Below are 72089 nucleotides of genomic sequence, written 5' to 3' on the forward strand. Positions count from 1 at the left end.
AGTTGGTTTTGGTAGGAGTTGCGACGATGTTTTGGATGGTTTGAAGATATCACAATGTTACTATTTTTTAGAGAAAAATTTCTCTAATCCCATGACTATGATCAAGCTGATGTGCTCTTGGATCATCTATTGGTCTATTCTGCAGATATAGGAGCTAGGACAAAGGGCGATGAAGCTAGCGGCAAAACTCATAGAGCGAGTAGCAAGTAAGGTCTATCGAGCATCGTAGGGCTGGAGAGCATGCGTTCTTTGAATTAGTGGTTGATGTGGACCCGGTGCTTGTGTGGCCCCCTTTCGTCCTCCAGCTAATGGCTTCTTTTGCCCTGTTGTATTTTCGTCCGGATGTTTCCTCATATGTTTTAGATTGAACCCTATTTTTCGTGTGTCGGAGTCTAGAGTTTAGGATGGTTTTCAGCTTTAGCCTGACCTCCTGTGGATCTTGCAGGATCCTAGTCCTGCACTGTGGATCGTTTTATCACGGTGATGTAAACTTGGTGGTGATGTGCATGTTGCTTTTGAGTTTGGTTGGAGTCTAGGGTTGATAGCTTGTCTCAGACCATACAGTTTTTTCAGAGTGAAGTGCATTGTAGGTCCCTGAACTATTTCAGGGGTGTCATGTAGGTCCTCAAAATATGAAAACCGACATCCGGGTCCTCGAAGTGTACTAAGTGTGCCATTTAGGTTCAAAATCTGTCCGACCCCTCCTGACCGGCCAGCTGGCAGCGTTGACCCAGGACACGTCGGGTCGGGGGAAGGTAACGGCTGGTGATGGAAATATGCAGAGAAATTCAAGTTCATGAACTTTAAAAATGTGTTCGCGTCGTTCGCAAATATGGAAAAAATGTATGTGAACATTCATATACTTTAACGTCTTAAAAAAAATGTTCGTGAATATGGAAAAAATGTTCACAATTTTTTTATAGAAAAAGTTCGCGTCATTCGCGAATATGGAAACAATGTTCGCGAACAATCAAATACTTTCAGGACTTTTAACTAATGTTTGAGAATGTGGAAAAAAATGTTCATGACTTCAAAAAATATTCACGTCATTCACGAATATGGAAAGATGTTCACAACTTAAAAAATATATTCGTGGACAGTTTTTTGAAGTCGTGAAAGTATATGAATGTTCGCGAACATTTTTTCCATATTCGCGAATGACGCGGACATTTTTAAAGTCATGAACATTTTTTCCATATTCACAAACATTTTTTTAGAGTCGTGAAGGTATATGAATGTACGTGAACATTTTTTCTATATTCGCGAATGACGCAATCATTTTTCTAAAGTTTATGAATTTGAATTTATTTGCGTATTTCCGTCACCGCGGTTACCTTGCGGGCCTGGTCCAACGTGTCATGGGTCAACGGCGCCAGCTAGCCAATCAGGAGGGGTCAGACAAATTTTGAATCTAAATGACACACTTACTGCACTTCGATGATCTAGATGGCGATTTTCATAGTTTGAGGATCTATAAGACACCTCTAAAATAGTTCAGGGACCTACAATGCACTTCACTCATTCTTTTTTTTGAGATCGAAGAGGGATTTCTCTTGTACTTTCTTATGGCTTCCTAAAGCTGACAAGTGGGACCGGATGGATTCTTAAATTGTTGGAGGCATCCTCTAAGGTTAGAGGCGATGCTAGCCATTTTTGTTAGAGGCAACTCATGCAATATATAGAGGCTGCCTCTAAGAGGAGAGAGAAGGCTTACAGGCAGCAAAAGGCATACATTGTGGATGCCCTCATGGGAGACTTGCCGCACAGGTCAAGTCATGTTCGTTTTTGAAACCAATAAGAGATACTATACATATAATCATCATCCGTACCCACAAACTCATAGAGAAATTATCTTCATCCGTACGTCACATGATCTTCACTATTTATACAGTTCCTCAACCGTTTTGTTGCCGCCGGATGATCGCCATACCATATTAGTAAGTGGGTGGAGTAATCAGGTATTGTGGCCGGTTTGACGGGTGGGAATGGAACCATGCAGGCAGGGACGGTGTCGAAAGCGGGGAACCGAGTGGAAGAATCTCAGGGGACAGTGAACTGCTGGGCACTGAAAGAAGTGTGAAGGGAAGAGCCCCCACTAGAGATAAAATTTGAAAACCTCCGTAGGCAAACACTGTGGCAGCAGCTCAGCTATGGCACTAGTAGTCCAAAACAACACGCACAAACACACCCGCAGCAGTGCAGCACGGCTCCCCCTCTCCCTCTCTCTCTCTCCGAGCCTGCATCATGTCGATGTCTCAGGGGGTGAAATGATGAAACGACTCTGTAGAGGGGGTAGTAAATGGCGGGCATGGAAGCAGATGCGGACGCCCGCGTGGGTTTCAGCGCCACCATGGCCTGGTCTAGCTCCCCTTGTCTGTCTTGGGCCGGCTAGCTAGATCATCATCATCAAGTAGCCTCTGGTGTCTCTGCACCATCTCGTAGCACTGAAAGCTATGCAGAAAGTCACATTACTGCTCCCGCCTGCATGAATGCACCAGCTCCAGCTCCAGCTGCAGAGGGAGAGAGAAAGAGAGACACCCTGACCAAGACGTGAACGGTACAATTCAGGCAGCAGCCTACCTAGCTACTACTAGCTAGCTAAACCTACGTACATGTCTGCGGAAGCGGAAGCGGAAGCGAGTCGTGTTGCCTGTGGCTTGTGATGCATGCCAATGCAGCAGAAGCTAAGCTATAAAGCTAAGAAAGGCTATATGGCGCGAAGCCATGGACGGAGGGAGGCATGCAGCGCAGCCGGATCGAAGAAATTTCGGCGCGCGCGTGCCAGAGGGTGCGTGCATGGAGGCTAGCGCGCGCGTGCGTGCGTGCGTACGTAGCCGCGAATGCTGCATGTGGAGAGGCATACCGCGAATGTACGCACGCGCCCTGTGCATGCACAGTAGTGCCTCGGCGTGCATACATTACATTAATTTAGGCGCATGCTATGCACGTCGTGTGAAGCTCAGACACTGCCACACTGAGCTGATATTTGATTGGCGCTCGTCCATCTCCAGCAAGTATATATGCAGCAGAGGTAAGAAAATGGAGTGCGTGAACTGGGAGCAGCAATATAACAATGGGCCGGATAAACAACTTTGTTTTCAGCAAATATATAACGGGCATGGGCTTTAGCTCCCGTGCGGTGCGGGTTTCATCTTGGCGTCAGGTCAGGTCGCCACCGATGATGGATGGACGGGTGAATGGATCGGTAGTTGTACCGCATCAGATACCGCAATGAATTCGGGGCTCGTGGGGTGGGCAGCGGCAGCGCATTGGTTTCAGGGCAGGGGCCTTTCGATGGCTTGTCTCTACTCTATGTCGCCTGTACGCAAGTCCTCGGCTTTTGGACGTGCGTGCCAGGATCAAAGCCATAGCCATTGATGGGTGGCCACTGCATGTCACAAATTCTGAATGTGTCTGCCTGCTCTCTCTCTCTCTCTCTCTCTCTCTCTCTCTCTCTCTCTCTCTCTGTAGTACTACTGTACTGTACTGCACCGCACTGCACTGCTGCAATCAAAGCCAAGGACGGGCCAAGTGCGTGCATCTCGACCGCCCGTTACATGCCACTAGCCGTTCGTCATCCCAGCGTCGCTCGGTTGCCGCGGACTGTGATGCCCCCGCCGCGAATCCTCAGCTCAGCAAGGCGGCCGGCCGCCGGGGAGGGCGGCGGAGCAGAGCGCGCAGCTGTCTACTTTTTTCGAGCTGTGCAGCTGGCTCCATGGCGTGGGAGGAAGAGGAGAAACCCTAGACGACGACTCTGACCAAGAGGTGAAGCACGGCACGGTGAAGCCCTGATAACCACGGAGCTGGTGGCGGCGACGAGGCCGGCCTGGTGAAGGAATGCGTGTGCGTTCGTACTCCATGTTGTTTGTTGGGCACACTATGATGGGGGTTAGAAAGGACTGCTAATACAGGTAAGCGCTGCCCTCTTGCAAACAGAAACTTGAATGTTCTTAAGTTCTGGATAGGACCGTACGTGCATGCGTGAGGTCCCTTGGGTACATACAGTACTACTATGTCAATTTACTGGCGACCATTTACTTCTCCTGTCGGTCCTTTCGGTTTTGTCTGTCACTCTGTATTCCGGTCAACAGCAGCAAAATCATGAACGCGCATGTGTGATGGGGCTGGAGTTGCACAGAGCTTCAGTGGGGCTACGGTGATTAGTGGCACGGGCTCCATCATCGATCCGAGGTTACCGGGTACGGTACGTTGCATCCCGGAGCTCGCGTGTTGCACATTGATTTGTGCCTTTGTGGACATGGTAGTGCTCAGCCTGTCAAAGGCCGCATGCCTAGCTAGTGTTGTGTTTGTTAGCTGACTCTTTCCTGTTTTCCTCTCGTCCCTGGCGGCTGGAACCCTAGCCGCCGCCAGGGAAGGCCGATCTTCCAACGCCGTTTTCCGGCGGCTCCCCTTCGCCGGCGACCTCGGTCGTCGTGGTGAGGGGGTCGCCGGATCCACGCGTGTGGATCGCTTTTACTTTCTCGTAGTCTAGGTTTTTAAATTGTTCATCGGCTTTGCTTCGGCGGCGACAATGACAATGCTGAATAAAGATTTTTCGGATCCTTCCCTGACGAGGCCATCGGTTCTATGGTTGGGGATGGATTTGGAAACCAGTCTGTTCAAGTAAGGATGGCGTGGCGGCAACGGCATCCTCGTGGTGGACCTGTGTCCTCGGGCTCCGTCGTTGCGACGGCGTTTGCTCCAGCGTCGGCGCGGAGCTTGGGAGGTAGTCCAGGAGCAGATACAGATTATGGTCTACATCGACGACATCTGGAAGACGGAGCATGTGCTGGGCTCGTGGTTCGTGGATGGCAGATATGGTTTCCTCCTTCGGCGTTTTACTCGTGGTGGGGTGCCAGATCTGAAGTTCGATGGCGTGTCTGGAGTGTTGCCCCGGTCTGATCCGTTCAACGGTAAGGGCTTCACTTTTGGTGAGCCATCTTGGAGGTCCGCAAAGCTGCATATCAGCGATGGAGCCGCGTCGAGCTCGGGTGAGGAGGTGATTCGTCATTCTTTTCTTCGGGGGCTGCTGTGGTGGTGCCGGAGGCAGGTGACGGGCGTTGGTGTCAAGCTCACAAATATTCTACTATTTTTTCGGTTTTGTCATGTCGGTCTTTACGTGACTTATACTTTATTCTTTATGATATGAATGAGACACGTATTACCATGAAAAATAACTGTCAAAGGCCTCCGAATGTTTTGCATTGCTACACAACCGGTCAGTAACGAGTCTGTTCCTCGGTAGTGACTTCTTGATTTTTAACTTTGGATGAACACATTTTTTTAGAGGAATTCGGGTGAGTCCGGTGTCGTGAGTGTGAGCGTGGTCGCGAGTTGTAAGTTTCTGGTTTTCTAAGAGAGAAAACATACTCTGAAATCTTAACCATGGTTGGTTAAAAAACGTGAAGTCGCCTGCAGACCTGGGCGGAGGCATTCATTTGATTTGCTTCCTTTGTTGTGCACATCACCTGGGGCTAAAAGCCTTGTATTAGAGCATCTCTAGCAAATCTTATAAACCGGAATGGCCAGGTTTACGGGACGGATACTATTTTACCGGTCCGAATAGATTCCGTATATTCGACCGTTCCGGATTTTTTCTTTTACGAGATCCTGGATACACCGGCCCATTTTCTCTATATCTACGGGATTTGAGCCTTTTTTTACAGGACCTGTAAAACATAGAAACGGTTGATGCGAGGAAGTTTCAGCTCCCGCGCCTTCCATCCTTGCCCAGCCCCCACGGTCAGAGCTCGATTCCGTCCATCCCCGCCGTCAGTTCGCCCCCGCATGCAGCCCGTCACGGCGTTCGACAAGGCGCGGGCAAAGCTCGACGCCCTCCGCCGGCGTACGTGCAGCCCGTAACGGCGTTCGACAAGGCGCGAGCGAAGCTCGCCGCCCTCCGCCGCCGTGCGTGCAGCCCGTCAAGGCGTCCGACGAGGCGCGAGCGGAGCTCGACGCCCTCCACCGCATCGTAAAACATGGAAAAACGTTTTGCAGTATCATGTAAACCGATTTTTACGGGACGAGGGTATACAGGATCTGCTAGAGATGCTCTTAGCTCTCTTTTTTAGGGAAGCTTTCTTTTTCTCTCTTTGTACAACCTAACTTCCATGAATATCTCCACACATGATAAAAGACTACCCTGACAAGCAATAAAAAATTATACAGTTGGGACCTACTCTTGTCTTACAAAAATTAATAAACCCTCACAAAAAATAAACATCCCGGTCTTAAAGGTACTCATAGAAGTAGGATGTGTATGCATGCATTCATAGCGGTGAGAATATATGCATGCATATGAGCTCCTACATACATTTATGTACTATATATTTTTTAGAAACCTTGTAGTAAAAAAAAACCTGCATCCATAATCCAACGTCAAATTGGACCAAATTCCAAATTCTTGTATAGCATTACTAATCCGCAACGCCTATATCTCGCATTGAGACTGAACGATCTCTCGTGTCGAATGCTATAGTAACGGGCCAGCCCAATAGCGGACATGACAACTAAAAGAAATAGGGAGAGAAAGTAAAGAGAGCGACACACTTAGGATGATTCGAACCCTGGTCTCCTGGAGGATCATGAGGCGGCTAGCTACTGCGCCAGATGTCATGTTGCTGATTAAATAGTAGGTGTTTTTTCGGGGTTTTTTTGTTTTCTGTATTACTTTCTCGGTTTTCACTCGCTTTCCTTTTTTCCTTTTTCTTCGGTTTTGTTTCTTTGTTTCTTGTTTTTCATCGGTTTTTCTTTTCTTTTTTCGTCTTCTTTGTTTTTTGCGTGGTTTTCTTATTTCTTCTCCATTTTTTGATTTCTTTTCACTTTTATTTTGAGTTTTCTTTATTTCTTTTGGTTTCATTCTACATTTTCATTATATGTTAGCAACATTTTTCTAAGATATGTCTGACATTTTTTCAATATAAATTTAATATTTTTCTAATACATGGTCAATGTTTTTAATACACATTTTTAAAATAAATGCTTGATTCACATTTTTCAAATACAAGATTAATACTTTTTCATTACATTGTCAACATTTTTCCCATACACACTTTTAAAATTTTTCATATTTTGAATAACCTTTTTCAAATATAAGACTAATATTTCTAATACATGGTCAACATTTTTTTCTATGCACATTTAACATATTTTCAAATCCTTGATTCATTTTCTAAATGCAATATTGACATTTGTGGAACATATTGCCAACATTTTTCCTATATACATTCAACATTTACCAAATGCTTGATTAAGATTTTTCAATAGCTGTTCAACATTTTTTCAAATGCTTGATTAACATTTTTTGTATACATGATCTACATTTTCTAATACATGGTCAACATTTTCGCTATACACATTTAACATTTTTCAAATTCTTGATCAACATTTTACAAAATACTTGTTCAACATTTTTCCAAATGCTTGATTAACATTTTATATACATGATCAAGAAATCATGATTTTTCTAATACATGGTCAATATTTTTCCTTTACATATTTAACATTTTTTAAATTCTTTTTCTAACATTTTCAAATACTTGTCAACATTTTTTCAAATGCTTTGACTAATATTTTTATATACATGATCAAAAGATTTCATCATTTTCTTAATAAATGGTCAACATTTTTTGTATACACATTCAACATTTGTCAAATGCATGATTAACATTTATGTATAGTATATTTTTGTTATATATACGTTTATAATATTTGAAAGTGTAAACAAAAGTAAAAAGTGGAATAAAATATGAAATAAAAACATGAAAGAAAAGGAAACGAGACAGTGTACTACCGCGAACTAGGCCGGCCCATATGTTCGCGCGCTTCAGCGAGTTGGAAGCCTCGACTCGCTGAAGGCGAGACATAGGCGCTCCCTTAGTAATGAAATCACTAGTTAAGGAGCATTCTTTGCAAAGGTCACTCCCACCTCTTTAGGTTGCGACAAGTGTCGCACTATATGTACGCCACTCTCCGCAACCTGAGAATTTTCCTTTTTTCCATAGATTCGTATTCAAAACGTTTTATCTCTCAAACCATACATCCAAATCTCGAACCGTTTTCATCATTGGATTCCTTGCTCCGAGATCTTCAGGTTTCGACGAACTTTTTTTAACGAAAAAATCGGACGAAAACCCCGAATCGGGAGCACATTTTTTTACTTTCCGAAAGGCACGGCTGTGCCCCTCGTGTAAGCAAATCCGTGCATCCACAAGGAGTAAATCCGTGCCTCTCGTGGTGGAAAAAAACGTGTTTTCACCTTTTTGCGGCCGTGCCTCTCGCGTAAGTAAATCCGTTCCTCCACGAGAAGTAAATCCGCGCCTCTCGTGGAAGGAAAAGAAAAAGGAAATGTGTGTGTTTTTTCATTTCGCGAAAGCAAATCCGTGCCTCACGTCGTAGGAAAGAAAACACATTTTTTGTTTTTTGTTAGAGGCACGTCTGTGCCACTCGCGGAAGCAAATCTGTGCCTTCACGAGAAGTAAATTTGTGCCTCTTACGGAAGAAAAAAAAAGAAAACATATATTTTTCGCATTAAATTTTTCGTCCAAAACCTAAGAAATGCCGGGGAAAAACTGAAAAACCCAACAAAATCATCTAAAATCTGAAAAGTGCGTGCAAAAGAATATAGAAAAACAAAATTCGAAGGAAGCTCTCAGAATGCGACACGTGGTGGTGCTGAGAGCGTGCTAAATAACGCTCTCTCAACCCACTCCAAATAACCCTTGAGGAGGCTTCTGAAGGAGCGCTGTTTGATTAGTTGCTTCCCTCTACGGCCTCCCGAGACTGTGAAAGCGGGCCGCCGTGGCACTATAACGGGCCGTCTATCCATCCCAGCGCTTTGGTTCGTTCCCAGCACACGGCCCAGTAACAGCAGGGCGGCCGGACCACCCACACCGCCGTCTCTCTACGCCCACACGACGCCGGAGAACCTCGCAGCGCCGAACCGGAAAAGGACCGTGCGAGCGCCGCCTGGCTCGGTGGCGTTCATCTCCGGGAGGCGAGAGCGCGTGCAGCGCGCAGCGGCGGAGGCTTTTCTCATCCCCCACCGCAGCTCCTGGAACCCCAACCCTCTCTTCCGCCCAAACTCCACGCGTCGAGAAATTCGGGGAGGATGTCCGGATTGGCCGCGAGCGCGCTGCCTCTCGCCGCAGGTCCCAACTGCCCGCCGCGCCTACTGACGCCATGTCCGTGCTTATCTCCTTTTCCCAGCCAGATCCTCACTTTCCGCCCGCGGTTTCCTTCGTTACCAGGCCCGTCTCCGCTTCCGTGGTGCAGACCCACTCGACCCAGCGGCCTAACGAGGCCTCCACTACTCAAGGTCGTAATTTCAATGGCGCCAGAATCATATTCCCTTGTTCTATTCTTCTTATGGTCACTATGCTAGTGCTATATTATATATACATGGTTTGCGCTTACAGGTTGCCGAGCTGCAACCATGTCTTCCTGGCCGATTCGCTTCGGCCAGACGGCTGAAATTTGGGGCTGCGTCGGGCAATGGGCGTCAGGGACTTCGCGCCAGCCAATATCGGTTTGATGATGATGAGCCGCTGTGGCTTGCGGTGGTTAGAGAATTCGCTGTGTAAGTGCAGATCTTGCCGACTTGCTCCCCCCTGTTTGTGCTGTTCGACGATGAGATGAATTAGAATTGCCCTCTGTTATCAGGAGTGTGAGGAACTTGGTGGTTTTCTTGGCTGAGCAGCCAAGGCAATTGAAGCACCTCGAATGGCCGGCCTTCCGGAATACGGTATGGCACTTGCATTTACAGTTTATTTCTTAGGTCGGTTTTATTCAGGTTCTGTTTTCATATGTTCTTATCAGTGCAATCTATTCCCTTGTGGCCCTACCAGCTCACCAGTTAAGGAATGTGAACCTGTGAGGATATGTTGAGTTTGCTGTAAGGACACATGATTTAGAGTGATGCGGTAGGTTGGTTTTAAGATTGCAGTGTGCATAGTTCATTCTTGACAAGATTGCGTAGATAAACTCTAAACCTTATAGCTTGAACCAACAGGAGTCAAAATGTATTTATGTTCAGTAAAGTAGTACTAAATTATGCCCTTATCATGATTCCTTTCATTTTGTCCAATGTCCGTTCTCTATGATTCTTCTAGACTTCTAGTATCATATGCATGCATCCTATTCCTAGATGCTAAAGTAGCTCGTTGCTGTTATGTATTTTAGTTGTTGGTCAGTTTGTTAGCACACCATATTATTTGATGTCTTGCTGCTTTTCAGCCGTTAAGATTTTTAAGTTGCTACACCATTCATGCCATGGCTACTTTGGAAACTGTTCTATGTTTATTTAAATCATTGTCATTGGCAGTTGAGGACGGCAGCACTTACTCTCATACTCGTTGTGGTGTTCATTGTTGCCTTGTCTTCCATTGATGCTGCCCTTTCATACATTTTGTCCTGGCTACTTCGGAAATCTGCGTAGTTTACTGGTATGCTACTTGTCCCTTTTTTTACAACTTCCTAGTCCAATGTGCATTTAGCCTCAGAATGCATATCCTGCATTGTTCCTCATATAAAGGATGTAATTATTTTTGGGATATGTCGGAATGCTATTATCAACTGACAACATGCTCCTCCCTCGAGTCCCTTCATGCTATTAAATTGAGAGAGTAATAGCAAATGTGAATGCCTAATGCTGTATTAATTTGTAAGGACCACATCGGTCAATGAACTGGGCGATACCATCTGTCATGCTGTCGAGTTGGCTGGCAGTTATTCATTGATCAGCATGTATATGTTTATTATAAAACTCTTATTTAGCAGAGCAAGATAGAAACAGCACAACAGCAGCAATTCAATCTCTTGTTGTTGCTTGTACCATGCAGACCTGGCAAATTATGAAGGAGTAGATGATGCTATACAGGAGGTGGGAAGGTGGTTAATGTCCCAGTATACCATGTTATCCTGAGTATTGAGAGAATCGAAAGGAATGCTCTGCAACTGGTCTGTTTTTCGCGAATGTATAATGTATTTATGCAGTTGCTTACTATGGTAGTTAAATGCTAATTATTTCTATTTGGTTGAGAAAGGAAAGAAGACAGAGTTACTCATTTGCCCCTAATTCTGTAATTCAAACTCTTATCTAGTTGTCGTCAGTTCTTGTTGAATGTGCTCCACCAGTGAGAATCTCAACTTGTTACGTTAAGAACTGTTTTCTTTTTCTTGTAAATGTATCGGTCCATATTCTGAGATCTGAATAAATTTGCATTTCTTAGATGCTGAAATGTAACTGAGATGTGTACTGAGGCAATCACAGCTTTTTCTTTCTCATGCACCTGCCAATTTGTATTAGAAGAACTGATTGCACCCTGATCCATTGTTTTTTTCAGAAAAATTGCCCTGATTCGTCATATGCTTAAAGTGCACAGGGCACCAATATAAAATGTTTGGCTGCAGGCAAGCATCTATCTGGCAGTTATCGGCGTCATGGATCTGAATTTGGACTTTCTGTCTCATGGATATGAAACTACATAACCATTTCCTCTATACAGTTCCATAGTGGATGCAGATCTTTGGAGAAATGAGGAGACGAAGATGGAGGCGATCGAGTTTTGCCGGAGACGGAGCGCTCGGGTCCTCACTGGAGCGAGCAGCCGGCATTCATCTTCCTCCAGGTTATCTCTCATGATCACATATTTTGTTGCATCATATCAACTGGGGTTGCCCTGAAATCTGAATCACAGGCTGCACCATGCGGTTCATGTTTATAATAGCGATAAAAATGCACTTCTCGATTGACACAACTCATGGGATGGGACCACACATGACACAGAATCTGATGCACTGTGATGATTATTCATAGTTCTCATCTAATCAGTTTGCTTCCGTCATGTCGTCTGACAGAGCATATTCTTTAATGTCTGTATTCACAAGCACCATTCAGTTATATACATCCAAGCGGAATTGAGAAGCATGGGATGGTGGGAGGGAGAAGCACAAATGCATTTTATGGCATGGACTCTTCCTTTTCTGCTCATAAAATAAGGGTACTGAAATCCACATGCATATTGCACAAGAGAAAGAACTAGAAACTACTGCAGAAGTATGATATGTTACATCCGTACATATACTTCAGACTATTTCTGCAAGGTTGCAACACACAAGCCAGTCACATAAATTATGACATTTGATATGGTACAAGTGATTACCCCTATACCACTCACTACATCTTTCACCTAATCGTCTAAAAGAGCCATCAGCTCGAAACATCAATTTCAAACCCGAAACCAAGTCAACCAACCCAGTGCTTACTAGTCAACAATACTAGCTATAGCTAAATACATGGCATCAGTAATGTACACACAAATGCAAAAACTTCATAGCACACTGGTCCATTTACAATGCTAAGTACTTGCCAATTGACCCAATAGATTGACCTGCCAAAATAATTAACATAACACATTGTTTAACCATCATCGGTAACAAATATGCTTGAAGATTGTTGTTAGAAAAAATGCATGAAGAGATTGAGATGGTACCAGGAAATTATCCCATAGAAGGGGATTCTGGTTCAGAGCCACTAATTGATGTAAATGTCGATAGTGAATCATCGCCGAAGTTCAGTTGTGATACGGATAGCCGCCTTGAATCACCAAAGTATCTATTATAGCGACTAGTATATGATCTGGGTGTCGAAAGCTCAGGGGTGGCACTGCCTAGGGATGATCGGCGAGGTGTTGGGGTCATTAGTCCATTACTGCTTCCATTTGAACGGTACCCATTTGTCTTTCTGGTTAAGCTGCTCGCTCTCTTTGGGCTTGGTTTGGAGCCAAAAATCGCTTCTTTCTCTGCAAGTAGGATGCTCTCCAATTTCTTCTGATCCTGCAAATAAAGAAAGTGATGTTCAGACCAGAATATGCCATATTATTTTTCAGCCAATAATGGTGATTTGGTAAACAATCACTAACCCGGTATCGCCGTTTTTCCTCTTCCTTTTGTTTTCTGTTAAGTCTGTACTCTTCTAGAACAGATACTAGTCGTCCCTGTCAAATCATATATACGAGTCAATTAATTAAAGAAACAAATGATAAATGCTTACCCTACTGATCAGATTGTAGACATACCCCATCATATAAGAATGGCTTATTTCTTGCATTTTCCCAAGCAAAGGTACGGTTTATCAGGTTGTCCATCATAGCTGAGAAAGATATGGGTCACTCATTGAACTAAACTGAAATACACGATAGTCTCCAGCATCAAAACCTACCTGGAATTTTAGTGACCAAAATCCGTGCCTTTTCCGCCCTTCTAAGGTTTACATGAGCACCCCTTCCAGAACTATACCTCTTCGAGTCCTGCAAAAGAGCTTTGGTGTCATTTTTCATGATTTAGGGAACCACAGAATTATCTAGAAAAGGCATGCGGGGGCAGGTTAGTCTGTGCAACAAGTGCACATGCTATGCTCAGAATTTGAGCATTGTAATTCCAAAGCAAATGGGCTTAAAACTACCTGGTTATATTCTTCAAGCCAAGCCTCTTCATCACAGGCAGCAATCCATTTATTTATCCTGTCCATAATATCTTTTCGACTTAGTGACTCTTCTTTTGCTTTCACTATTTGTGACTCGATATTCGCCAGGAGCTCAGAAGGGTCAATAGTACCTGAATGGAACAGGGGCAAGAGAGTCACAATTGTAAGAAAACAACCACTGGTCAAGATAGTACTTGAGCAAGATGCATAAAGTACAACCAGAATCAATCAGAGCGTTAGTTTGCTCAGGGGCTGTGCTGAGATCAGGTTCTATGTGTGCATTCTTGCATATATCTTCTAATTCGGCCCTTCTTTTCGTGACGATTTCTTTCAATCTTTTGGTTTTAAGTTCTGTTAACCTCTCAACCTCAGCTTCCATCTGCGTAAGAAATCAGCACCGAAATTGAAAAATGATTAAGATAAGCAACAAACAGCGTACTAAAGAAAAAAACAAAGGCGAGCTGGTAAAACCTTCTCGATTGTTTCCTGGGAAAGAACACCAGCGGATGTGATTCCCTCTTCTGGTGATATGAGAATGCTGATTACTTTGCTGAATTGTCTCTTCTCCACTTCAGAAGAGTCCATTAACTTCCAGAGGTGACATAATGACTCCATTGTGTCTCTCATCTATAGGTAATCGATTGCTTGAGAATGTATTACACAGAACTCATATAACAAAACACTGAGAAGAAAGGAACCTTGACAGTACCTTATCGATTCTAGATTTTCTCTCTGCTTTAAGATTTGATATTGTGCTAGCAAGGCCTTCCAGTGTGCTATTGCTGATGTTTCTGGACTGCTCAACACCATTCTGATGTAGACTGGGATGAATTCCGTTTACGGTCTTTGCGAAATCAATTCCAAGGACTCCACATAAAGAATGCACTTCATTTACGTATTTCAGAACTTTGTGAAGTCTATCTGACTGAAAATATTGCAAACAAGAAAACATTTCCAGTCAAGACTCAATCCTAAAGCAACTTAAATTAGATGACCAGCAGCCCTAGACAGTTGATACACATTACATTGCAGTGGCGAGCTTATCAAATAAATCATCTTATCACTTTATAGAAACTATATACCCCAAAGTCTAGGAAGGCTTTTTTTGTTCTGAGTTGAACCATTTCTGAATACTCACGCATTCCTTAGCAGCTGCCAGTTCTATTTATTCACAAGTACTGCAAGAAACAAAATATTCTAAAAGGCAACTGAAGGTTTCAGATTAGCTAGCTTATTCATGATGGTTTACCTTATCTTTCTGAAGAGTACTAAGTTGCGCTTGGTAGCTATTAAGCTTCCTTGTCGACAAATCATGTTCATCAGCAGCTGGACTGTTTACATGATCACCTTTGTCATTATGCTCACTTAACTCAGAGCGTATCTTCTCAATCTGTGATCGAATATCGTAGTACTGCTTGATCCTTTCTTCTTTCTTGCATTTCAGATCGTCGAGTACAGGGGTGACGGCAGCGAGTTGTTCTTTGAGCGACACGTAGCCCTTGTCTTTCTGCTCAAGCGATCATAAATTAACAAAAGCATCCTAGTAAAAAGACTAAAGTAAGCTGGTGTTGCCTAGAGATTTACTATAAGCCAGTAGCTACTTTGACAACAAAAAAAGGCAATCCACAACTTGAATCATGCATGTTACCAACAGCAGCCAGATTCCATCATCTCAAGGGAACCCAGCAACCACTCAGGAAGCCAACAGACAACCAACCCAATTAGTGCGTCATCATCATCATCATGATTAGTATGCATACCTTGAGATACAGCTTGTGCTCCCCTAGAGTAGCCATTAGCAATGCAACCTCGGCTTCCTTGGTGGCCACAGACTGGTGCAGCTGGACCCTGGTCCGATTGGCATCGTCCACCTTCCTGCGGTACACCTCCAAGCACTCCCTCTCTATCTCTGACAAGACCTTGCTCTTCTCACCCTCGCTTTCCCCTACCTCTGCCCAGATTTGCTGAGTGCCAGAAACAACAGGGCATGCATGAGTAATGGCGCTTCAACCTTATATGCATGGTCAAATAAATGCAAGGCTAAGGCAACAGAGGTAATCAATCAAGAATGCATTCTGATTGTTACAATTGCCTGATTCATGTGCTCCCCTGGGCATCTTAATAAGTGTTCAAGATATTTTATTTACAGTAAAAGCCATAACGAAATGATGGCATTAAAGGTGAAAAACAGAGTATTAGTTGACAAAAAAATGATTAATTTGTCCCACCTCAACTGCCTGGCGCACTACTAAGCCGAATAGCATCAAGGAAATGCTTTTTTGAGGTGGTGAAGAACCAGAAAGGTGACAAAGAGAGAAGCTTCCACCATAAAGCCACACTGCCCTGAGGCATGCAGTTCACCTGCCGCGCAGCTCACCACCAAGAAAAAAGAAGACAACAACTACTTGCTACACAAGGAATACTCGCTCACGCTGTTACGCAATACTCGAATAAAAAGTTGTTACTTTTCCGCAGCCCTGTGTAACCCCACGAATACTCAACCCTCGTTCCATGTCAGAGTAAAACAAAATAACACCCGATTCTCTAGTCTCAAATCATAGAGGACACTCAAACACAGTGTAGTTCCAACAATGATTTTTTTCACCTAGTACTGGAAGAGATGGAAGCCGAACTTTTTCTTGTGAAATGAAGCATGCGAATTGGGTTAACACAGGCGCAGACAGCGAGAACAAGTTCACCGAGAGAAGATGGGGGAAAAAAGAAGGCGGGAAAAAGCTAGTATGATGCAAAATTTGTTTCCAGAGAACAGAGCTCTACTTCACTCAATACTACTAGCAGTGGCACGAAGCAAAGGTGAGCAGCAGGTACCTGAAGCTCTCTGAGCAACGCGCCACAGCCGGTGCCCTCCATGCCCACCATGGAAGCAGAGGACACCACCACAGGAGCAGCTCGGAGGAGAGAGGAGACGAGGAGGCGAAGGGAAGGCGAGGAAAGGCCGGTAGCAAAGCCTCAGGCTCTTATCCACCCCTAGGCCGGCCGGCCACGGTCCAGCTACGCCGCCCTGAGCAGCTAGCTAGGCCATTAGCCAAAGCGGCGCCTGAGCTTTTTGTTTAGCCTCGTCTCGTCTCCTCTCCTGTCCTCTCCTTGGGATTAGGAAAAGAAGAAGAGTAGAAAAAGCACGCGCACCGAATGCCAGCAGCCCTTTGGGATCAAAGGAAGCTAAGCTCTTTTCCTGGCGAGCTTAGAAGCCAGGCTAGGTTATGTCTGCCTCCCCTTGTGTTGATCGAAGCGATGGGAAGGGAAAGGAAGAAGCGAAGCGGACTGTGTTTTTGCCAGCTGCTTATAGGAAGGTTGTTTGTGTTGGGAGGTTGGGAGTGAGCAGAGGCCAGCGGAGGGAAGAGGCCATGGAGGGTGGCCTTTGTCTTTCCTTTTATTTAATGGTGTGTGGCTGCGCACGTAAGATTCCCTCGGAATTTCGTTCAAGCTGAAATGATTTGAGTCTAGCTGGTGCCAAATACTTTCATGCAGAGAACCAACAAAAGGTTGTTGCTGCACCGTACCCCGCCAAATTGTCACAGGCAATCGCCATATACTAGGATAATACTCCCTCCGTCCGGAAATACTTGTCATCAAAATGAATAAAAAGAGATGTATCTAGACGTATTTTAGTTTTAGATACATTCGTTTTTGTCCATTTTAATGACAAGTATTTTCGGACGGAGGGAGTAGATGGTCACTTTTAACCGAGTGAGGTGGTTCCGGCCGGGACATCATGCCATGGCTGTACTGGCAGTACCAGCAGGGTACTGCAGCTCGATCTCCCCTACACTTGTCGTGAGCTTGCCAAGGAGGCCATGAAGTGGCAAGGGAAGCTCACCGAATCCACCTGACCGTCCTGCCCACAGCCACAGGGTACCTGAACTGGAACATACAGCCTCGCGCCATTAACTGCATGCTTGCGCCCTCTTTTATTTATGTCGCGACGGGATCATGCGATGCTTGCTGCTCTTCGTCCGAATGATCAAGCCCGGACCGATTCTTGCCATCTTTGGGGCGTGCAAAGCGGCCGGTCCGAAAAGAAGGTCTCCACGATCCTCCCCCGGCCTAACAAAAGGTACGTCGAGCCAACCAACTAGTACTCCGATCCGCACGTTCGATCAGGGTAGGAGAGAAGAGGTTCACTGTTTCATCCCGCAAAGTTCCCGCGGAGTAGCGGATCGTCGAGCCGGCCATTGTCGGGCTTGGAACACGTAGCAACTCACGTAATGCAGCTTGTTCTGTAGAGGGTAGACTGTAATTCACAATATGCAGCTTATTCTGAACTTGGAACGAGTTACGTACTACACTTATACCCCGGTTAACCCACGGACAAACCGAGGTCACTATCGTACTCCGGGTTGGGTTGTTGAACCATGTGGAGTCAAAACCCTTCCTAATTAATCACCGGGACTGTGTTTCATTCGGCGTGCTGAGGTCAAACACGCTCATCGTCCTCAAACCACGCATGCATCTCGCTTGATTAGGCCTGGATCGTTGGCGTATCTGCAGCCTTTTGCGGGAGCTCGCTAGCTTGTGCGTGCCTGATTAATTAGGTGCGGCTAGTTAATCAGCCGTGCGGTCTGCGTCGTAGTAAATGATTGGGACCGGCCAAGGAATTGATTAGACATTGTCAAGCGATGAGAGCAAGGGACGCTGAAGTGGACGCCCGACCGAACTCCACAGTGACCCCAGAGCTTGCCTTCATCGCGCTGTGTCATGGCCTCGTCCTCTGCTGCATCTGCATGCCCGTATTGCGATACGTGCTGCTGACGTGCATATTATGTTATCCTATCTTCTTCTTTTTTATAAATAAACATGCAGATCGGCGCATCATACTGTCGGGGTTTCCTCTCTACCTTTCAGTATGTAGTCCTAGTAGTACTGTAGTAGTACATTCTTTTAGCTGAAGCAGAGCTATACCCACCGTTGATTTGTGCTCTTATCAAATTATCTATCTGAAACCATCCAGAGGGCTGGTGAGGCGCCAAAGCACATCCAAATATCCAAGTAGAGGTAGGCTTCGTGCTCCAGATGGGTCCCTGCGGCTCGACTGTGAGTGAGCTAATCTCCACTGACAGTAAAGCGGAATGCGCTAAATGAGCTCAAATTAGTCAATTAGGACGGCATAATTAAAGGCCGGACATATGCTAATTTGGAGCCAACAACAAGATGCCCTCCCTACGTCGCCTATAGCCCGCGCGAATTCAGGGGGGGAGCCGACCGTGATCTGAACTAAAGAACGGTGTCTCATGCCCCCAGCCGTCCTGGGTGACATGTCACTGCACGCACTTTGTGAACTGTGGCTCTGTCTGCCTGAGCTTATCTGCGAGGAAATCATTGGCTTCATGCCTGCCGTAATCATCCGTGGATCAAGTTTGCACACGAGTGGGTGGCGAATGATTACTACCTCATCGTGCCAGTCCATGGACCATACTGCGAAGACTTATCATCAACACGTACTACATACCTCTGATCAGCGGAGATAATACTATATGGGATTCTCCTGTACTGTACTGAAGTGCAGCTGCCAGCTCGTACCGGCGCTGCATATTCATAGCCGTACCAGCTAATCTTCGACGAGGCTGGACGTAAGAAGATCATCATTACCACTAGTTTTTTGGGGGTTTCCGGTGAATGATTGAGATGGAGGGCTGTTGGTGCATGGCCGCTTTGGACGGGACGTATGATTCGCTAATATCCATACAGTTTGATCGCCTGATCTGAGCCACGTAGCCGGTGCTTAATTTTGCTGCTGCTCTCTCCGCTCTCCACCATGTAACGCATGTCGTTTTAACCGTCGGCGTGTTTCAGATGCGGAAAAGAAATTAAAAAAAAAAAGGTACATGGAGGAATCAAGGACAAAGGCACAGCGACAGACATGAACCCTCACATCCGGATAGATTACCGGCGGAGCTCGCGTCGACTAGTCCCGGGCTTCATTTTCGTCCTCTTCCCGAAGCGCGCAAGTTGCACCTTGCACGCAGCAGCGAGCCGATGGAACAATACAACGCAAGTTGTACCTGCACGCAGCAGCGAGCCGATCAAAATGGTCCTAGTAGGGGCGTCGATTCTTATATAGTCTTATTGGAACAGTGAGGTTAGAGTTTTTTTTGTTGTGCATACGGTATGGCTAGAGCTTGTGCCAGGCGGTTCAAGATTTGATAAAAGGTTTCAACGACGACGATTGCATCTCCACCTCCAGGGCGTTGTTCCTCGAGGGTACGTGTACAAAGACTTCTTGAATGTCATCGATAAAGTCAGGCCGGCTTCAATTAGGAAGTTGCGACCACAATGTGCCAGCGGTTGTAGTGGTTGTTCGATGGTTTGTTTTAATCATGTTTCGGTTGCTTCGTACTCCACTTGTGAAGAATTTTTATAATGGACCCCCTTAGCTGGTGAACATTTGCCAGGAGGGGCGGCATTTGGGAATGATTTTGCTGATGGTTTTTAAAGGAATTTTGCAATTTTAGTTGTGAGGGATGGCAGGTTTTTCAGAGAGACACGACAATTTCTGCCACAGAAGCCAATTTTTTGCTTCAAACTGTTACCGTTTGATCTCACCTCAGAACTAAAATTCCATCGAAAGGGGTCCGTTTGCCGTCCCTTTCCCTACGAATGTCAGTTAGATAAGATTTCTGCTTATAATAGAGCTGAGTCCTTTATGCAAAAAAAAAGTAACTGATGGAGAGATGGTTAGTTCAAAACTAATTTTCAACCATAATCAGTAACATATACTCGATATTCAATTCTGAGCCCAGGCTCATTTGATCTCGATGACCAGTAAAATTTTAAAAAGATACTACAAAAATTCAGAAAAATCTTATTTCTCTTAACCAAGATACTCAAATGCATGATGTCCAGGCAAAATTTCGTGATGTTCGGGCATCCGAGGAGCTTGTGACAAAAAGGATAAAATCAAGTCGGAACAGTGCGTTTTTTCAAAGTTTCTCACATGCCTGAATTTTGTTTTTCCTGTGTATTTTGAATGCCAGAAAAATTTCAAGTCATTTTTAATTTTCTTTTGCTATTTTCTAATTTTAATGTTCACGTGCAGGTGCAGCTGAACCCGAGACCGATGCATCAAGTTATACTCCCCTAGGGCATCTCCAACACTAACCCGCAAACTGAACACCGTATCTGTCCGCCGAACGGTGGAGACTAGTCTGCGAACACTATGCGGGAGCTAGACATTCAAAGATATCCCCTAAATATCCACCCAGGTATGCTCAATTTCAAGTTTAAATCTGTCTAATCATGTATCGCCCGATCACAGCCAAAAAGAGGCAAGTGTGCATAGGTTTTACATGCCCGACCACAAAATAATATCGGTCCAGTAGTCCGTGCAAGAAATTGTATTTTCTACCCTGCCGGACCGACAATCCAAGCCTCCACGCTCACTCTGTCGTCGTCGCTGTCTGGGCCGCCTCCTTCTCCGCCACCTCCAAGTCATCCAAATCATCCATCTTCGGGTCCTCCAAAGCGGCTGCGATATCAACCTTCTTCTTTTCCAGCATGGCCTTCTTCTCTTTGAGTTTTATCTTCTTCTCGGTCGCCGTCATCAACATGTTAAGCCTCTCAGGCTTGCATGCCTCCTTGACTTCGAAGCGCTTGATGTATGCCTCCTCTTTCTTTGCTAAGATGCCCTTGAATCTCCACGCCTAAACAAGCTGCAACGATGCAAACTCTGAGAAAAGCAGTGGTGTTGTGTTAATGTCCAAGCAGTAAGGCACGTGCGTGATGGCGGATGCCGAGGACTGACTACCGAGTTGCTTGGCGCATAGAAGTTGGGAGCCCCAGGTTCCACCCTGCGCCACGTCCGCCACTATTGAATTCATGCTCCAGGCAACTCATCCAAAAGTCCAAACTACGGGAGAGGGTCGAACATTATACTCCAACACGACATGGGCAGCGGGAGTGGGGGCAAGCCACAATTATTTATTGCATTTACCGGGTTTTGAACCCTGAACCTCTTGGTTGTAAGTTTATGCACCTAACCAGTTTACCCATCAGTTTGAACTGATAGAGGTAGACGGTCAATATATTTCAACACTTCACCTCACGACTAGGCTTATTTAGACCTTAGACGTGGGGCCAATGCAGGCCGCATGATCTTTTTATTTTAATATTGCATTGGCAAAGTCTTGAACTCAAGCCCTCTTGGCTCGGATACCATATTGAATTCATGCTCCATCCAATCCATCCAAAAGTCTGAACTATGGGAGAGGGCCAGACATTATACTCCAACAACAACAACCACCACCTGCACGTCCATGCAACGGCCACCACCTCCGCCTTCGCTGGCCTTCTGCTTCTTGAGCGACACCGCCTTCGCTTTGAGGCGGTAGTTTTACAGTGTCTCCGATTTGATCTTCAGGGTGAGTGTAATCACCGGATCCTCCACCACCGCCATCTTCGACAACTTTTCGTACGGGTCCTTGCGGCGGCGACGACGAAAAAGGATGGGAATTGGGTGAAAAGCGGTGGGATGAAAGAGGAGAGCGTGGTGGGGGGTGGTTGCCGCGGAAACAGTGCGGATATCTGCAAAAGCGTGGGCTCTGGCTTAGTTTTGGGTGGGCCTCGGATATCGACGCCAGACGTGCCTAGTGTCCGAACTCTTGCAAAGCCTCCTTGGTTTCGGTTTGCGGGGAAAAGTGTGTCTGGTCCAATCGACGGACCGATACAAACCCGTGTTGGATGACTAAACGAGTCCAGACGATTGTGGGCGGTTTGAGCCTCCGCTTTGGAGACGCCCTTACTTTTCTACAAAATGCAGACACATACGGCTACAGTTTCCCCGACTGATGATCAACATTTAGGTGGGGAGCAAAGCATCCCTTCGGCCACAAAGGTGATGCTTCCATGATTGTGTCGTGCGAACGTACTGACACTCCCGCTGCACTGTACCGGCTTGAAGAATGCTTTGAGTTGGCGCGTCTTATTCATAGCTAGTAGTATCGATCGGAGCAATCAAGAATCTAAAGCAGCAGCAAATCAATAATTCTTTCTCTTCGCCGATTGATCGGGAGCCATACCCAGCTCGCAGAAGCTCACTGCAATCGGCAAAGGAAACGGCGGCTCCGGTGACGTCGCGTCACTGTAAAAGCGGGGCCCGGCAGAGCCAGCTGTTGCACACTTGCACGTCGACGTCGGCGAGACGGGGGAAAACCAGGTCGGCGCGCCGAATTAACAGCGAAGATGTCCGACGGCGCTGGCGAAGCTGGAGCAGCCAGCTAGCTTTACCGACGCCTCCTGTTCACCGTGGCCGGCGATCGCACGGGTGCGCTGCAGTGCATGCAGGGTAGGGATCGGAGATCCGCGCGAGCCGGGCGCGTGTCGCCGTCCGGCAGCAGGCACGGGGCACGGGCGCGGCCTCTGCCCCTCATCTCCGAAACGAAATACAGCTGCTTCCCACTGCCGCCGCACGGGGAATCATCCTTGCATGCCGCAGCTGGTACGTGCGTACCGCGAACCTTTCCATGGTGGGCAATGGACGTACCGTGGTAGTAGGTCGAGTCGGAGAGTGGCTGGGAAAGAGAGGTGGAGCTGCCCGGTACTTTCCCGGGGCCCAGCCGGACCCGTCGTCCGTCCATCCCCCGGATGTGACCGCCCAACCGTACGTGCGCTCTGCTTTGTGGAGAGTGAGTAGGGACCGGACACGGACAGGCACACGACGCAAGCGGCGGGCGGGAGTAGATAGACGGACGTGTATCAGTACATACGTCAGGCGTGTTCACGTGTGCTAGTGCTACTACATACAGACAGGTATGTATCGCAGGCGCCAACCTTGAGCTTGATTGGCTAATCATCATCTGGACTAAAACCTCCCTCCGTGTACGTAGTACGTGCAACTAGTGGTCTTTCTAACTCCCTGGGCTGCACGTACTCGATGGTCCAAGTGCGGTTGAGTGACCTCTTCCGCAGGCTATCGACCGTTGACTGACCTGTTATTAGCGCTACGGACGAGCGAAGTATATATGGTACTCCCTCCGTCTTTTCCTTTTACTCCGCATATTAGCTTTCGTCAAAGTCAAACTTTATAAATCTTGACAAAATCTATAGACAAAAATATTAACATACTCCACCTCTAACAAATAACAAATCAATACCATTAAATCCATTATGAAATGTACTTTCACATCATATCGATTTATTATGGTTAAATGTTTGTATTATTTTCTATAAGCTTGGCCATATTTTACGAAATTTGATTTTAGTCAAATTTAATATGCAGAGTAAATAAAAACGAAGGAAGTAATAAATCACTAAATTGCTGCATGGATCATGGATGGTAGCGCTAACAATGGATGGATGGTACTAAAATGTAAGAGCGGTTCAGCCGTATATCTCTTGATCGGCGAGAATGTTGCCGACGACTTGATCGGCAGATATCAGCCACAGAAATCCAGGAATGGAGGGAATGTTCATTGCCGACGACTTACTTGATCGGTGGAGATATCGGCGGATATCCGCCGATATTGCGTCTCCTTTGCGAACCATTGGAGCCAATGCTCTCGCATGTTCACTGATGCTGAATTTGGGATTTGATGGCCCAAGTAATAAAATGATGAAAAATAGGGGCAGAAAATCCAAAGGAGTAGGTTCATCACGGCGCAGTTGACAGTACGTATGGGGACCGCGGACTAGACTAGACGTAGCATACACCGTACCTACCGGCTGGCGGCTGACCGGCTGTTATCCACAGGAAGAAACAGCTGCCTCTATCAGTGCTTCCAAGCTGGACCTTGGACGGATAACATCACATTCTCGTCACCTGGTCAGACAATCGGTGCATCTCCAGTCGAACTGGACAAGTATGACTCTTCAGAGCAACTCCAACGGGGCGATCCAAACGGACGGTGTTTTTGTCCCTTTTTTGTCCGTTTAGGTCAGCCGCCCGTCCGCCGTCCGCCCTCTTTTAGTTTTGGGTTGGCAGTGTGCCCAACGGGCCGACCCATTTCATGACCGCGCGGGTTTAAGATTATGCCGTCGCCCTGGTTTTGGCGCTCCAGCGCGCGGGGGAAAGCGGCCTAGCGCGCGCTGGTTTTGGCGCTCCAGCGCGCGGGAAAGGTTCGCGTGCGCGCCGCGGCCGGCGCTCGCTATAAAGAAGGCGCTCCCTCCACACTCTGTCCGCCGCCCACTCTCGCCGCCTCTGCGCCGCCATGTCGATCCGCCGCCTGGGCGCTTCGGATTTTCGCGGAGTCCGCGAGCGCCGCTCCGGCGCCTTCTCCGCCGAGATCTGGTTTCGCGAGAAACGTCTCGTCCTCGGCACCTTCGACACCGCAGAGGAGGCGGCCCGCGCGCACAACGCGGCGGCGTGGCGCCTCCCGAGGCCTCGTCGGGATATGAATTTTCCCAACGTGTCGAGCCAGCGGGCGCAGGATCTGGTGCCTCTCCCGCGGCTTTTCACCGACGAGGATCGTCGTGTCCACCGGAGGCGGCAGCGTCGCCTCGCCATCGCAGAGAAGGACGTGGAAGCCTTGGTGGTGTGGCGCGGAGGCTTCCCGCAGGACATCGTCGACGAGCGCCAGTTCTACAAGCAATTGAGATCGGAGAGGGACGCGAGGAGGAGGGAGCGAGCCGCCTATCGGAAGGACAAGCGTTCGCGGAAGCAGGCAGCTCAATTGAAACTGAAGCTACGAGAAACGTCGGGTTGGGAATTTGAAGACGAGCAGCTTGCTGACACCTACCTTCAGACGTCGGAGGAGGACATTACCGAGTCGGAGTCAGAAAGCGACGACTAGTGGTCTTTTTCTTTTATCTGTGTACGCCAGAACTATCTATGTACTGAAAAAATGGCCGGCGGCGTCGGCGACGTAGCAGGCGGGCGAGGGTGTGAATCCACTGTGCCACCGACCAGCGGGCCCGCTGAGGAAAGAGGGCGCGCGCGCGCGTCCGTCTTGTGTCCGCGCCAACACAAATCAGGCTCAAAAATGGGCCGGAAATGGGTCGGCAGGCGGACGAAAGCGGACGCTCATCCGTTTGGGTCGGCGTGTTGGGCCGGCTTTTTTGTCCGTGCCGACCTAAACGGACGGCCACGGACAAAATGGGTCGCCTCATTGGAGTTGCTCTTATACTATCAGATTTGCTAAATCTTATCTGGATAAAATTTAACTATGTCTCGTCTAAGTCCATCCCCGTTTGATCTATTGTCGCTTGTTTTTTTGGTACGAAGCTCTTGATTCACGTACTGTGTCTCGCGCCCCGCCTCTTTGTTCGTTGCGTCGCGCACGTGATGTTGTTTGCCACGGACATCGAATACGTGGGCTCGAGCTCACATACTCTCGGGTGAACAATAAAATCCGAAAAATAGTAAAAAAAACTCAAAATTTTCCCTTCTTTTGTCATGAAACATTGTTGATTTTTCTACATATGTGCAAATTTTCATGATGAAATCACTTTTGTGGAGGTGCCGGCAAGAATAAAAAAATTGATGCTACAAAAAGTATTTTTAGAAGCATTTTGGAGCATCGATTTTGTTTGTTTGCCGACACATCCACAAATGTGATTCCATCACAAAAATTTGCACCCATGTAGAAAAATCATCAATGTTTCTTAACAAAAATTTCAAAATTTCTTGAAATTTTATACTATTTTTTAGATGTTACTGTTCATCCGAGAGCATGTGAGCTCGAGCTCATAATAGCACTTTTGGTTTGTCACGCTTTTCTTTCCGTGGCCTGTTGTCCTAAGCTGGGCTTGGGCCCGTTTTTCTTATTTTTCTGAATTGTTAGGCCGTGGGTTGCTAGGCCCGTGGGAAGAAGACACTTAGCGATGAAAAGGTGGGAGAGAGGTTTTGTCCCTTAGCATTCTTCATTCTCTTATTTTCCATTCTCTTATTTCTTATAGTTCATTTCAAATTCATGAAATACTAGAAGCGTTGGGCGTGCTTTGCCGCGTCATTGGTGTTGTTGGGTTTTCATACAAATTTTACTCCCTCTGTTTCAATATATAAGGTGTATTAGTTTTTCAAAAAGTCAAACCTCTTTAAGTTTGATCAAATATGTAGAGAAATATATCAAATTGATATCATTAGATTCATCATGAACTGAATTTTCATATTTTATTTGTTTATTATTGTGATTGTTGATATTTTTGGCTCTGAACTTGGTCAAAGCAGAAGAAAAATTACTTTTCCAACACCCTATATATTGAAATTTAGGGAATATTTGGTTTAGGGAGTGGAGGAGATGATGGAGAGTGTTTTCTCTTTATTTATATTGTGGTGTTTTGGTGGGACTTTCGCGGTATGATTCTGTGCTAATCAGTCGATATTTTGTATTGGGAAATTTTTAGCGCGATGACTGCATGTACTATATTGATGCTACAATATCAGATGTTGGCATTTTTTTTTCTACGTGGTGAGAGGATGCACGTGATTGATATGTTTTTATACGCAGGTTGTTGTCGATTGATTTTAAAAATCGCTGACCCGGTCAAAATGTGAACTATACCCAAAATTGTATTCTTCAATCAAATGGGAGAACTCCCAAATTAGAAAACATAGTGAATTAAGGGAACTGAACGAAAGTGCTCATTGGAAAAATTGTTGACCCGGTCAAAATTGAGTGACCCAATTCCGAATTGAAAACCTCAATTGATTATGAGGCCTTACAAATTAGGGAGCATAGTGTATGTATTATATTATATTATATTTTTTCGATGTAAGTTATAAATTTATTATTTGTTTGCTACATTTTATAAATCTATGATTCTTTTCAGTGTAAGTTATAATTACCTCATTATATTTAGCTAAATTTATGTTTTTCGGTGTAAGGTAATTCATCACTAAGCACACAATTGCAAGTGTCGTGCGTATGTCGCAACTGCATGCCTTTGACACGGCTGCAATTTGGAATGTAGAAGTGTCCTTTAACACCAATTGCATATCTCCTACTACAAGTCTACCCTCGACCTACAACTTGCGCGGGGGGGGGGGGGGGGGGGGGGGGGTGGTGCTTTTTGTCCCAGCCGCATTTTCACCTCCAATATGCAACTATGCCCTACCCATTTATTTACCCTAGTTGCACTCTACCCACGACATGCAAATGGGGACCGATGACCCAATTGCAATTCACCCCAACATGTAATTGCTCCACCTCATTCTTTTTCCTCGTTGCAATTCTACTCTTAATACACAACTGGGTTTGGCCCCACTTTTTGTCTAGTTGCAAGTCCATCCGCAGCATGCAACTGGGGGCGACCATTTTTTCCCTAGTTACAACTCCACCCCCAACATGCGATTGGGGCCCGTCTTTTTTTATCCTGGTTGCAAGTCCACCCTCGACACGCAACTGGGGCCCAACCCATTTTTTACTAGTTGTAACTCCAACTACACCCTGGACATGCAATTGGGGGCCGCCTTTTTCCCTAGTTCCAAGTCCAGCCTCAATACGCAAGTGAGGCCCAACCAAATTTTGTCTCAATTGTAAGTCTACCATCGGCACGCAACTTGGCGACAAGCCATTTTGTCCCAATTGCAACTTCATCCTTGATACACAATTGAAGGCCCAGGGGACGTAGCAACCGAGGCTTTTGTCACGGGCTAACACAATCATATGAGCTAAGCCTACTGGGACATGCCTAGGTGAAAGAGCATGGTGCCCCCATGTGTGATTTTGGTAATTGATGACATTCTATATGGACTAATGGTTGCCTTTTATATTCGTAGGATTTGTCCATAAGCATTTCTTGAAGTCCATTTGTTGGTTTCAAGGAGTTTATGTGATGACCAAGGTGCTATTCAAGAAATTATCCAAGGATTGGTCATAGAGAAGACATGATACAAGGTCGATCACGACTAAGTGAAAGAATGAATCAAGTTGATCAACACACAAAGCATACAAGATGTACCGTGAGGGATCAAGTGATCCCATGGTATGGTAAGCAACTCATGGTCTGCGTGAGAGTTCTATGTGGGGTTAGGTATGTTTGCATGGGCTTTCGTTAAGAGGAAGATCTAATACAACCCATGGAGGATGACATCAAGTGGTGATCGTCATCAAGATTGCGGTGTGCAAGTTCGAGTGGAGCATCACAAAGAGATCATGCTTGAAGCTTGTCGTCCATTATGGTGATAATGTACTTGTGAAGATATGCAGATGAGTGGCCGACCCATAGTGGAGCACGAGGGAGCAATCAACTAGTTTTCAGCGAGCCAACGCAATCAACAAAGGTGGTCCAACTTGAGGAAGTCAAGATCGTTATCATCTAGCTCAAGTGGACTATATGCAAGGCAAAGGTTTGCCCTTGATAGGTTTTCTATGTTACCGGTCTCATGGTGGTAGTTGGGAGACTGGGTTATAGGATCGATTGTCGTACTAGCAATGGGGGCTCTCAAGTGAGTATCTTGATCGTATCGTTTGTAGAGAGCTCAAACCATTGCATCCTTGCATCATCTTTATTCGTTCTTGTTTGGTGTTTCTCTTTGTGAGTTTTAGAGATTATGGTCATCTTCATGACAAGTTTGAGTCCATCAAAAACGGATTTCGTGTGCATCTTCTATGATATTTTTGTTGGATTTTTTGCCAGTTCTTCAGTCATAGAGGTTCTCATATCTATATCATTGGCATCTTTCTACTGCCTTTTCGCTGTTGGATAGTACTTGTCGTCATCTATCCAACAAGCTTGAGTTTGCTGTATTCGAAGCTCATTTGCAGACATTATGGCAGTTCTGATTTTCTTCATCCATCTATTTTGCTTGGGCAGTTTTCCAGCTCCCAAGCGGTAGTACCGCTCAGATCCACGGTAGTACCGCTTACGCGGTACTTTAGCTATGAGCTACCGTAGCCACTACTGCTTATTTTTCGCCCTCTGGTTAGTTATTTGTTCCATCGCGGCAGTTGCACGGTAGCAACGCGTTAGTACTGCTCTGCCGGTACTTCCGCTGTCCACTACCGCTGCTACTTCCATTGTCCACTACCACTACTACTTCCGCTTATTTTATTGCCTCTGGATACGTTTGCCTCTTTGCGGTAGTAGGGCGGCAGTAAGTCGCGGTAGTACCGCTTATAAGCGGTACTGCGGCCGTACTCTGCCCTACCTCCGCTTCCCTCCTGTGTACTGCAACCCCAGCGGTAGTCCCGCTAGGGCGAGCGATAGTACCGCTCCATGGAGCGGTAGTACCGCTTGTGCGCGTCTAGTGCGCATAACCTTGGATTTTGGGGGAGGGGCTATAAAAGGGGGTATTTTTCCCTAATGGACCTTATCTCTTGAGCTCATGTTTGCCCCCCATTGTTGATCTTCTTTGAGCTTGCTATCTCTCAAACCCTCCAATGATTCTTGCTAGTTCTTGAGGGAAAAGAGAGAGGAGTTCTTGATCTACATTTCCATCAATCACTTTCTCCTCTAAGTGAGGGGAACCCCTTGGATCTAGATCTTGGACTTCTTTGTGTTCTCATATTCCTCCATAGCTTTTGTTGTTGTGGTGGGATTTGAGAGTGAGGTACTTGGGCACTCCGTGTATACTTGCCATTGCATTTGGTGAATCGATTTGAGTTCTCCATGGTGATACGTGGAAGTGAAAGGTGAGAAGCTTATTACTCTTGGGTGTTTGGCACCTTAGAGCTTCTTCCTCTTGGGTGCTTTTGTGCCCTAGACGGTTGGGGTTGTCGAAACTCAATCATTGTGGTGTAAAGCTTCAGACAAGCTTTGGGAGACTCCAGTTAAGTTATGGAGAGTGCCCCGAAAAAATTGTACAGCTACCGGTGATCGCCCCAAGGGTTGCCAATTGTACGAGTTTGGTGACCGCCCAAAAGGTCCCTTAGTGGAATCAGGACATCTTGCATTGTGCGAGGGCGCAAGGAGATTACTGTGGCCCTGGTGGCTTTTGGGGGAACATTGTGCCTCCACACTGCTCTAAACGGAGATTAGCATCCGCAAGGGTGTGAACTTCGGTATAAATCGTTCATCTCCGCGTGCCTCGGTTATCTCTTACCCGAGCCCTTTACTTATGTACTTTACTTTGTGATAGTCATAGTGTTTCATGATATATATCTTGCTATCACCTAGTTGTTGATCCTGCTTAGCATAAATTGTTGGTGCACATAGGTGAGCTGATGCGGAGCATCCTACGGACATCACCATGTCAAGAGCCCGTTTGGCAAGTGACACGTGCGACATCTACTTCACATACCCAAAGGTGAATCATCTCCTTTACACGTGCTCACTTGACCCCTTCGAGGATGGTATACTACTTGACACTCCACTCGTGTGCATACATAGGTATTGTCGGAGCACCACGAACAACGAGGAGGAGTGCGAGCGCAAGTGTACAACTACACCATCCGCGAGGGAAGCATGGAAGCGGAGAAGGAAGAAGACGGAGCTGCTGAAGCTACAGCGGCCGGACATCCGACGCCTGTGCAGCCGCCAAGGAGCTGCACCAACAGACGACCAACAACATCAACGACCGGACATCCGGCGCCTCCCGGTAGCCCGGACATACGACCTTCCCCCGGAAATCTGGACAACAGCTATCCAGAGAAGAACAGATCCGGCCACTGCCAGGCCGGATATCCGACGAGTGCCCCGGACATCCGGCGCCCTGCGAACGGCCAGACATCCGGCGCTTGCCAGCGCGCAGAGTCGGGCCAGAGGCCCATGTATCCCCTCCTCAGTTACCCCTTCATGGACTAGCCTATATATACTCCTTCCCCTTCCTCTAGTTAGGGTTAGCAAATATGATAGTGATGTCTACTACGCAACCTTCTCCTTGTAGACGTTGTTGGGCCTCCAAGTGCAGAGGTTTGTAGGACAGTAGCAAATTTCCCTCAAGTGGATGACCTAAGGTTTATCAATCCGTGGGAGGCGTAGGATGAAGATGGCCTCTCTCAAGCAACCCTGCAACCAAATAACAAAGAGTCTCTTGTGTCCCCAACACACCCAATACAATGGTAAATTGTATAGGTGCACTAGTTCGGCGAAGAGATGGTGATACAAGTGCAATATGGATGGTAGATATAGGTTTTTGTAATCTGAAAATATAAAAGCAGCAAGGTAACTGATGATAAAAGTGAGCGTAAACGGTATTGCAATGCTAGGAAATAAGGCCTAGGGTTCATACTTTCACTAGTGCAAGTTCTCTCAACAATAATAACATAATTGGATCATATAACTATCCCTCAACATGCAACAAAGAGTCACTCCAAAGTCACTAATAGCGGAGAACAAACGAAGAGATTATGGTAGGGTACGAAACCACCTCAAAGTTATTCTTTCCAATCAATCCGTTGGGCTATTCCTATAAGTGTCACAAACAACCCTAGAGTTCGTACTGGAATAACACCTTAAGATACAAATCAACCAAAACCCTAATGTCACCTAGATACTCCAATGTCACCTCAAGCATCCGTGGGTATGATTATACGATATGCATCACAAAATCTCAGATTCATCTATTCAACCAACACATAGAACCTCAAAGAGTGCCCCAAAGTTTCTACCGGAGAATCACGACAAAAACGTGTGCCAACCCCTATGCATAGGTTCATGGGCGGAACCCGCAAGTTGATCACCAAAACATACATCAAGTGGATCAATAGAATACCCCATTGTCACCACAGATACGCACGGCAAGACATACATCAAGTGTTCTCAAATCATTAAAGACTCAATCCGATAAGATTACTTCAAAGGGAAAACTCAATCCATTACAAGAGAGTAGAGGGGGAGAAGCAACATAAGATCCAACTATAATAGCAAAGCTCGCGATACATCAAGATCGTGCCAAATCAAGAACACGAGAGAGAGAGAGATCAAACACATAGCTACTGGTACATACCCTCAGCCCCGAGGGTGAACTACTCCCTCCTCGTCATGGAAAGCGCCGGGATGATGAAGATGGCCATCGGTGAGGGTTCCCCCCTCCGGCAGGGTGCCGGAACAGGGTCCCGATTGGTTTTTGGTGGCTACAGAGGCTTGCGGCGGCGGAACTCCAGATCTATTCTGTTCCCCGAAGGTTTTAGGGTATATTGGTATATATAGGAGGAAGAAATACGTCAGGGGAGCCACGAGGGGCCCACGAGGGTGGAGGGCGCCCAGGGGGGGTGGGCGCGCCCCCCTGCCTCGTGCCTTCCCCATTGCTTTCTTGACGTGGACTCCAAGTCTCCCGGATTGCTTTCCTTCCAAAAATAACTTCTCCAGAAGGTTTCATTCCGTTTCGACTCCGTTTGATATTGCTTTTCTTCGAATCACTGAAACAAGGGAAAAACAGAAACTGGCACTGGGCTCTGGGTCAATAGGTTAGTCCCAAAAGTAATATAAAAGTGCATAATAAAGCCCATAAACATCCAAGACGGATAATATAATAGCATGAATACTTCATAAATTATAGATACGTTGGAGACGTATCAGCATCCCCAAGCTTAATTCCTGCTCGTCCTCGAGTAGGTAAATGATAAAAGAAAGAATTTATGAAGTGTGAATGCTAGCAGGTGCATAAGTTTGATCAATGATAATTTCAATCACCTTTTCTAGCATCATTATATGTCATAATTAACAGTAGCTCAACTCATAAAACTTTTCATGATCAAGTAACAAGCTATTCACATGTTAAAGTATAGATCATAAACTTTCTTGAAAACTAACAAACCGTGTTATTAGTCATCAAACAATTACAATTCATCTTATTTTCAGGAAGAGTCTATGTCAGAGCTTTGATTCAACAAACTTCACATACTCAACTATCATTTAGTCTTCCATGATTGCCACCACTCAAAGCATATTTTTAGAACAAATAGTATTCATCGAACACAGAGAAAGATAGGGGCTTAATGTTTCGCCTCCCAACCTTTTACCTCAAGGGTAATGTCAACAATAATAATTCATGCTCAAATATATTTGAATGGCCATATATGCCTAGATCTTTCCATCACATGATGCTTCCCAACTAAAGAGTAGGTTGGAATGAGAAGGAATACTACTGACTCTTGCATAAAAATAAAAGATAGGCCCTTCGCAGAGGTGCCAGAGGTTGGAGCAAAAATAGAGAAGAAAATAATTTTGAGAGGTATGCTTTCATTGTCAACATAACGACCAAGAGTTCCCAATATCTTCCATACTACATACATTATAGGCGGTTCCCAAACAGAAAGGTAAAGATTTTTACTCCCCCTCCACCAACAATCATCAATCCATGGCTTGCACGAAACAACGGGTGCCTCCAACTAACATCAAACCTGGGGGAGTTTTGTTTGCAATTATTTTTGATTTGATTTCGATCTTTTGATCATGGGACTGGGCATCCCAGTTACCAGCCATTTTCTCGTGAATGATGAGCGGAGTCCACTCATCGTGAGAATAACCCACCTAGCATGGAAGATACTGCTAGCCCCTAGTCGCTACATGAGCGATTCGGGCATACAAAACAGATTATTATTTGAAGATTTAGAGTTTGGCACATGCAAATTTACTTGGAACAGCAGGTAAATACCGCATATAGGTAGATATGGTGGACACTCATGGAAGAAACTTGGTTCAAGGAATTTGGATGCACAAGCATTATTCCCGCTTAGTACAGATATTTTGGCTAGCAAAGGATTCTAAATAGCAAGCACCACATGTTAGAGGATCCATAACAATATAACTTCTATACAAATATACCCAAGCATAACTCATTATGTTGTCTTCCTTGTCCAACTTCAACTAATTTGCTTAGGTTTGAAAATAATTAATGGGGCTCACAATCATAGAAGATGTCCAAGATAGTATATTTATATGTGAAATCTCTCTTCCTTCAATATTCTTTCATGAATTGTTTAAGTGACCAATACAATGTTTGCTAACCTTCAATAAATTTACACCTCTGCTTCTTATATGTGAAGGCATTACTCCCCATGGGATAAGCATATGAAACATATATAATTTCAGATTTATGACATTCAAGTCATTCAACCACTTACTCATAGTATATAAGTGAAGCACACGAGTAAATGACAAACTACTCCAAAAGATATAAGTGAAGATCAATGAGTAGTTAAATAATTATGTAGCTATATGAAGACTCTCTCTCATTTAAGAATTTCAGATCTTGGTATTTTATTCAAACAGCAAGCAAAGCTAAAGAAAATAAAATGACGCTCCAAGCAAAACACATATCATGTGGTGAATAAAAATATAGCTCCAAGTAAAGTTACCGATGAATGAAGACGAACGAGGGGATGCCATCCGGGGCATCCCCAAGCTTAGGCTCTTGGTTGTCCTTGAATATTACCTTGGGGTGCCTTGGGCATCCCCAAGCTTAGGCTCTTGCCACTCCTTATTCCATAGTCCATCGAATCTTTACCCAAAACTTGAAAACTTCACAACACAAAACTTAACAGAAAATCTGGTGAGCTCCGTTAGCGAAAGAAAACAAAACACCAATTCAAGGTACTGTAATGAACTCATTCTTTATTTATATTGGTGTTAAACCTACTGTATTTCAACTTCTCTATGGTTTATAAACTATTTTACTAGCCATAGATTCATCAAAATAAGCAAACATCACATAGAAAACAGAATCTGTCAAAAACAGAACAGTCTGTAGTAATCTGTATCAAACGTATACTTCTGGAACTCCAAAAATTCTAAAATAAATTGGTGGACCTGAGGAATTTGTCTAGTAATCATCTTCAAAAAGAATTAACTAAATAGCACTCTCCAGTAAAAAGTTGAAGCTAATCTCGTGAGCGCTAAAGTTTCTTTTTTTACAGCATGACCATAAAGACTTCACCCAAGTCTTCCCAAAGGTTCTACTTGGCACAAACACTAATTAAAACACAAAACCACATCTAAACAGAAGCTAGATGGATTATTTATTCCTAAAGGGAACCCAAAAGCAAGAAACTAAAATAAGATTGGGTTGTATCCCAACAAGCGCTATCGTTTAACGCCCCTAGCTAGGCATGATGATTTCAATGATGCTCATCTAAAAGATAAGAATTGAAACATAAAGAAAGCATCATGAAGAATATGACTAGCACATTTAAGTCTAACACACTTCCTATGCATAGGGATTTTGTGAGCAAACAACTTATGGGAACAATAATCAACTAGCATAAGAAGGCAAAACAAGCATAACTTCAGAACTTTAAGCACATAGAGAGGAAACTTGATATTATTGCAATTCCTACAAGCATACATTCCTCCCTCATAGTAATTTTCAGTAGCATCATGAATGAATTCAACAATATAACCAGCACCTAAAGCATTCTTTTCATGATCTACAAGCATAGAATTTTTATTACTCTCCACATAAGCAAATTTATTCTCATGAATAGTAGTGGGAGCAAACTCAACAAAATAACTATCATATGATTGAAAATTTAGATCAAGATGACAGGTTTCATGGTTATCGTTATTCTTTAAAGCATACGTGGCATCACAATAATCATCATAGATAGGAGGCATGCTTTCATCATAGTAAATTTGCTCATCAAAGCTTGGGGGACAAAAAATATCATCTTCATCAAACATAGCTTCCCCAAGCTTGTGGCTTTGCATATCATTAGCATCATGGATATTCAAGGAATTCATACTAACAACATTGCAATCATGCCCATCATTCACATATTTTATGCCAAGCATTCTATGTAATTCTTCTTCTAGTACTTGAGCACAATTTTCCTTCCCATCATTTTCACGAAAGACATTAAAAAGATGAAGCATATGAGGCAACCTTAATTCCATTTTTTTGTAGTTTTCTTTTATAAACTAAACTATTGCTAAAACAAGAAACAAAAATATTCGATTGCAAGATCTAAAGATATACCTTCAAGCACTCACCTCCCCGGCAACGGCGCCAGAAAAGAGCTTGATGTCTACTACGCAACCTTCTCCTTGTAGACGTTGTTGGGCCTCCAAGTGCAGAGGTTTGTAGGACAGTAGCAAATTTCCCTCAAGTGGATGACCTAAGGTTTATCAATCCGTGGGAGGCGTAGGATGAAGATGGTCTCTCTCAAGCAACCCTGCAACCAAATAACAAAGAGTCTCTTGTGTCCCTAACACACCCAATACAGTGGTAAATTGTATAGGTGCACTAGTTCGGCGAATAGATGGTGATACAAGTGCAATATGGATGGTAGATATAGGTTTTTGTAATATGAAAATATAAAAACAGCAAGGTAACTAATGATAAAAGTGAGCGTAAACGGTATTGCAATGCTAGGAAATAAGGCCTAGGGTTCATACTTTCACTAGTGCAAGTTCTCTCAACAATAATAACATAATTGGATCATATAACTATCCCTCAACATGCAACCAAGAGTCACTCCAAAGTCACTAATAGCGGAGAACAAACGAAGAGATTGTGGTAGGGTACGAAACCACCTCAAAGTTATTCTTCCCAATCAATCTGTTGGGCTATTCCTATAAGTGTCACAAACAGCCCTAGAGTTCGTACTAGAATAACACCTTAAGATACAAATCAACCAAAACCCTAATGTCACCTAGATACTCCAATGTCACCTCAAGTATCCGTGGGTATGATTATACGATATGCATCACACAATCTCAGATTCATCTATTCAACCAACACATAGAACCTCAAAGAGTGCCCCAAAGTTTCTACCGGAGAATCACGACGAAAACATGTGCCAACCCCTATGCATAGGTTCATGGGTGGAACCCGCAAGTTGATCACCAAAACATACATCAAGTGGATCAATAGAATACCCCATTGTCACCACAGATACGCAAGGCAAGACATACATCAAGTGTTCTCAAATCATTAAAGACTCAATCCGATAAGATTACTTCAAAGGGAAAACTCAATCCATTACAAGAGAGTAGAGGGGGAGAAGCAACATAAGATCCAACTATAATAGCAAAGCTCGCGATACATCAAGATCGTGCCAAATCAAGAACACGAGAGAGAGAGAGAGATCAAACACATAGGTACTGGTACATACCCTCAGCCCCGAGGGTGAACTACTCCCTCCTCGTCATGGAAAGCGCCGGGATGATGAAGATGGCCACCGGTGAGGGTTCCCCGTCCGGCAGGGTGCCGGAACAGGGTCCCGATTGGTTTTTGGTGGCTACAGAGGCTTGCGGCGGCGGAACTCCAAATCTATTCTGTTCCCAGAAGGTTTTAGGGTATATTGGTATATATAGGAGGAAGAAATACGTCAGGGGAGCCACGCGGGGCCCACGAGGGTGGAGGGCGTGCCCAGGGGGGTGGGCGCGCCCCCTGCCTCGTGCCTTCCTCGTTGCTTTCTTGACGTGGACTCCAAGCCTCCCGGATTGCTTTCCTTCCAAAAATAACTTCTCTAGAAGGTTTCATTCCGTTTCGACTCCGTTTGATATTCCTTTTCTTCGAAACACTGAAACAAGGGAAAAAACAGAAACTGGCACTGGGCTCTGGTTCAATAGGTTAGTCCCAAAAGTAATATAAAAGTGCATAATAAAGCCCATAAACATCCAAGATGGATAATATAATAGCATGAATAGTTCATAAATTATAGATACGTTGGAGACGTATCAGATAGTGATGTCTACTACACAACTTGTTCTTGTAGACTCGTGTTGGGCCTCCAAGCGCAGAGTTCTGTAGGACAGTAGCAAATTTCCCTCAAGTGGATGACCAAAGGTTTATCAATCCGTGGGAGGCGTAGGATGAATATGGTCTCTCTCAAACAACCCTGCAACAAATACAAGAAATCTCTTGTGTCCCCAACACACCCAATACAATGGCAAATTGTATAGGTGCACTAGTTCGGCGAAGAGATGGTGATAAAAGTGTAGTATGGATGGTAAAAATATATTTTTATAATCTAAATAAATAAAAACAGCAAGGTAGCAATTGACAACAGTGAGCACAAATGGTATTACAATGCTTGAAAATGAGGCCTAGGATGCGTACTTTCGCTAGTGCAGTCTCTCAACAGTGCTAATATAATTGGATCATATAACTATCCCTCAACGTGCGATGAAGAATCACTCCAAAGTTCTTATCTAGCGGAGAACATAAGAAGAAATTGTTTGTAGGGTACGAAACCACCTCAAAGCTATTCTTTCCGATCAATCTATCATAGAGTTCGTACTAAAATAACACCAAGCTATTCTTTCCGATCGATCTATCCAAGAGTTCATACTAAAATAACACCATATGTTACACATCAACCAACTCTAATGTCACCTAGATACTCCAATGTCACCACGAGTATCTATGAGATGATTATACGATATGCATCAAGCAAGTTCAGATTCATACTACTCAATCCAACACAAAGAACCTCAAAGAGTGCCCCAAGATTTCTACCAGAGAAAGTAGGATGAAAACGTGCATCAACCCCTATGCATAGATTACCCCAATGTCACCTCAGGAATCCGCGAGTTAAGTTCCAAAACATATATCAAGTGAATCAATATAATACCCCATTGTCATCACGCGTATTCATATGCGAGACATATATCAAGTGCTCTCAAATCCATAAAAATATTCAATCCGATAAGAACGAAATCTCAAAGGGAAAACTCAATTCATCACAACAAGATAGAGAGGGAGAAACACCATGTGATCCAACTATATTAACAAAGCCCGTGATATATCAAGATCGTGCCATCTCAAGAACACGAGACAGAGATTAAACACATAGCTACTGGTACAAACCCTCAGCCCCGAGGGTAGACTACTCCCTCCTCATCATGGTGGCCGTCAGGATGATGAAGATGGCCTTCGGTGATGATTTCCCCCTCCGGCAGGGTGCCGACACAGGTAACAGATTAGTTTTCATGGATACAGACGCTTGCGGCGGCGGAACTTCTGATCTATCGACTCCCCTAGGGTTTTTGGAATATTTGAAAATTTATAGGGCGAAGAGGCGATGCGGGAGGTCACCGAGGTGGGCACAACCCACCTGGGCGCGTTTGGGCCCCCCAGACGCGCCCTGGTGGGTTGTGCTCCCCTCGGAGCTCCCGTCTGGTACTTCTTTGGCACACAGGGTGTCTTCTGGTCCAGAAAAATTCTCCAAAAAGTTTCGCTGCGTTTGGACTCCGTTTGGTACTGATTTTCTGCGATGTAAAAAACAAGCAAAAAACAACTGGCATTGGGCACTATGTCAATAGGTTAGTCCCAAAAAATGATATAAAGTTGCTATAAAATGATTGTAAAACATCCAAGAATGATAATATAACAGCATGAATACTTCATAAATTATAGATACGTTGGAGACGTATCAGCATCCCCAAGCTTAATTCCTACTCGTCCTCGAGTAGGTAAATGATAAAAGAAATAATTTATGAAGTGTGTATGCTAGCAAAGTGCATAAGTATGATCAATGATAATTTTAGTCACTTTTCCTAGCATCATAACATCAACTCATTTATCATAGAGATAATTGTCAACAATAATAATTCATGATCAAATATATTTGACTGGTCATATGTGCCTAGATCTTTCCCCACCACATGATGCTTGCCAACTAGAGAATAGTTGAGGTTGAAATGAGAATTCATACTATTGACTCTTTGCATAAAAGTAAATACTGAAAAGTAAAAGATAGGCCCTTCGCAAAGGGAAGCAGAGGTTGTCATGCGCTTTTTATTTGGATGCCCAAGCTCTTAATGCAAAGGAATATCACGTTGTATTGCCCCTTATGATAGCAACCTTTATTATGCAGTCCATTGCTTTTATTACTTTGCCATAACAAGTTCGTACAACGCTCAATTTTCCCTTACAATAAAAGATCAAACATATTTAGAAGCAATTTTTATTGCCTTATTGCACTGATGACAACTTACTTGAAGGATCTTACTCAATCCATAGGTAGGTATGGTGGACTCTCATGGCAAGAAACTGGGTTAAGGGTTTTTGGATGCACAAGTAGTATCTCTACTTAGTATGATTTTTTGGCTAGCAAAAGATCCTAGGAAAACACCACATGTTAGAGGATCCATCACAATATAACTTCTATGCAAATATACGCAACCATAACTCATTACGTTGTCTTCCTTATCCAACTTCAACTAATTTGCTCAAGTTTGAAAATAATTAATGGGTATTCACAATCATAGAAGATGTCCAAGATAATATATTTATATGTGAAAGTTCTCTTCCTTATACTAATCATTCATGAATTGCTTGTATGACCAATATTGTGATTGTCAAGCTTCAAAAGATTTCACTTTCTAAACCCAATGTGAAGCTACTACTAGGCATGATATGAACATATAATTCAACTTCATGATATTCAAGTGAAGCACAAGAGTAAATGACAAATACTCCAAAAAGATATAAGTGAAGATCAAGCGAGTAGTTAAGTAAATAGGTAGCTATTTGAGGACTCTCTTTTATTTTAAAACTTTCAGATCTAAGTATTTTATTCAAACAGCAAACAAAACAAAATAAAATGACATTCCAAAAATAGCACACTTCATGTGAAGAAGCAAAAACTTAGGCTCAACTGAGGCTAACCGATAATTGTTGATGAAGAAAGGTGGGATGCCTACCGGGGCATCCCCAAGCTTAGATGCTTGAGACTTCTTGGAATATAACTTGGGATGCCTTGGGTATCCCCAATCTTGAGATTTTGTGTCTCCTTAATTCCTTTTATATCACGGTTTCCCTAGATCTTAAAAACTTCATCCACACAAAACTCAACAAGAACTCATGAGATAAGTTAGTATAAATCAATGCAATAACCTTATCATTCTCTACTGTAGAAAATCACTAAAATTATTATTTAACATTGCATACTAAATGCCTCTGCATATTTAATACTCCTATCCTCAAATAGAATCATTAAACAAGCAAACACATGCAAACAATGTAAACATAACATCAATCTGCCTAAACAGGACAGTTTGTAAAGAATGCAAGAAGATCCATACCTCTCTGACTCCAAAAATTCTGAAAAATTACCAAACTATAGAAAATTTATCATAGCTTATTGTGCAAAAAATTTCAACATTTTATCACATTCTGACTTTTCTCAGGAATTTTTTCAACAGCGACAAACTTTCTGTTTTGAAACAACAACTCATATACTTGCAAAATAAGCATGGAAAGGGCTATACTTGACATTTTTATTGAAATAAAAGGTGCAAAACATTATTCTAAATAACAAAAAGCAAATCTAACTAAAATAAAATGACTCTCCAAGTGAAACACATATCATGTCACGAATGAAAATATAGCTCCAAGTGAGGTTACCGATAATGTTGGAGACGAAAGAGGAGATGCCTTCCGGGGCATCCCCAAACTTAGTTGCTTGGATCTTCCTTGAATATTACCTTGGGGGTGCCTTGGGCATCCCCAAAGTTAGGTTTGTCACTCCTTATTCTCCTCATATCGACATCTCACCCAAAACTTGAAAACTTCAATCATGCAAAACTTAACGGAAGTTCGTGAGATAGGTTAGTATGATAAAGACAAATCATCCACTTTGGTACTGTCAAAGAAAAGATTCATAATTGTTCTCACACAATGCCTACTGTACCTTATCATTTCCACAATTTATATTGAGCAATATAAGCCATAGAAACTAGGAAACAAGCAAACTATGCATTGAAAGCAGAATCTGTCAAAAACAGAATAGTCTGTAGTAATCTGAACTAGGACCATTCTTCTGCTACTCCAAAAATTCTTAAAAATCAGGAAAACATAGGATATTTTTATATCAATCATCTGTAAAAAAAATCAAATGAAAAGCCATAAACATATTCAATCTGATTAGAACGAAATCTCAAAGGGAAAACTCAATTCATCACAACAACATAGAGAGGGAGAAACAACATATGATCCAACTAATTCACAAATCTCGCGATACATAAAGATCGTGCCATCTCAAGAATATGAGAGAGCGAGAGAGAGAGAGAGAGAGATTAAAGGCATAGCTACTGGTACAAACCCTCAGCCCCGAGGGTGGACTACTCCCTCCTCATCATGGTGGCCGTTGGGATGATGAAGATGGCCTCCGGTGATGATTTCCCCCAATGGCAGGGTGCCGGAACACGGTCCAGATTGGTTTTCGCGGATACAAAGGCTTGCGACGACGGAACTTCTGATCTATCGACTCCCCTAGGGTTTTTGGAATATTTGATAATTTATAGGGCGAAGAGGCGGTGTGGGAGGCCACCGAGGTGGGCACAACCCACCTGGGCGCGCCTAGGCCCCCAAGCGCGCACTGGTGGGTTGTGCTCCCCTCGGAGCTCCCCTCTGGTACTTCTTTGGCCCACCGGATGTCTTCTGGTCCAGAAAAATTCTCCAAAAAGTTTGTCTACGTTTGGACTCTGTTTGGTATTGATTTTGTGCGATGTAAAAAACAAGCAAAAAACAGCAACTGACAATGGGCACTATGTCAACATGTTAGTCCCAAAAAATTATATAAAGTTGCTATAAAATGATTGTAAAACATCCAAGAATGATAATATAACAGCATGAAGGGTTCCACCCTACATCATCTTGGTATCATGAGCCACGTTGATCACGAATTTGGAGCCCCTACCCTCCGTTTCTAGCCGTCTTTTGCTTGATTTCGTCCTAAATTTCGAAAATCCCCACCAAAATAGCCCCATTTTTTTGTGCTTTGTTGGTTTGATGATGTTTTGTTGATTTTGATCCATGGATTCAACGTGTTTCGATTAGATCTAGCTTCTCCACAAGTTTCCCCACATTTTCATCCACAAAATCCGTCCAATTTTGCCTTTGGGATCATCTAATTCCGCCCCCAATTCGAAAATTTCCGCCCCAAATGAGATCTGGAATCGTCGGGCCGGATATCCGGCTCCCGGAGCGCAAAATCGCGCTGTTCTCTGAACAGAGGGTCCCAGAAATCCGGCCTCGCCCCAGACATCCGGCCCGTGGCATTTCAGCCTCCTGTGTTTCACCGTTTTGTCCATAACTAATCATTCCGGAGTCCGTTTTTGACGTTCTTTAGCTCGTTTTGAAGCTATTGACATCCCCCATCCCACCAAAATACTACCACTACCATTTGACTCCATTAAAATTTTGGAACTTTGACATCTTTGCATAGGGCTTCCACCAATACATCCGCGTTACCACCACCGACTTTCGCAACCTAACCCATTTTGTTCCCCATTACATTTGTGGTTGTTTGAGTTGTGATTAGAGTCTCCTAAGGTGTTTCGGCTACTTATGGACAGTTGCATCTTCATCAACCACCACTATAACTTCCGCATAGGCTTGCCCACCATACACTTCCGCCACCCCAACTTAACCCAATTTTGTTTGTGTTGTGAGTTGTGTATCCTGAGGAGTTTCGGCTAATTAGGGACCGTGCTTTCAACTCCGACACCGTGTATAGCCCATCATACCCTTACACCACCTTAACCCATTTTGACCGTGTTTTCACCAATACTTCCGCCATCACCACCGCTTTTCCGCTACAACCATTTGACATTTGCCTTTGGACATTTTGAGTTTGTGGTTTTTCCGTTTCCTAGGGTGTTTCGGCTAACTAGGAACGGTTCGACATCGACAACACCGCTGCTCAACTTCGACAAGCATTCGACATCGATCACCTTCACCATTTTGACACCCTAACCGTAAGCAAGATGATATATCTCCAACGTATCTGTATTTTTTGATTGTTCGATGCTATTATATTATCTGTTTTGGATATTTTATATGCATTAATATGCTATTTTATATGATTTTGGGACTAACCTATTAACCTAGAGCCCAGTGCCAGTTTCTGTTTTTCCTTGTTTTAGAGTTTCGTAGAAAGGGAATACCACACGGAGTCCAAACGGAATAAAACTTTCGCGATGATTTTTCTTGGACCAGAAGACATCCAGAGGACTTGGAGTGCAAGTCAGAGAAGCCACGAGGCGGCCACAAGGATGGAGGGTGCGCCCAGGGGGGTAGGGTGCGGCCCCCACCCTTTTGGGCCCCTCGTGACTCCACCGACCTATTTCTTCCGCCTATATATTCTCTTATACCCCGAAACCATGAGGGGGATCCACGAAAACACTTTTCCGCCGCCGCAACCTTCTGTACCCGTGAGATCCCATCTAGGGACCTTTTCCGGCACCCTGCCGAAGGGGGATTCAATCATGGAGGGCTTCTACATCAACACCATTACCCTTCCAATGAAGCGTGAGTAGTTTACCACAGACCTACGGGTCCATAGCTAGTAGCTAGATGGCTTCTTCTCTCTCTTTGATTCTCAACACCATGTTCTCCTCGATGTTCTTGGAGATCTATTCGATGTAATACTTTTTTGCGGTGTGTTTGCCGAGATCCGATGAATTCTGGATTTATGATCATCTTATCTATGAATATTATTTGAATCTTCTCTGAATTCTTATATGCATGATTTGATATCTTTGCAAGTCTCTTCGTATTATCGATTTGGCTTGGCCAACTAGATTGGTTTTTCTTGCAATGGGAGAAGTGCTTAGCTTTGGGTTCAATCTTGCGGTGTCCTTTTCGAGTGACAGTAGGGGCAGCAAGGCATGTATTGTATTGTTGCCATCGAGGATAAAAAGATGGGGTTTACATCATATTGCTTGAGTTTATTCCTCTACATCATGTCATCTTACTTAATGTGTTACTCTGTTCTTCATGAACTTAATACTCTAGATGCAGGCAGGAGTCGGTCAATGTGTGGAGTAATAGTAGTAGATGCATGCAGGACTCGGTCTACTTGACATGAACGTGATGCCTATATTCATGATCATTGCCTTAGATATCGTCATAACTTTGCGCTTTTCTATCAATTGCTCGGCAGTAATTTGTTCACCCACAGTATTATTTTCTATCTTGAGAGAAGCCTCTAGTGAAACCTATGGCTCCCGGGTTTATTTTCCATCATATAAGTTTCCGATCTACAATATTAGTTTTCGATTTACTTCCTTTGCAACCTTTTACTTTCCGATCTATAAACCAAAAATACCAAAAATATTTACTTTACCGTTTATCTATCTCTATCAGATCTCACTTTTGCAAGTAACCGTGAAGGGATTGACAACCCCTTTATCGTGTTGGGTGCAAGTTGTTGATTGTTTGTGCAGGTATTCGGTGACTTGTTCGTTGTCTCCTACTCAGTTGATACCTTGGTTCTCAAACTGAGGGAAATACTTACTCTACTTTGCTGCATCACCCTTTCCTCTTCAAGGGAAAAACAACGCAAGCTCAAGAAGTAGCACAAGACTGTAACCTCTATATCACCTTGGTATCGTGGTATCCCATCATTGTACATTCATTCTTGCCATAGTATTGATAACCCCTAGCCCATTTTGCGTCGGTTGCCTATCGAGGCTAGCCATTGAGTATTGCCGACTCCTGCCTGCATCTACTACTATTACTCCACACATCGACCGCTATCCAGCATGCATCTAGTGTATTAAGTTCATGGAAAAACAGAGTAATGCAATAAGAAAGATGACATGATGTAGACAAGATCCGTTTATCTATTGTGTAGATATATATCCCATCTTTTTATCCTTAGTAGCAACGGTACATACGTGTCGTTTCCCTTTCTGTCACTGGGATCAAGCACCGTAAGATCGAACCCACTACCGGGCACCTCTTCCCATTGCAAGATAAATAGATCAAGTTGGCCAAACAAAACCCAAATATCGGAGAAGAAATACGAGGCTATAAGAGATCATGCATATAAGAGATCAAAGAAACTCAAATAACTTTCATGGATATAAAAAGATATGACTGATCATAAACTCAAAGTTCATCAGATCCCAACAACCACACCGCAAAAAGAGTTACATCATATGGATCTCCAAGAGACCATTGTATTGAGAATTCAGCGAGAGAGAGAAAGCCATCTAGCTACTAACTACGGACCCGTAGGTCTACAAAGAACTACTCACGCATCATCGGAGAGGCACCAATGGAGGTGGTGAACCCCATCCAAGATGGTGTCTAGATTGGATCTGGTGGTTCTGGACTCTGCAGCGGCTAGATGAATATTTCGTCGACTCCCCTAGGGTTTCTAGAATATTGGGGTATTTATAGAGCAAAGAGGCGGTCCGGGGGGCACCCGAGGTGCAACCAGGGCCTGTTGTGTTCCTTCTGGCCCATAAAATTCTCCGTGAAGCTTCGTGGCATTTGGACTCCGTCTGATATTGATTTCCTGCGATGTAAAAAACATGGAAAAACAACAACTGGCACTTGGCACTATGTCAATAGGTTAGTACCAAAAAATGATATAAAATGACTATAAGATGATTATAAACCAGCCAAGATTGATAATAAAACAACATGGAACAATCAAAAATTATAGATACGTTGGAGACGTATCAGCATCCCCAAGCTTAAATCCTGCTCGTCCTCGAGTAGGTAAGTGATAAAAACAGAATTTTTGATGTGGAGTGTTGTCTATCATGTCATATCATATTCTTTTCTTTGTAGCATGGAAATTTGGACTTTTATGTGATTCAAAGCAATAGTCTAGTTTTGACATAATAATTTATACTCAAGCATATCAACAAGCAACCATGTCTTTCAATGCTAAAATAAGTTATCCCTAGCCCATCATGCACAAACATTGATCCATTCATGAAACACACTCGAATATTAGCTACACCCAATACTTAAGTATGATCATATTGCCTCTTAGTTGGTGCTTTTTATGAGAGAAGATGGAGACTCAAATTCAAAAATAAAAATTGCATAAAGTAAAAGAAAGGCCCTTCGCAGAGGGAAGTAGGGATTTGTAGAGGTGCCAGAGCTCAAAGCGAAAAATTAGAGGTAAGAAAATTTTGGGAGGTGTATCCATCCCACCAACAAAAATGACTTAGAGTTCCGTACACTTTCCATGCTAGATATGCCATAGGCGGTTCCCAAACAGAAAATAAAGTTTATTCCTTTTTCCACCATTCTTTCACTTTCCATGGCTAGCCGTATCCACGGTTACCCTCCATACCAACACTTTCCAAGGAATTTATTATTTGCATACATAAGGTAAATTCATTTTTGCATTTCGGCACTGGGCATCCCTAAAACCTTTGCCTTACTCTCGTGCAATGACAAGTGAATAAACACTCATCGTGAGAATAACACATCCAGCATGGAAAATATTAGCCACTCGGTACCGTTCCGCGAGCGAAACAAACACACAAAAGAGAAGTTTATTTTGAAAATTAGAGATGGCACATGCAAATTTGCTTAGAACGGCAAAAGAATACCGCATATAGGTAGATATAGTGGACTCATATGGCAAAACTGGTTTAAATGATTTTGGATGCACAAGTAGAGATCATACTTGGTGCAAAATGAAGGCTAGCAAAAAGATTTAGAAGCGACCAACCAAGAAACGAATAATCTCATAAGCAAGCATTAAGCATAATTAACACCGAATAATGCACCACAAGTAGGATATAATTTCATTGCATGACTATTCACTTTCGTGCATGCATAGGGAATCACAAACCTTAACACCAATATTCTTACTAAAGCATAATTACTCATCAACATAACTCACATATCACATCATCATATTTCTAACTATTACGAAGAATCAAGTTTATTTTGTCCAATGATCTTCATGAAATTTTTTACTTATCCTTCTTGGATATCTATCACTTTGGGACTAATTTTCATGTGTTGCTTTTCATAAGCTCAAACAAATATAAGTGAAGATCATGAGCATAATATTTTTTCTTTCTCTCAAAATAATTTAAGTTAAGCAAGAGAGAATTTCTTCAAGATTTTTACTAACTCTCAAATAAATTTAAGTGAAGCAAGAGAGTATTTCTTCAAAAATAACAAAGCACACCGTGCTCAAAAAGTTATAAGTGAAGCACTAGAGCAAGTCCTAGCTCATAAAAGATTTAAGTGAAGCACAAAGAGCAATTCTAACAAGTCATGAAATAATTTTGGCTCACTCAAATAGGTGTGTCCACAAGGATTGATGACTTAAAACACAAAATAAAACAAGCAAAGACTCATATCATGCAAGACGCTCCAAGCAAAACACATATCATGTGACGAATAAAAATATAGCTTCGAGTAAAATACCGATAGTCGTTAGAAGAAAGAGGGGATGCCACTCGGGGGCATCCCCAAGCTTAGTTGGTTGCTCATTTTTGGATAATAGCTTGGGATGCCGGGGCATCCGCAAGCTTAGGCTCTTCCATCCTTCCTTCATCCATCGTAAGATAACCCAAAACTTGAAAACTTCAATCACACAAAACTCAACAAAACCTTCGTGAGATCCATTAGTATAAGAAAGAAAACCACTACTATAAGTGCTGTATCAAACCAATTCATATTTTGTTTTTGTATTATATCTACTGTATTCCAATTTTTCTATGGCAAAAACTCATCAAATAAAACCATAGAGCCATCAAAATAAGCACACAACACAAAGAAAACAAAATCTGTCAAAACAGAACAGTCTCTAGCAATCTGACTTTTTCGAATACTTCTGTAACTCATAAAATTCTGAAAAAATAGGAGGTTCCCCATCTTCATGAGTAGCAAGTACCACTAATTTTTTTGGTGTTTCGTGTTCCATATCAATAACTAAAGATAGAGAACAACTTAGAACAAGAAATAAAACTACTTGGTGATAAAGCAAACAAGCACACATGAGAATATTCACCCCACGCTATAACTCCCCGACAACAGCGCCAGAAAAAGGTCTTGATAACCCACAAGTATTGGGGATCGTTTGTAGCCTTCTTCGATAAATAAGAGTGTCGAACCCAATGAGGAGCTAAAGGCAGAACAAATATTCCCTCAAGTTCTATCGACCACCGATACAACTCTACGCACACTTGACGTTTGCTTTACCAGAAACGAGTATGAAACTATTTTGTAGGTGTGATGCTAGAACTACTTTGCAAGAATAAAACTAGAATTACTTTTCAAGATAATAAAAGTTAGGTGTTTAGTAAAAGGGTTTGTGTCAACAAGAAAGTTATTTGTCCATAGGCAATCGATAGCAAGTACCGGTAATCATTCTTGTAATTTTATGAGGGAGAGGCATGAGCAAACATACTTTCTCTACTTAGATCATATGCACTTATGATTGGAACTCTAGCAAGCATCCGCAACTACTAAAGATCATTAAGGTCGTGAAACCCAACCATAGCATTAAGTATCAAGTCCTCTTTATTCCCATACGTCATACCCCACCTACTCGGGTTTAAGTTTCTGCCAGTCTCGCAACCCACCATAAGCGAACCATGAACATACTGCAACACCCTATAGCGGGGGCCCCTCACGTTTGTGCGAGAACGGAGGGCACCGTAGGATAGCACCATAAATAAAATATACAATCAAACCAACCAAGATCACGATTAACCCACAGGACAAAACGGATCTACTCGAACATCATAGGTTAACCATAGATCATTGGGAAATAATATATGGAGTTGAGCACCATGTTTAAGTAGAGATTACAATGGGGGGAAGAGGTGTTACACTGCTGCATAGAGGGGGAGAAAGTTGGTGTTGACGGTAGCAAGATTGTTGATGTAGATCGTCGTCCCAATCGTTGCCCCAGTGGCACTCCGGCGCCACCGGAAGCGAGGGGGAGAGAGCCCCCCTACTTCTTCTTCATCCTTGGCCTCCCCCCTAGATGGGGAGGAGAGTTCCCCCTCTGGTCCTTGGTCTCCATGGCGGCGGAGGGGCGGGAGCCCCTCCGAGATTGGATCTCCCTCTCTGTTCTCTTCTGTTTCGCGTTCCCCCAGATCTGACCGAAAACCGTTTCTTATATTCCTGGAGATCCGTAACTCCGATTGCGCTGAGATTTTAACACGAATTTTTTCCGGATATATGCTTCCTTGTGCCCAAAGTAGAGCCCCAACCGACGTACGAGGTGGGCACAACCCACCACAGCACGCCTGGCTCCTCTGGCGCGCCCTGGTGGGTTGTGCCCACCATGGGCCGCCGTTTGCGGTGATTCCAACTCCCAAAAATCACATATATTCCAAAATAATTCTCCATGAAATTTTATTACATTTGGACTTCGTTTGATATGGATACTCTACGATACAAAAAACATGCAGAAAACAGGAACTGACACTTGGCACTGGATCAATAGGTTAGTCCAATAATCATATAAAAAGTTGCCAAAAGTATGTAAAACTTGTATAATATTGGCATGAAACAATCAAAAATTATAGGTACGACAGAGACGTATCAGCATCCCCAAGCTTAATTCCTGCTCGTCCTCGAGCAGGTAAATGATAAAAAAGATAATTTTTGATGTGGAATGCTACCTAGCATAAACTTGATCATATATCTAATCATGGCATGAATATTAAGACATAAGTGATTCAAAGCAACAGTCTATAATTTGACATAAAGACATCAATACTCAGGCATCCCAACAAACAATCATGTCTTTCAAAATATTAACGCTAAAGAAAGTTATCCCTACAAAATCATATAGTCTTGTCATGCTCTGTCTTCTTAACACAAAGTATTTATCATGCACAACCCCGATGACAAGCCGAGCAATTGGTTCATACTTTTTAACGCGCTTTAGCTTTTTCAACCCTCACGCAATACATGAGCGCAAGCCATGGATATAGCACTACGGGTGGAATAGAGTATGATGATAGGGGTAAATATAAAGAAGACAAAAAAGTAAGAAAGTCTCACACCGACGCGGCTAGCCAACGGGCTATGGAGATGCCCATCAATTGATATCAACGTGAGGAGTAGGGATTGCCATGCAACGAATACACTAAGAGCCATAAGTGTATGAGAGCTCAATATGAAACTAAGTGCGCGTGCATCTAATCCTATAATGAAAAATTCCCACTAGTATATGAAAGTGAAAACATCGGAGACTCTCCATATAAAAACATGGTGCTACTTTGAAGCACAAGTGTGGTAAAGGATACTAACAATGCCCCTTCTCTCTTTGTTTATTTATTTTTTTTCTTTTTTCTTTTTTTCCTTTTTCTTTTTCTTTTTCTTTCTTTCTTTTTTTCTTTTTCTTTTTTTGTTCTTTTTTATTTTTTTATTTTTTCTCTCATTGTCCGGAGTCTCATCCCGACTTGTGGGGGAATCATAGTCTCCATCATCCTTTCCTCACTGGGGCACTGCTCTAAAAATGAATAGTGATGATCATCACACTTCTATTTACTTATAACTCAAAAGGAATAAAAATTACAACTCGATACCTATGACAAAATATGACTCTATATGAATGCCTCAGGCATGTACCAGGATGTGCAATGATCTAGCGTAACATGTATGAAAAATGATGAACGGTGGCTAAGCCACAACTACTATGTTAGCTATATGATCATGCAAAGCAATATGACAATGAATGCTCAAGTCATCAAACGGAAGCGGTGGAAGTTGCATGGCAATATATCTCGGAATGGCCATGGAAAAGCCATAATAGGTAGGTATGGTGGCTGTTTTGAGGAAGATATAATAAGGCTTATGTGTGATAGAGCGTATCATATCATGGGGTTTGGATGCACCTGCGAAGTTTGCACCACGTCTCGATGTGAGAAAGGGCAATGCACGGTACCGTAGAGGCTAGCAAATTGCGGAAAAGTAAGAGTGCGTATAATCCATGGACTCACATTAGTCATAAAGAACTCATATACTTATTGCAGAAGTTTATTAGCCCTCGAAGCAAAGTACTACTACGCATGCCCCTAGGGGGATAGATTGGTAGGAAAAGACCATCGCTCGTCCCCGACCGCCACTCATAAGGAGGACAATCAATAATAAATCATGCTCCAACTTCATAGCATAACGAGAGACTATACGTGCATGCTTCGGGAATTACAAACCTTAACACCAATATTCTTACTAAACAAAACCATTTACTAGTACCTCCCACATATTATCATCTCTATATCGCAAAACTATTGCAAGGAATCAAACATATCATATTCAGTGATCCATAAGTTTTATGTAGGATTTTATGACTAACCATGCAAATGACCAATTCCTGTTGACTTTCTAAATAGGTATAAGTGAAGCATGAGAGTTTAATCCTGTCTATAAAAGACCATGCTCTAATAAATATAAGTGAAGCAAAAGATCATTCTTCAAACAACGGTTTTCTATGTGAAGAGAAACATGCAATCCAAACTTCAAATGATATAAGTGAAGCACATGAAGCATTCTATAAAGCCATACTCAAAAGATATAACTGAAGTGCAATGAGCATTCTATAAATCAACCATGGACTATCCCATACCAGCATGGTGCATAAAATAAAAAGGGAAAAACTAAATGCAAAAGACACTCCAAGATTTGCACATATCACATGAACGAAACGAAACCGAAAGCATACCGATACTTGTTGAAGAAAGATGGGATGCCTTCCGGGGCATCCCCAATCGTAGATGCTTGAGTCTCCTTGAATATTTACTTGGGGTGCCTTGGGCATCCCCAAGTTTGATCTCTTGCCTCTCCTCCTTCTCCTCATATTGAAACCTCCTCGATCTTTGATCGCTTCATCCACACAAAACTCAACAGAAAGTTCGGTAAGATCCGTTAGTATAATAAAGCAAATCACTACTCTAAGTACTGTTGCAAACCAATTCATATTTTGTTTTTGCATTGTAGCTACTGTAATATAACTTTTCCATGGCTTAATCCACTGATAGAAATTGATAGTTTCATCAAAACAAGCAAACAATGCATCAAAAACAGAATCTGTCTTAAACAGGATAGTCTGTAGTAATCTGAACATTCACCATACTTATGTTACTCCAAAAATTCTGAAAAAAATAGGAAAAAATTAAACAATTTGTATAGAAAGACAGCGCAAAAAGTTTCAGAACCGTTTGACGTTTCAGTAAAAAAATGTAAAATCGCGCACTACAGCCAAAGTTTCTGTTTTGCACCACACAAACCAACAAGCAATCTAAACATCCTAATGGCAAACCTTGGCACATTATTCTTATAATACAATGGAATTGTACAAGGGGATAATTTTTTTTGTGAGAATCTTCATGAAAAATTCTACATTGTTTACATGAGCATGAACACAAGTGTTCAAGGTCGGCCCTCACTTCTCCAATGCATAACTTCCAACCGCTTCTCTTTTGTGAAAAAGTTTTAAGTTACCCTCTATATTTTTTGGTTTTAAACTTTATAAAAGCACTCAACAGAAATAAATGACTCTCTAAAACTTCTGGGTTGTCACCCTGGCAGCGCTTTCTTGAAAGCCATTAAGCTAGGCATAAAGTGCTCAAGTAATGAATCCACCCGGATCCCAAGGTATATCAAAGCCAATTTGAATCAACAATGATTTAGCATTTAGTAGTGAGCACAAAGCAACATATATCAAGCAATGACGAAGTCCAACTCTCTTCCTATGCATCGGCATGTCATACAAGAACAATTCATGCACATCAAGTAATGGCCAATACATAGCATAAGCAGTTTCTTGCAACTTTTTTGTGTTGGAAACATAAAGAGGCGGAGACATAGTTCCTCTCTCCTAATAATTGCAAGTAGGAGCAGCAAGCACATGCATATTATATTCATCAAAATCATCATGTGTAGTAGCAAAATGCAACGCATCAACATAATCCTTAATAAGAGCAAACTTCTCCGATATAGTGTAGTTTGGAGAATTCAAAAAGATAATAGGACTATCATGTGCGGGTGCAATAGCAACAATTTCATTCTTAACATAAGGAACTATAGCAAGTTCATCGCCATAAGCATAATTCATATTGGCATCTTGGCCACAAGCATAACAAGCATCAAGTTCATCACAAAGGGATATTTCAAACGAATCAACGGGATCATAGCCATTCATCCTTCGGTAAGAACGAAGGGACATTAAACAATGTATGAGTTGAAGAGTTACTCTCATTAGAAGGTGGGAACGGGTGATCAATCCGTTCTTCCTCCATTTGTTCTTCGCTCTCCTCATCATCTTTTTCATCCAGTGAGCTCGCAGTTTCATCAATTTCTTCTTCCATAAACTCCTGCAAAATATTAGTCTTTTCTTGGACAGCGGAGTTATCCTCAATAAATACATCAATATCATAATTGTATTTATAATTATCATAGCAATACTTAAGGATAGCAAGATTTTCAGGTCTATAAACTGAATCATCAAAATCTTCAAACTTTTCAAACAAAGATTCAATTTCATATGCACCCTTAAAAGCAACAAATTCTTCTAACCATTCCAGATCATAGTAATCATATATACCATTAGCATAAGAAGCTAAGGTTTCATTATCATTAAATTCACAGGAAAGGGAAGATGTGGAGCATTCATCCTAGAGCAACAAGTATAATCATATCTCTGGCATAAATTCCAAGCATACCAATGCAACATATGAATTTGATCCCATAACAATTTCCCTTTATGAGTCAAGCAATAATCCCTAAAGTATTCACGTTGATCCAACGTTACTCCCATTATATAGTTGAATGGGGTTTTCTCAGGATTATCAAAGTAGTGCACAATATCTTTTACATAACGAGCATCGAGGGTTTTAGGAGGTTCCCCATCTTCATGAGTAGCAAGTACCACTAATTTTTTTGGTGTTTCGTGTTCCATATCAATAACTAAAGATAGAGAACAACTTAGAACAAGAAATAAAACTACTTGGTGATAAAGCAAACAAGCACACACGAGAATATTCACCCCACGCTATAACTCCCCGGCAACGGCGCCAGAAAAAGGTCTTGATAACCCACAAGTATTGGGGATCGTTTGTAGCCTTCTTCGATAAATAAGAGTGTCGAACCCAACGAGGAGCTAAAGGCAGAACAAATATTCCCTCAAGTTCTATCGACCACCGATACAACTCTACGCACACTTGATGTTTGCTTTACCGGAAACGAGTATGAAACTATTGTGTAGGTGTGATGCTAGAACTACTTTGCAAGAATAAAACTAGAAGTACTTTGCAAGATAATAAAAGTTAGGTGTTTAGTAAAAGGGTTTGTGTCAACAAGAAAGTTATTTGTCCCTAGGCAATCGATAACAAGTATCGGTAATCATTCTTGTAATTTTATATGAGGGAGAGGCATGAGCTAACATACTTTCTCTACTTGAATCATATGCACTTTTGATTGGAACTCTAGCAAGCATCCGCAACTACTAAAGATCATTAAGGTCGTGAAACCCAACCATAGCATTAAGTATCAAGTCTCTTTATTCCCATACGTCATACCCCACCTACTCGGGTTTAAGTTTCTGTCACTCTCGCAACCCACCATAAGCGAACCATGAACATACTGCAGCACCCTACAGCGGGGGCCCGTCACGTTTGCTCAAGAATGGAGGGCACCTTAGGACAGCACCATTAATAAAATATACAATCATACCAACCAAGATCACGATTAACCCATATGACAAAATGGATCTACTCAAACATCATAGGATAACCATAGATTATTGGGAAATAATAGATCGAGTTGAGCACGTTTAAGTAGAGATTACAGCGGGGGGAAGAGCTGTTCACTGCTAAATAGAGGGGGAGAAAGTTGGTGTTGATGGTAGCAAGATTGTTAATGTAGATCGCCATCCCGATCGTTGCCCCGGTGGCACTCCGGCGCCACCGGAAGCAAGGGGGGAGAGCCCCCTACTTCTTCTTCATCATTGGCCTCCCCCTAGATGGGGAGGAGAGTTCCCCCTCCGGTCCTTGGTCTCCATGGCAGCGGAGGGGCGGGAGCCCCTCCGAGATTGGATCTCCCTCTCTGTTCTCTTCTGTTTCGCGTTCCCCCAGATCTGACCGAAAACCGTTTCTTATATTCCCGGAGATCCGTAACTCCGATTGGGCTGAGATTTTAACACAATTTTTTTCCGGATATAAGCTTCCTTGCGCCCGAAGTAGAGTGCCAACCGACGTACGAGGTGGGCACAACCCACCACGGCACGCCTGGCTCCTCTAGCGCGCCCTGGTGGGTTGTGCCCACCACGGGCCACCGTTTGCAGTGATTCCAACTCCCAATAATCACATATATTCCAAAATAATTCTCCGTGAGATTTTATTGCATTTGGTCTTCGTTTGATATGGATACTCTGTGATACAAAAAACATGCAGAAAATAGGATCTGGCACTTGGCACTGGATCAATAGGTTAGTCCAATAAATCATATAAAAAGTTGCCAAAAGTATGTAAAACTTGTATAATATTGGCATGAAACAATCAAAAATTATAGATACGACAGAGACGTATCAGATGACATGATGTAGACAAGATCCGTTTATCTATTGTGTAGATATAGATCCCATCTTTTTATCCTTAGTAGCAATGATACATATGTGTCGTTTCCCTTTCTGTCACTGGGATTAAGCACCATAAGATCGAACCCACTACTGGGTACCTCTTCCCATTGCAAGATAAATAGATCAAGTTGACCAAACAAAACCCAAATATCGGAGAAGAAATACGAGGCTATAAGACATCATGCATATAAGAGATCAAAGAAACTCAAATAACTTTCATGGATATAAAAAGATATGACTGATCATAAACTCAAAGTTCATCAGATCCCAACAAACGCACCGCAAAAAGAGTTACATCATATGGATCTCCAAGAGACCATTGTATTGAGAATTCAGCGAGAGAGAGAAAGCCATCTAGCTACTAACTACGGACCCGTAGGTCTACAAAGAACTACTCACGCATCATCGGAGAGGCACCAATGGAGGTGGTGAACCCCATCCGAGATGGTGTCTAGATTGGATCTGGTGGTTCTGGACTCTGCAGCGGCTGGATGAATATTTTGTCGACTCCCCTAGGGTTTTTGGAATATTGGGGTATTTATAAAGCAAAGAGGCGGTCCGGGGGCGCGCCCTGGTGGGTTGTCCCCTCCTCGGGACTCCCCCCAGGTGCAACCAGGGCCCGTTGTGTTCCTTCTAGCCCATAAAAATTCTCTATGAAGTTTCGTGGCATTTGGACTCCGTCTGATATTGATTTCCTGCGATGTAAAAAACATGGAAAAAACTACAACTGGCACTTGGCACTATGTCAATAGGTTAGTACCAAAAAATGATATAAAATGACTATAAAATGATTAGAAAACATCCAAGATTGATAATAAAACAGCATGGAACAATCAAAATTATAGATAGGTTGGAGACGTATCAAGCAAGTCCGGTACCAATTCCACTATTCTGTCATTTCACATTGTGTGAAACGGGATAGATCCTAACCTTTGGGAAAAGGTAGCTTTGTATTGTTTATCTCATTTCCTACTCACCTTTGCTCGAGTCTTGTGATTGATAGGCAAAGCACACCTCCTTCGGTCTAGAGCAACAATGACAAGTTCGACAGCACGAAAAACTTCTTCGACGCCAAGATGGATGCTCAAATGGAGGAGATCAAAGCCCTCAACAAGTCTTGCAAGAGATCTTCCTCATCTACGAGAAGACACTCAGGTGCACATCCTTCCGAGCTACCATCACTGGCAAGATCACATCGGCATCGATACCATCAACAACGAGAACGTGAAGATCAAGAGCTCAACACCATCCACCGCTCTATGACTTCACCATCTACCTTGGAATCTTTGCCAAGCGACTTCAAGGCATCTTTGCCTTTGGACATTGATGTCGCTTGAAGCTACATCGGTATTTCCCCAAAGAGGAAGGGATGATGCAGCACAGCGGCGGTAGGTATTTCCCTCAGATATGACACCAAGGTTATCGAACCAGTAGGAGAACCAAGCAACACAACGTAAACAGCCCCTGCACACAAATAACAACACCCCGCAACCCGACGTGTTAAAGGGGTTGTCAATCCCTTTCGGGTAACAACGCCAGAAATTGCGTGTTGACGGGAGAAAGTTGTAATAGATTGAATAAATAGATCACAAATAAAATAAAGTGCAGCAAAGTATTTTTGTATTTTTGGTTTAATAGATCTGAATAAAAAGTGCAAATAAAATAGATCGCAAAGCAAATATATAAGAAAGAAGACCCGGGGGCCATAGATTTCACTAGTGGCTTCTCTCGAGAAAGATAGCAAACAGTGGGTAAACAAATTACTGTTGGGCAATTGATAGAACCTCAAATAATTATGATGATATCCAGGCAACGATCATTACACAGGCATCACGTCCAAGATTAGTAGACCGACTCCTGCCTGCATCTACGACTATTACTCCACACATCGACCGCTATCCAACATGCATCTAGTGTATTAAGTTCATGGAAAAACGGAGTAATGCAACAAGAATGATTACATGATGTAGACAAGATCTATCTATGTAGAGATAGACCCCATCATTTTATCCTTAGTAGCAACGATACATACGTGTCATTTCCCTTTCTGTCACTGGGATCAAGCACCGTAAGATCGAACCCAGTACCGGGCACCTCTTCCCATTGCAAGATAAATAGATCAAGTTGGCCAAACAAAACCCAAATATCGGAGAAGAAATACGAGGCTATAAGAGATCATGCATATAAGAGATCAAAGAAACTCAAATAACTTTCATGGATATAAAAAGATATGACTGATCATAAACTCAAAGTTCATTAGATCCCAACAAACACACCGCAAAAAGAGTTACATCATATGGATCTCCAAGAGACCATTATATTGAGAATTCAGTGAGAGAGAGAAAGCCATTTAGCTACTAACTACGGACCCGAAGGTCTACAAAGAACTACTCACGCATCATTGGAGAGGCACCAATGGAGGTGGTGAACCCCATCCGAGATGGTGTCTAGATTTGATCTGGTGGTTCTGGACTCTGCGGTGGCTGGATGAATATTTCGTCGACTCCCCTAGGGTTTCTCGAATATTGGGGTATTTATAGAGCAAAGAGGCGGTCCGGGGGCACCCGAGGTGGGCACAACCCACGAGGGCGCGCCTGGGCCTCCTGGCGCGCCTTGGTGGGTTGTCCCCTCCCCAGGACTCCCCCAGGAGCAACCAGGGCCCAATATCTCCCTTCTGGTCCATCAAAAATCTCCGTGAAGTTTCGGGGCATTTGGACTCTGTTTGATATTGATTTCCCGCGATGTAAAAAACATGGAAAAAATAGCAACTGGCACTTGGCACTATGTCAATAGGTTAGTACCAAAAATGATATAAAATGACTATAAAATTATTATAAAACATCCAAGATTGATAATAAAACAACATGGAACAATCAAAAATTATAGATACATTGGAGACGTATCAGCATCCCCAAGCTTAAATCCTGCTCGTCCTCGAGTAGGTAAGTGATAAAAACAGAATTTTTGATGTGGAGTGTTGTTTATCATGTCATATCATATTCTTTTCTTTGTAGCATGGAAATTTGGACTTTTATGTGATGTTTTGACATAATAATTGATACTCAAGCATATCAACAAGCAACCATGTCTTTCAAAATATCAATGCTAAAATAAGTTATCCCTAGCCCATCATGCACAAACATTGATCCATTCATGAAACACACTCGAAGATTAGCTACACCCAATACTTAAGTATGATCATATTGCCTCTTAGTTGGTGCTTTTTATGAGAGAAGATGGAGACTCAAATTTAAAAATAAAAATTGCATAAAGTAAAAGAAAGGCCCTTCGTAGAGGGAAGTTGGGATTTGCAGAGGTGCCAGAGCTCAAAGCAAAAAAAAAACAGATAAAAACATTTTGGGAGGTGTATCCATCCCACGAACGAAAACCACTTAGAGTTCCGAACACTTTCCATGCTAGATATGCCATAGGCGGTTCCCAAACAGAAAATAAATTTTATTCCTTGTTCCACCATTCTTTCACTTTCCATGGCTAGCCGTATCCACGGTTGCCCTCCATACCAACACTTTCCAAGGAATTTATTATTTGACAACATAAAGTAAATTCATTTTTGCATTTTGGGACTAGGCATCCCTAAAACCTTTGCCTTACTCTCGTGCAATGACAAGTGAATAAACACTCCTCGTGAGAATAACACATCCAACATGGAAAATATTAGCCACCTGTTACCGTTCCGCGAGCGAAACAAACACAAAAGAGAAGTTTATTTTGAAAATTAGAGATGGCACATGCAAATTTGCTTAGAACGGCAAAAGAATACCGCATATAGGTAAATATAGTGGACTCATGTGGCAAAACTGGTTTAAAGGATTTTGGATGCACAAGTAGAGGTCATACTTGGTGCAAAATGAAGGCTAGCAAAAGTTTGAGAAGCGACCAACCAAGAAACGAATAATCTCATAAGCAAGCATTGAGCATAATTAACACCGAATAATGCACCACAAGTAGGATATAATTTCATTGCATGACTATTGACTTTCATACTTGCATAGGGAATCACAAACCTTAACATCAATATTCTTACTAAAGCATAATTACTCATCAACACAACTCACATATCACATCATCATATCTAAAAACTATTACTAAGAATCAAGTTTATTTTGCCCAATGATCTTCATGAATTTTTTTACTTGTCCTTCTTGGATATCTATCACTTTGGGACTAATTTTCATGTGTTGCTTTTCACAAGCTCAAACAAATATAAGTGAAGATCATGAGCATAGATTTTTTGATTTCTCTCAAAATAATTTAAGTGAAGCAAGAGAGAATTTCTTCAAGATTTTTACTAACTCTCAAATAAATCTAAGTTAAGCAAGAGTGCATTTCTTCAAAAATACTAAGCACACCGTGCTCAAAAAGATATAAGTGAAGCACTAGAGCAAGTCCTAGCTCATAAAAGATTTAAGTGAAGCACAGAGAGAAATTCTAACAAGTCATGAAATAATTTTGGCTCTCTCAAATAGGTGTGTTCAGCAAGGATTGATGACTTAAAACACAAAATAAAACAAGCAAAGACTCATATCATACAAGACGCTCCAAGCAAAACACATATCATGTGACGAATAAAAATATAGCTTCGAGTAAAATACCGATAGTTGTTAGAAGAAAGAGGGGATGCCACTCGGGGGCATCCCCAAGCTTAGGCTCTTCTATCCTTCTTTCATCCATCGTAAGATAACCCAAACCTTGAAAACTTCAATCACACAGAACTCAACAAAACCTTCGTGAGATCCGTTAGTATAAGAAAGCAAACCACTACTATAAGTGTTGTATCAAACCAATTCATATTTTGTTTTTGTATTATATCTACTGTATTCCAACTTTTGTATGGCAAAAACTCATCAAAGAAAACCATAGAGCCATCAAAATAAGCACACAACACAAAGAAAACAGAATCTTTCAAAACAGAACAATCTGTAGCAATCTAACTTTTGCGAATACTTCTGGAACTCCAAAAATTCTACAAAATTAGGAAGATCATGGTAATTTGTATATTAATCTTATGCAAAAAGAATCAGGGCAAAAGATCTTTTCTGTGCTTTATGAAAATTATTTTCGTGAGCGCAAAGTTTCTGTCTTTTTAAGCAAGATCAAACAACTATCACCCAAGAAGATCATAAAGGCTTTACTTGGCACAAACACTAATTAAAACACAAAAAACACAATCATACCAGTACCATAGTTGTGCAAACACACAAGAACAGAAAGCAAAAAATAAAAATAAATTTTATTCATTGGGTTGCCTCCCAACAAGCGCTATAGTTTTACGCCCTTAGCTAGGCATAAGATTTCAACGATCCTCACAGAAAGATAATAATTGAAACACAAAGAGAGCATCATAAAACATGTGAAAAACACATTTAAGTCTAACATACTTCCTATGCATAGGAATTTTATAGGAAAACAAATTGTCAAGACAAGAAATATCAAGCATACGGAAAGGAGAGGAATAAAACATTGACAATCTCAACATAACGAAAGGGAATTTAATAACATGAAAATTTCTACAACCATATTTTCCTCTCTCATAATAATTATACGTAGGATCATAATAAAATTTAATAATATAGCTATCATACAAAAATTTCTCTTCACGATCCACATGCATAAAAGTTTTATGATCTTCCAAGATAGTGGGATTAACATCAACTAAAGTCATGACCTCTCCAAACCCACTTTCATAAAAAAATATCATAAGATTGAACACTCTCCAAATATGTGGGATTATTTTTACATGAAGTTGACACTCTTCCAAACCCAGTTTCAAAATTATTGCAAATAACATAGTCATCATGAGGCTTAAATAAATTTTCAAGATCATAAGAAGAATCACCCCAATCATGATCATTGCAATAAATAGTGGTCATAGAAAAATTAGCATCCCCAAGCTTGGGGTTTTGCATATTATTATCATAACTGACATTAATAGAATTTAGAGTAAAATCATTGCAATCATGCTTTTCATTCGAGGAGCTATCATGAATCACTTCATAAATTTCTTCATCACAATTTTCAGATTCATGAATCTCAAGAAAAACTTCATAAAGATAATCTAGTGCATTCAACTCACTAGAAATTGGTTCATCATAATTGGATCTCTTAAAAAGATTAGCAAGTGGGTGAGGATCCATATCAATAAATTTTTAGCAAGCTAAGATGCAAGCAAATAGAAGACACATGGCACACAAACAAAGATAGCAAACGAGCAAAAAGGCGAATGCAAAAGAAGGCGAATAAAACGCCAAATTTTTGTGAAGTGGGGGAGAGGAAAACGAGAGGCAAATGGCAAATAATGTAAATTGCGAGGAGATGAGATTTGTGATTAGGAACCTGCTATATGTTGAAGATCCTCCTCGGCAACGGCGCTAGAAATTCCTTTTGATGTCGCTTGAAGCTACGTCGGTATTTCCCCAAGGAGGAAGGAATGATGCAGCACATCGGCGGTAGGTATTTCCCTCTGATATGAAACCAAGGTTATCGAACCAATAGGAGAACCAAGCAACACAACGTAAATAGCCCCTGCACACAAATAACAACACCTTGCAATCCGACATGCTAAAGGAGTTGTCAATCCCTTTCGGGTAACGACGCCAGAAATTTCGTGTCGACGGGAGAAAGTTGTAATAGATTGAATAAATAGATCACAAATAAAATAAAGTGCAGCAAAGTATTTTTGTATTTTTGGTTTAATAGATCTGAATAAAAAGTGCAAATAAAATAGATCGCAAAGGAAATATATAAGAAAGAAGACCCGGGGGCCGTAGATTTCACTAGTGGCTTCGCTCGAGAAAGATGGCAAACGGTGGATAAACAAATTACTGTTGGGCAACTGATAGAACCTCAAATAATTATGACGATATCCAGGCAATGATCATTACATAGGCATCACGTCCAAGATTAGTAGGTCGACTCCTACCTGCATCTACTACTATTACTCCACACATCGACCGCTATCCACCATGCATCTAGTGTATTAAGTTCATGGAAAAATGGAGTAATGCAATACGAACGATGACATGATGTAGACAAGATCTATCTATGTAGAGATAGACCCCATCGTTTTATCCTTAGTAGCAACAATACATACGTGTCGTTTCCCTTTCTGTCACTGGGATCAAGCAACGTAAGATCAAACCCACTACCGGGCACCTCTTCCCATTGCAAGATAAATAGATCAAGTTGGCCAAACAAAACCCAAATATCGAAGAAGAAATACGAGGTTATAAGAGATCATGCATATAAGAGATCAAAGAAACTCAAATAACTTTCATGGATATAAAAAGATATGACTGATCATAAACTCAAAGTTCATCAGATCCCAACAAACACACCGCAAAAAGAGTTACATCAGATGGATCTCCAAGAGACCATTGTATTGAGAATTCAGCGAGAGAGAGAAAGCCATCTAGCTACTAACTACGGACCCGAAGGTATACAAAGAACTACTCATGCATCATCGGAGAGGCACCAATGGAGGTGGTGAACCCCATCCGAGATGGTGTCTAGTTTGGATCTGGTCGTTCTGGACTCTGCGGCGGCTGGATGAATATTTCGTCGACTCCCCTAGGGTTTATGGAAAATTGGGGTATTTATAGAGCAAAGAGCCGGTCCGGGGGGCACCCGAGGTGGGCACAACCCACGAGGGCGCGCCTGGGCCTCCTGGCGCGCCCTGGTGGGTTGTCCCCTCCTCGGGACTCCCCCTAGGTGCAACCAGGGCCCAATATCTCCCTTCTGGTGCATAAACAATCTCCGGAAGTTTCATGGCATTTGGACTCCGTTTGATATTGATTTCCTGCGATGTAAAAAACATGGAAAAAACAGCAACTGGCACTTGGCACTATGTCAATAGGTTAGTACAAAAAATGATATAAAATGACTATAAAATGATTATAAAACATCCAAGATTGATAATAAAACAGCATGGAACAATCAAAAATTATAGATACGTTGGAGACGTATCAGACATGCAGCATCTTCGCCTACAAGCACCTCAAGACTACGCTCAAGAGAAGCTCCCCAGGCTCAAGTCCGTAACTTCCACGAGCTACTACGACCTCGACACCGACCACGAGCTTCCTTTCCATGGAACTCAAGACCCCGAGGAGTATCTCGAGTGGGAGCGCAATATGGACGACTACCTCATGCTACATCAAGTACCCTCCGAAGATCAAGTGAAGTGCGCCACAAGTAACTTCCATGACTACGCGTCGACATGGTGGCTTCATACACGTTCGAAGACCTTCGACATGAGTTGGCCCAAGACGAAGAAAGCTATGCGGCGAGAGTTTGTGCCTTCCACCTACACGGAACATCTTCAACACCAATTGGAGAAAACCATACAAGGATCCAAGTCCATCGACGAGTACTTCAAGGAGATGAAGAAAGCCTTGCGACGAGCCGGCGTGTTCGACCCCATTTTGATGAAGTTCCACTTCATGATGGGTTTGCACAAGGACATCCACAAGACTATCTTCCGCGAGAACTACACGTCCCTATACGGCAACTACATTGGTGCTCTCACGATGGAAAAAGACTTCATGAAGGCCAAGCCTTCTTCACCCCAAGCTCACTTCGCGACGACCAAGCTCCACGACCACGAGCATGAGGTTAGTACCACTAAGATGTCCAAGACCGACGAGCTCCAAGACGATTCTCCCAACTTCGACTTCACCACCATCCCTCTTTGTGGCATTGATGATGCCGAGTGTACCTCGACTCTTTTCCAAGACAGTGCAGTGAAGACTACGACTCTAGAGTCAATCAAGGATCATGCTTTGGAGGCGAGCAACATGGTGAGGAGCAAGGATGATGCTTCCATCTTTGGAGGCGAGAGTGATGATGTGCCATCTTCGGCCTTCATCCACGGAGACGGTGACTAGATGGTTGAGCATGGGATTTTCCCTTCGACCACGGCGATGCATGATGACTTGAGTGACTTTTGCCACCATATTAGGAGTGAGAGTGACTTCACCACTAGCCCAATATATGATGAGTTGCCCCAATTTCCATGTGAGGAGAGCCACAACCCCCACCACTTGAGTGAGATGACTGACTCCACCATATGTGACTTTGAGTGCACCTACCTTGAGGGAGTGAGTGAGCCACCACATAGAGAGAGTGTGATAGTTGATAGGGCATGTGAGGCCATTCAATTTCTAACGACTCAACCTCTACCTCTATTGTGTCTTCTCATTTGGTGCTAGGTCCCATATACGATGACGCGCCGATTCTCGACGGCCTTGTCCTTCCTTTGGACAAGACGATAGCCATGGTGGAATATGATGCACCCCCCACATGGTTCCATCACGATGAAGATGACCACCATTTGGTCTTTACCACCTCACCTACACCACTTGAGTGGAATGAGAACGGTAACATAGGTGAAGGTGATGCTCTTGTCCCACTAGTGGACATTCTTGACATTGATTGCTTGCATGATGTTGATCCACATATTACCATGCTTCATACTAGCACGACTTTCCCATGCGATGATTTACCCATTTATGATGAGTTTGATGATTTCCATGTGGAGTCTATTAGTTGTGATGCCATGTTACATAGAATTTCCTGTGACAATTCTTTAGGTCACATCATGTTTGAAAATCCGCTTGACTTGTCATATGCTATGCATGAGATCAACAATATGTCCAATTTGCAATCTCTTCGTAGTAACTATGCATATATCATCAAAATAAACCCAATTTGCACATATGTCATAGATGACAAGACCATGGTTATTGGCAGTTGTTTTTCTTGTGATGATATTTATATGCTCCTTTTGCATCATTTATCTCATATGCCACATCATGACCACCTAGCTTCGGATATGCATTGTTTTGGATGTTGTTCATATTCTCCATATGATGTTTTTGATATTGCTCATGAGGAGACCCCCATAGTTTCCTCATATACTTTAGGAGATTTTGTTCCATCCCATCCATTGCATGCTTCCCATGATTGTGTGCACCATATGCATCCCATGAATAAAAATGCTTTTGTTGTGCCACACAGTTTCTATAATTGCATACTCATGTACCCATCGTGTTATACATAACAACTATTCTTTCATGATGGATGACATGTTCTTGTACCATGCATCAAATTTCTTTGAGCGATGCTTATCTTGTGCTAACTCACACATGCACATACACATCATGATGGATGATTGATACGTCTCCAACGTATCTATAATTTTTTATTGTTCCATGTTGTTATATTATCATTCTTGGATGTTTTACAATCATTTTATATAATTTTTTGGGACTAACCTATTGACATAGTGCCCAGTGCTAGTTGCTGTTTTTTGCTTGTTTTTTACATCGCAGGAAATCGATATCAAACGGAGTCCAAATGCAGCGAAAATTTTTGTGGATTTTTTCTGGACCAGAAGACACCTGTTGGGCCAAGAAAGTACCTGGAGGGGAGCTCCGAGGGGAGCACAACCCACCAGGGAGCGCCTGGGGGCCCAGGCGCGTCCAAGTGGGTTGTGCCCACCTCGGTGGCCTCCTGCACCTCCTCTTTGCTCTATAAATACCCCAATATTCCAGAAACCCTAGGGAGTCGACGAAAATCAATTCTAGCCGCCGCAAGTTCCAGAACCACCAGATCCAATCTAGACACCATTACGAAAAGGTTCATCATCCTCATTGGTGTCTCTCTGATGATGTGTGAGTAGTTCATTGTAGACCTACGGGTCCATAGTTAGTAGGTAGATGGCTTCCTATCTCTCTCTCTCTCTCTCTCTCTCTCTCTCTCTCTCTCTCGATTCTCAATACAATGGTCTCTTGGATATCTACTTGATGTAACTCTTTTTGAGGTGTGTTTGTTGGGATCCGATGAACTTTGAGTTTATGATCAGATCTATGTTTTTATCCATGAAAGTTATTTGAGTCTTTTGATATCTTATATGCATGATTACTTATAGCCTCGTATTTCTTTTTCGAATCTTTGGTTTAGTTAGGCCAACTAGATCGATTTTTCTTGCCATGGGAAGAGGTGCTTTGTGATGGGTTCGATCTTACGGTGCTTGATCCCAATGACGGAAGGGGAACCGACACGTATGTATCATTGCTATTAAGGATAACAAGATGGGGTCTATTTCTACATAAATAGATCTTGCTTACATCATGTCATCGTTCTTATTGCATTACTCTGTTTCTCCATGAACTTAATACACTACATGCTGGATAGCGGTCGATGTGTGGAGTAATAGTAGTAGATGCAGGCAGGAGTCGGTCTACTAATCTTGGACGTGATGCCTATATAATGATCATTGCCTGGATATCGTCATGATTATTTGAAGTTCTATCAATTGCCCAACAGTAATTTGTTTACCCACTGTATGCTATTTTTCTCGAGAGAAGCCACTAGTGAAATCTACGGCCCCTGGGTCTCTTCTTTATTATATTTGCCTTTGCGATCTATTTTTATTTGCTTTTATTTTCAGATCTATTAATCCAAAAATACAAAAATACCTTGCTGCAATTTTTATTTTTATTTTATCTCACGTTCCTGCGAGATCTATTTATCCAATCTACTACAATTTTACCTATCTTTTTACCCATGAGGGATTGACAACTCCTCTCTTACGTCGGGTTGCAAGTATTTGTTCTTTGTGTGCAGGAGCTGTTTACGTGGTGTTGTGTGGTTCTCCTACTGGTTCGATAACCTTGGTCTCATCACTGAGGAAAATACCTACCGTAGCTGTGCTGTATCATCCCTTCCACTTTGGGGAAATACTGACGTAGTTCAAGCCGCATCAACGATGTGTACATTTAGCACACACACAATTTCTTTCATTTGTGTATTTGTTGTGTAGGTACCCAAGCTTACTTGTCAACCTCACAATCCATGAGTTGATGAAACAAGCTCTAGAGAGCAATGGTGATTCACGTGGATTGTTCTTACCACCGCTCCTTTCGCGCAAAGACTTCGCGCATTCCTTTTGCATGGCCCTCACATGGTTATGGGTGAGTGTCCACTATATATCCTTTTCCCATATTGCCATGTTCACTTTACATGATATGCTCATTACTATGCATTTTCCATGCACTTGTGACCCATGCTTTGCATTACAGATGACAATTGATTAGTACTTGTATGTGTATTTGCAAGCTTGGTGGAGATATCACTTGTTATTGCCATGTTTCCATTGTGACCCATACCTATGATGATACCTTGACCATGATTTTCTTTCATGCCGATATGTCATGTGCATTGCCTATGCCTACTATTTGCTCACGTGACATGATTGCCATGATTTCCTCTAGTGTGTTGCATCTTCGCTCCACTAGTTTGCATGACATGATTTCTATGCTTGCTTATGTTGCATCACCCATGATTCATACTTGCTCATTCCTTGAGGTTGATGAAAACCATTACCATGCTTTGCATATGATTCATATTGATCCTTGTCATATATCTCCATATGTTGCCTCTCTCATGCTAGATGATTTGACATGTATTGAGTGCAACAATGTTTTTAGTCTTGCTAATGAGATTTCCCCCATAGCCTTCTCTCACATATATAATGAGATTGCCTCCAAAGCCTTTCAGAATATAGCCATTGTTGCATCATCTTATTCATGCACTTGTGCTTCTAATGGTTATGTGCAAGAGAAGAGAACCATCATGATGGGTGATGTGTTTATCTACCATACGCATACGTTCTTTGCTTTTTTGTGCATGTGTAGGATACTTGGACTTTGTGTAGGCATTCTACCATGACTCACCTCTACACCGCTTTTGCTTGCGTTTCGGCATTGTGAAGGATGCACAAGGACACACCTTCAAGGTGACATCTTTCTTGAGCTTGGATATCGTGGATCATACTTCATGTATTGCTTGCACCATTTGCACGCATGTTCGAGATATTGCTTTCACTCATGATTGCCACATTGCCATGCCTCATGACATATATACCTTGTGTGTTGCATCCCATTCTTGGATTACTTGCTCCTATCATATGCTTGGTTGCAACAATGTCATTTCTTCACATATACCATGTCCCATTCATTGCTACAAGCTTACCTTGATTGCCTCACATGTGATGAACAATTGCTCTTTCTATTGTGTTGAGTGCCACACTATCTTCACTACACCCTATGAACGTTATGCTTGGATTGTCTTGCACTTGACCCGTGTGTTTAGACATATCATCTTCTTTGGTGTTGTGAATGATTCTTAAGCCTACCATAGACCATTTGTCGAGCGCTTTATGCATGCTTGCTATGAACTTGAGATAGATACTTATTCTCTTATCACACATATTTGCATCACTACCTCACATTTACATGCTTGTTGTTGGGAATCGTAGCATAATTTTAAAATTTTCCTACGTTCACCAAGATGCATCTATGGAGTATACTAGCAACGAGGGGAAGGGAGTGCATCTACATACCCTTGTAGATCGCGAGCGGAAGCGTTCCAATGAACGTGGATGACGGAGTCGTACTCGCCGTGATCCAAATCACCGATGACCGAGTGCCGAACGGACGGCACCTCCGCGTTCAACACACGTACGGTGCAGCGACGTATCCTCCTTCTTGATCCAGCAAGGGGGAAGGAGAGGTTGATGGAGATCCAACAGCACGACGGCGTGGTGGTGGATGTAGCGGGTCTCGGCAGGGCTTTGCTAAGCTTCTGCGAGAGAGAGAGAGAGGTGTTGCAGGGGAGGAGGGAGGCGCCCAAGGCTGTTGTGTCCTGCCCTCCCTCCCCCCTTTATATAGGCCCCTGGGGGGGCGCCGGCCCCAAGAGATGGGATCTCAAGGGGGGGCGGCGGCCACAAGGGGGGAAGGGGTTGCCTTGCCCCCCAAGGCAAGGGGGACCCCCCTAGGGTTCCCAACCCTAGGCGCATGGGGGGAGGCCCAAGGGGGGCGCCCCAGCCCACTAAGGGCTGGTTCCCTTCCACTTTCAGCCCACGGGGCCCTCCGGGATAGGTGGCCCCACCCGGTGGACCCCCGGGACCCTTCCGGTGGTCCCGGTACAATACCGGTAACCCCCGAAACTTTCCCGGTGGCCGAAACTGGACTTCCTATATATAATTCTTCACCTCTGGACCATTGCGGAACCTCTCGTGATGTCCGGGATCTCATCCGGGACTCCGAAAAACTTTCGGGTTTCCGCATACATATATCTCTACAACCCTAGCGTCACCGGACCTTAAGTGTGTAGACCCTACGGGTTCGGGAGACATGCAGACATGACCGAGACGCCTCTCCGGTCAATAACCAACAGCGGGATCTGGATACCCATGTTGGCTCCCACATGTTCCACGATGATCTCATCGGATGAACCACGGTGTCGAGGATTCAATCAATCCCGTATACAATTCCCTTTGTCAATCGGTATGTTACTTGCCCGAGATTCGATCGTCGGTATCCCAATACCTTGTTCAATCTCGTTACCGGCAAGTCTCTTTACTCGTACCACAATGCATGATCCCGTGACTAATGCCTTAGTCACATTGAGCTCATTATGATGATGCATTACCGAGTGGGCCCAGAGATACCTCTCCGTCACACGGAGTGACAAATCCCAGTCTCGATCCGTGCCAACCCAACAGACACTTTCGGAGATACCCGTAGTGCACCTTTATAGTCACCCAGTTACGTTGTGACGTTTGGCACACCCAAAGCACTCCTACGGTATCCGGGAGTTGCATGATCTCATGGTCTAAGGAAAAGATACTTGACATTGGAAAAGCTCTAGCAAACGAAACTACACGATCTTTTATGCTATGCTTAGGATTGGGTCTTGTCCATCACATCATTCTCCTAATGATGTGATCCCGTTATCAATGACATCCAATGTCCATAGTCAGGAAACCATGACTATCTGTTGATCAATGAGCTAGTCAACTAGAGGCTTACTAGGGACACGTTGTGGTCTATGTATTCACACATGTATTACGATTTCCGGACAATACAATTATAGCATGAATAATAGACAATTATCATGAACAAAGAAATATAATAATAACCATTTATTATTGCCTCTAGGGCATATTTCCAACAGTCTCCCACTTGCACTAGAGTCAATAATCTAGTTACATTGTGATGAATCGAACACCCATTGCGTCCTGGTGTTGATCATGTTTTGCCCTAGGGAGAGGTTTAGTCAACGGATCTGCTACATTCAGGTCCGTGTGTACTTTACAAATATCTATGTCTCCATTTTGAACACTTTCACGAATGGAGTTGAAGCGAGGCTTGATATGCCTGGTCTTCCTGTGAAACCTGGGCTCCTTCGCAAGGGCAATAGCTCCAGTGTTGTCACAGAAGAGAGTCATCGGGCCCGACGCATTGGGAATCACCCCTAGGTCGGTAATGAACTCCTTCATCCAGACTGCTTCCTGTGCTGCCTCCAAGGCTGCCATGTACTCCGCTTCACATGTATATCCCGCCACGACGCTTTGCTTGCAACTGCACCAGCTTACTGCTCCTCTATTCAAAATATACACGTATCCGGTCTGTGACTTCGAGTCATCCAGATCTGTG

General features: G+C 43.1%; 3 protein-coding genes across 4 annotated transcripts; 2 read left to right on the plus strand and 1 right to left on the minus strand.

The window, feature by feature from the left end:
- Positions 1-8852: 8852 nt before the first annotated feature.
- LOC109734618 (uncharacterized) lies at positions 8853-11227 on the plus strand. Of its 2 annotated transcripts, XM_020293822.4 has the most exons (6): positions 8853-9149; positions 9249-9316; positions 9417-9577; positions 9661-9742; positions 10322-10442; positions 10839-11227. In XM_020293822.4, exons 1-5 carry the CDS (start codon positions 9110-9112, stop codon positions 10433-10435), a joined length of 465 nt encoding a protein of 154 aa, XP_020149411.1. In that variant the 5' UTR covers positions 8853-9109; the 3' UTR covers positions 10436-10442; positions 10839-11227. The 2 variants fall into 2 exon arrangements, with proteins under 2 accessions (XP_020149411.1, XP_020149410.1); XM_020293821.4 differs by having other exon boundaries at positions 8858-9316.
- An 838-nt stretch (positions 11228-12065) lies between these two features.
- LOC109754982 (65-kDa microtubule-associated protein 6) lies at positions 12066-16850 on the minus strand. The gene is made up of 12 exons (XM_020313864.4): positions 16313-16850; positions 15244-15447; positions 14733-14990; positions 14193-14408; positions 13955-14110; positions 13703-13862; positions 13463-13614; positions 13220-13307; positions 13077-13150; positions 12921-12995; positions 12492-12834; positions 12066-12389 (listed from the first exon to the last, which is right to left on the minus strand). Exons 1-11 carry the CDS (start codon positions 16361-16363, stop codon positions 12499-12501), a joined length of 1770 nt encoding a protein of 589 aa, XP_020169453.1. The 5' UTR covers positions 16364-16850; the 3' UTR covers positions 12066-12389; positions 12492-12498.
- A 7792-nt stretch (positions 16851-24642) lies between these two features.
- Positions 24643-25224, plus strand: LOC109754990 (uncharacterized). The gene has a single exon (XM_020313872.1). The coding sequence runs from the start codon at positions 24643-24645 to the stop codon at positions 25222-25224; it is 582 nt and encodes a 193-aa protein (XP_020169461.1).
- The last annotated feature ends 46865 nt before the right edge of the window (positions 25225-72089 follow it).

This window comes from Aegilops tauschii, chromosome 5, assembly GCF_002575655.3.
Source record: "Aegilops tauschii subsp. strangulata cultivar AL8/78 chromosome 5, Aet v6.0, whole genome shotgun sequence".
Classification (NCBI taxonomy): domain Eukaryota; kingdom Viridiplantae; phylum Streptophyta; class Magnoliopsida; order Poales; family Poaceae; genus Aegilops; species Aegilops tauschii.

Coding starts and splice junctions, on each gene's coding strand:
- LOC109734618 (XM_020293821.4), top strand. CDS start 9,110: ATGTCCGGATTGGCCGCGAGCGCGCTGCCTCTCGCCGCAGGTCCCAAC. Junction 9,578..9,660: donor GTGGTTAGAGAATTCGCTGT/GTAAGTGCAGAT, acceptor CTCTGTTATCAG/GAGTGTGAGGAACTTGGTGG. Junction 9,743..10,321: donor GGCCGGCCTTCCGGAATACG/GTATGGCACTTG, acceptor TGTCATTGGCAG/TTGAGGACGGCAGCACTTAC.
- LOC109754982 (XM_020313864.4), bottom strand. CDS start 16,363: ATGGTGGGCATGGAGGGCACCGGCTGTGGCGCGTTGCTCAGAGAGCTT. Junction 14,409..14,732: donor GTACTCTTCAGAAAGATAAG/GTAAACCATCAT, acceptor CAATATTTTCAG/TCAGATAGACTTCACAAAGT. Junction 12,835..12,920: donor AGGAAAAACGGCGATACCGG/GTTAGTGATTGT, acceptor CTTTATTTGCAG/GATCAGAAGAAATTGGAGAG.
- LOC109754990 (XM_020313872.1), top strand. CDS start 24,643: ATGTCGATCCGCCGCCTGGGCGCTTCGGATTTTCGCGGAGTCCGCGAG.